Genomic DNA, 72,089 nt, shown 5'->3' with positions numbered 1-72,089 from the left:
CGAATGAGCAACAACAACTGCCTTCATTATTTTCATTCTTTCCTTGAGTATCAAATCGATATTACAATATCCAACTCCAACTAGGAAAGCAAAAAAACTAGGAAGAAGTAAACTAGGAAAGCAGTAAACTCAGAAAGAAATAAACAGAATTGATCCAAAAACAGAAACCGAATAAATAGACATTCTAAAACGACGCTAATTTTCTAAAATTCCTCTGCAAATCATATCAGCTCCATCAGCTCTGTTGATTACGGATTTAAATTATCCCCTTATGAATTTGCCTCAGCATCAATATTCCCCTTGTGATTTGCATCACCTATGAAGTTAAAAGGTGAGGTTTTAATGCTACTGAAGTTAGTTAAAGTTGTCAGTATCCTTATTATCAAGTATCAAAATGATTATACACCCTTCCTCTTGTATGCATCCTGTATACTTGGACTATATACACCCTACCAAAACAAAGATGATTATAGACTAGCTTTGAGTTTGCTTTTGGAACTATTGCACTGTTTTTACTTGAAGATAGGGCTCTCTTGCAGGTTGTATTTCGTTTCCTGGACTATTTCCTCTACCTAGAGTAGGAAGAGAGCTCGTATATCTTGATGCTTTCTGCTCATCTACCTCTATTCCTATGTATGTTTTGTCCGAGTCTCCACGTCGTTAGTAACTAGGAAAGTATTCTTGAAAGAGAGTTGCTTCCGGGAGAACGTCTTTTGGCCCAAAAAAAGTGAAAAAGGGTTAAAAGTCTCTACTTTCCAAGGTGCATTATCTTGTTAAAAGAAAAGGTGAGCAAGCAGTGTCAGAATTTAAAAGTTACCCCAACACATGCCTACGTGAGCGTATGGCTTTTTTTGCATCCTCTTGTCGATGGATGATGAATTGTCGTGTCATGTCGTCGTGCACTTCTCCAACTTTGTTTGGCAAGCCAACTCCCTACAATAGGATTGTCATGAATTATTCATTCTTATTTTATTATGCTAATTAATGTCCTATATATTGTCTAACCTTGGACCGATAATTTTTTTTTAAATCAAGGTTAATTTATTTTGTCACATCAAAACAATAGAACGTGTGCGAGATACCAGTGTAGTATATAGAATTTTTATTACATTAAACAATGATCTGTATCTCCCCGAGAATGTGTAGAAATAATTTCAAGAAATTTTGATTTGGGCCAAAGTTTGTACAAGCTGGTCATAATTTGAAAATGATTAAATTCAAAAAATTATAATCAAAGAATCATTTCAGGTATTATAGAAGTAAAACAACCCTATTTTTTCTGTAATAAGAATGATGCATATAAATAGAGATGAGATAATTTTATATGAAAATGAAATTATCTTATTTTTTAAACAATGTTCGAGGAAATTACAGGCTAGTTTGGCTATCAAGATGAGATTCTTGTCTTTTCTCATTATTATAAATTTTTTAAATTTTTATACAAAATATAATAAATAATTTAACTTTTTCAAATCATAAAATAAAAATAACATTAAAATCTTATATTCTAACAATATTTTTAATTTTTATCTAATTTTATCTCATCTGTATAATTAAACGAAGTCTAAAGAAAATTGTATGTGTTTCCAGTTTTACATGCTAATTCAATAAAGCATCATTTTCTTGAACGGGAATGACCTTAAGATTCTCTATCTAAATTGCTTGCAAAGTCGCTTGTTCGAGAGATGAGACCTATGGCTGTAAATAAATAAGGACATTCGACAAGCCGTTCGATATAGGTTTGATTAAACTGAGTTCGATTCGATTCTTTTATTAAATGAAATATTCATGAACACAAAATTATGATCAATTATTTAACCATAAAACAAGTATAAAGATCAGCTCAGCTCGACTCGTATAAATTTGAATAATTTTGTATTTGTTACATTTTTATAGTATTATTTCTATATTTATAATGAGAGTGTTTTCAATATTTAAAAAGATTTGGAGAAATTAAGTTCCTAATACTAAGTAAGTTACTTGAATCCTTACAAATATAATTATTGATACGTATATATGAACTAATTTATAAATATATTAGCAAAAAGTCAAAATTTGTTCGGGAAAATATACTATTAGCTTAATAAAAAGTAGTTCCTGAATAAATTCGAATTCACTCCTATTATTAAATGAGTTGTTCATAAAAACAAAATTAAACTTAATAAATAAAAAAACTCGAGCACTGCTCATATTCAAATAAAAGTAAATAGAAAAAATTGAACTGCTTGACAATCACTAATACCTCATTTATTTTTACAGATGAGATGAGATGAGATGAGTTGAAATTAAAATTAAAAGTTGAATAAAATATTGTTAGAATATATTTTTTAATATTATTTTTGTTTTAGAATTTGAAAAAATTGAATTTTTTATTTTATTTTGTATGAAAATTTAAAAATATTATAATAATTAGATGAAATAAATTGAGAGGAATTATGAAAACTCAGCTGCAACCCCTTTCCCACGCAGACACCACTCCTAACCTCACTTATATCGCACAATTATTGAGGAGGAAATCACCCTCCCGGCCACTAGAAAAGGAAAGCTATCCTCACGTGGGTTTCAGAAACTGATGGATTTGAGGGATGTTAAATGTTTCGACAAAAGACTTGAAAAAACTCAAAAGAGCATCGAGTGTGGGTTCCCAAAACGAACATAAAAGTCTGTATATGAATCCAAACGAACGTGTGAATGAAAGATGATTTCTCATGGGGACAAACACACCATTAAAGGGACCAAAAGAGACAGCCATGTCTCATTCAAACCCAACATGCAATAAAATTCTTTTGCATAATCCAACTACTGAGACTGCAAATATAAAGCAGAAGCAAACGTATGCATTGGACATCAGCCGTACGTTAGAGGGCACAAAAAAGGCCCAGTTTTGAATGTATGCATTATCGATCTGATTAATTAGAAGCGATAGAGTTACAACTCATTTATAATTATTTCGTAATTTCATAACAAAATTGTGAGGGAGGCTGTTCTCAGTGTCGGGCTAAACCACACAGGCCCAACCTACGAGGCATCGATGGATCTAAGGGTAGACGGTAGAAGGAAATCAGTATGAAATGATAGAATGGGCCGAGTTGAGAAGGGCGAGGTCAGCCCAGAAAATCCAGAAAGAAGCAGCAAAGTAACACGCGCAGGACATGGATCCTGAATCATAAGGTTTGACACGTCTACTGGCTGCCAATCCATATATGCAAGGTCAGGGACAACCCTAGTCCCTGGACAGACCTCGAAGGTGGGTGTGTCAGGCCAAGACGACGCCGCATTTAATGAAGGTCAGAGACAGACACGCCACGACTTGAACCACGGGCTGTCAGCGGTTGTCACGATCAGACATGGATGACATGTCGCGTGGCAGAACGTTGGAAGAAGGCACGACCTGAGTACGGAGCGACATCACCACGATCGGCTTGCTAGGGGACCACCCCTACCAGGTATATATACCCCCCTCGTGGGGGCAAAAAACTTTCTAGGTACTTTCATTTGAGATCCATTAAATCATAGACTGAAAACTCAAATTGACTTAGGTATCGGAGGTATTTTTCACCACTCCGAGCTCTCATTCCTCCATATTCGCAGGAACGAATCGACCCATCGCAGAGTTGCTCAGGTTGTGAAACATGACATCAATAAAAATAATATATTTTAATTTAAACCCATCAAAACCAAAACAAAATCCAAAGTTTTTTTTTAAGAAAATTTAATATTTAATTAGATAGTTGTGTAAAAGTGTGTAATAGTAGTATTTTAGACCTTGTTTGGACATTGTCATATGAGATGATACGTAAATGGTAGCGAGATGGTTTGGAATAGTAGTGAAATTATTTGAGTTGAGATGATTTATAGGGTTTTGGGAAAAGTGAGAAAAAAAATTGAATAAAAATATTATAAAGTTTAAATATTATTATAATATAATTTTTTAATATAATTTTTGTTTTGGGATTTGAAAAAGTTAAATTATTTTTTATATTTTGTTTGTAAGTTTAGAAAAATTGTAATGATTAGGTAATAATTAGATGAAAATGTTAAAAATTTAAATTTGAAAAGTGTTTATATTTGTTATGTTTAGATATTAAAATGAGATAAAATGAAATGATATAAGATACTCTTGCTATCCAACCAAGCCTTAATTCGTGATTAATGCATGGGATACTGTGCGATTGAGTTTTAGGTGTCAGCGGAAAACATCAGTCCTCCATTAGTAACATTAGGTCATTCATACATGGATTAAGAAAAGCTTATGGGGCTATAGGACACAGATAAAGCCAGCTCTCCAGAACAACCTCATTGTTTCCATATTTTCTAGTAGGACAAGAGAACCTTGTTTCATAATATTCATTTAATGTAAAATAAATATGAGATATTATGGTCAGTTGGCTAAAGCTCATGGGTCTATTGCAAAGTTTTGAATACCGTATCGGATATCATACCGGTACCAGTACTTTTTTGTATATTATTTCAGGATAATCGATATATAAATAAATTATATATAAATACATATATATATAAATTATAAATAACTTAGTCTGAATTAGGGGTAAAAAAATGAGCTTGTAGTTTGAAAAAATAAATAAATAAATAAAAATAAAGGCCGAAATATCGGCCAGTATAGGCCAAAATACAGGCCAATACAGGCTAAAATATAAGCAGGTACGGCGAGCATTTGGGTCAGTACGAAATATATGCAATAACTATACCGGATCAAGCATATACCGGCCAGTATGGTATAATATTTAAAGTAGTGGTCTACAGGACAAGGACAATGCCACTTTTACATAGCAACCCCATCTCAATGAGTTCTAGTATGACACTAGAGAATACCCCTTATTATTAATATGAGAATATTAATAATGAGTTGAAGAATTATTTAGTATAAAATATGAGAATATTTTGATGATCAATTAACAAGTGCAATAATCAAGAATGAGTTCTGCTATATACAGCTACTTTTTGCGTATTTTTTACACATTCTACTAATGTAATTGTGCTTCACTTTTTTTATAATATAAAATAACTATTTTGATCAATCACATCAATTAAGTGTGCAAAAAATACGCAAAAATGATTATACATAGAATTTTTGTAAACTAAATAGATACTAACTATCAATTTATAGTGAAATGGAGAGGGAATCCTTCGTTGTTTGTTTATTTATTATCATTGTTAGTTTTGTACAATTGGGGTTTCATTCTTGTGTTCTGAGAGAGAGAGAGAGAGCACAGAAACCCCACCGGAAGTCAATGGCCTGAAACAAATTTACCAACAATGCACAATCATTAACAAGGGTTACAACAACTATGGTACGGTACCAACGGGTTCACAGGATAACGACAATAATACTGTATTTTTGGCTCCTCAATTAGTGCTTGCATGCTTGCTAACAGTGAAACCCATATCAGATAAGATAACTCAAGACAGACACAAATGTAGGGAGTGGAACAAAAACTTAGTCGTGCTTTGTGGTCCCAAATGTTTCTTAGGTTAAAAAGGTTGTCTTACGATAATCACATGGTTGATTAAGCACTTTTTCTCTCTCCCAAGAGGCAAAAAGTAATGGCTTAGATTTTCCAAAAAGAAAAGACTAAAAGATATAATATATATAAAACAGGAGACCTTTCAATGATAAATATATCACTTAGAATTGTGTATAATGGTTCTTGGATGAATATTCTTCAATTATGAGAGCCTCAAGTAAATTAGGATTAAGGAAGTGGGCATTTATGTGTATATCAGAAGGTCATGTTTATCATTTACTTGGGAGAGAAGAAGTGTTAATATCATGGAAAACATAATCAAATTTTCATTTTCATCTTCATCTTCATTTTTTGTTTGTTTTGGGTAATATGATTTCATAGTTCAAGTGTATTTTTAAGAAAAATACTTTACCTACAAAGAAATTATATAAAAATAAACTTACAAACTGATATGATTTGATGTAGTATGTTAGATTGTAAAATTACTTTCATTATAAAGTAGATCTCACGGATTCTATAAAACCATATTAATTTATAAATTTATTTTGTATAATCTTTTTATATCTGTTGCTAAGCAGCAACTAAAGCATTATTTCCCTTTTAAGGTTTATGTGTTCCTGTTAATGTAATAATCGTTATATGTCTAGGAGAGCGTGGCTTTGATCCTAGCACCAGTTTTTATTATCTAAAGTAGAAAGGACTATAAAGATTGCAATCCCAAGGCCGCCCAAAACAGCTTCGGAATTCTACATTGTTAACTCTGAAAACCATATATATATATGAAATACAAATCAAAGCTAGAATTTTTATTGTTTTAAATCTCGTACCGCACCGGCGGATATAGGTATCATATACATTTTGTACTGGTTTAAATACCGATTGGTACCGATCGTACCGGCATGTATTTCAGCCTGTACCGGCCGCTATTTCAACCTTTAATTTTTTTTTATTTTTCAAACTACAAGCTTATTTCTTGACTCACAATTCAGATTATGTTATTTATAATTTATATATATATGTATTTATATAATTTATTTATATATCAACTATCCCGAAATGGTATACGAAATGATATCCATATTAAAATATTTTATTTCAGTACCTTGACTAGTATGACATCCGATACAATATTCAAAACATTGAGAATTTCTGCACAAAATTTTTTGTTGTTGTAAGCCTATAATAAAGCAAACTATATTTACTTTTCAATACAGGGGAGTTTATTCCCTGATTAAATGCCATTAATTGTTGGGTTTCACTTCCACCATCAATTGGTCTATTGACTATCACAGCCAACACAAACGTAAGGATTGGTCCACATGTTCTTTGCTTTGGTCAGAGTTATGGGTTTTTGTCCAAATTGTAGCAATCATATTGTGCACAAAATAGTAGTATGAAAACAGACGATATGAGAAGGACATTAAAAAAAAAAAAAAAAAAAAAAAAAAAAAGAAAGGAAGAAGAAGAAGAAGAAGCAATCTACTCTACACGTGAATATGGAAATTAAGCCACTTCTGCTATATGCAAATATCAGGCCATTTTCCCATAAATAGAGTTCATAATAATTGATATCTTTTGGTTTTCACCGCTGAAATTGACCAAATAATGAACAAGTCATAATACCCAGATATTTATCTCTTGCTCATAAAGCTTTGCTTCTGAACAACCAGAGAATGGAATGTTCGCACATATGCAAGAAAAACCACAAGTATCAAATTGAGAGAGAGAGAGAGAGAGAGAGAGAGAGAGAGAGAGAACTGGGTATGATAATGATTAATCGATATGGCCATTGTCACAGGCCTACTGGAATAATACATTATTGATATAATGCAGCTATATAATAGGATCAGTACTGCAAATTTAGAGAGCTGGACGACAATGTTTGAGAAATGATGCTATTTTGATGATCTCGGCTTAGCTTTAGATTTCACAATGCCCTTTGTAGGCCATGTGCTTGGAGCCTTGTCGTTGTGGAGTTTGAGTTTCCTCTACCACCTTTTTCTTTCTTCCCAGTCCTCTTACTGCTTTTGAAGCTGCTCCGACTACCATCTTCACAAACTTGGAAATTATTCTCACTTTGATCTGACCTCTCTTTGGAGGAAGCCTAGCGTTCCCTTTATTTGAAGGATTGGCTGTTGCAGTTTTTGTAGCCATTTTTGCTGAATTTAGGAGTTCCGAACTCTGAAATAACTAAACAAGAGCCAAAAGAGCCTGTACTTGAAAGCAAAAGAGGACGAAAGAAAAACAAGTTTTGTTTGGTGCAGAAGAGAGTGAGCGTAGAGGGGGGAGAATGATGTGCCACTGCCACATGTTTATATACTGCTGAGGGGGGCGGAGCCATCAATACTTGTTGTTTGGATCACATGCAAAAAGGCAGAATTGTCAAGTAACTGTTTAGTTGCTGACAAAATATGACGAAAATAATGATATATTTCAAGGGCAAGGTGGTTGATATTTTAGGAAGGAAAATGTTATTATATTGTCTGGGTTTGTTCTCTCATTTTGATCTATATGTATTTTATTTTATTTTTAATTTTTTTATTTAATAATTAAAAAAGTAACTTTTAATGTATTGATATATTTTTTATTTTTAAAAATATTTAAATATGTTAAAAATTTTAAAAAGAAAAATTAGAAAAAAATAAAAGAATAAATTTATGTCAAGCGGCATGTTCAACTGTCAAAGCTCGGCGGCACGACTTAGTTAGGAAACAGTCACCACATTTGCAAATGACAAGGTTTTTCTTGTACAGAAACCGACTATCTTTTTCCTAGACATGGGAGACATGTCTTGCATTTCTAACCTGATAAAATCTGATTTACAACAAAAAAAAAAAATTAGAAGTTGGTCAACATTATAGAAGGTTTGTTTTTTACACTGATTGTATTTGATAAGTGTTACGTCTATATGTAAATCTTATATAAAATAATTTATACACTAACGTAACTTAATATGATATATTTGACCAAAATATTTCTCAAACATTTGTTTAGTGAAAGCTGATCACATTGTATAATGAATAATGTTAGATACAGTTATGAGTTATGTAAACGTTCTGAACTCATTTTGAAAAAGAGTAAGATCCATCGTTACAAAATTAATTTTTTCACATAGATTCGATATTTTTTCATTTTTTTAAAAGAAGTGCATGATATTTGCATACTCTATGACTGTAAATATCATTTCTCTTATATAATTTTGCTTCTCGACAAGGTAAAACTATTGTGATGACCTGCTGAACTAAGTGACTCAAAGCTGATTGACAAAGAGTACCCAAGCTTGGAATTTCTTAACCATTCCCAAGTCCCTTCTCCAATCTCTTCATTTTCTGTTTTTTACTGTCTATTAGCTATTTTAATTTGAAGAGACTCCCAATTTCAACCCATTTTTTATGTTCTATATCCCGGAATCTTGAATCTAACAAAATTGTGTGAAAAATGTTAAACAAATATAATGTAAATAATTAAATATGCATCTTTTTATCGGTTAAGTGTTTTTGACGAGTGGTGATTTTAAATTGTATCAAAACAGAGTGTTAAATATATTATCCTTACAATTTTGTCCAAAGTATTTTTTTGATAGTAGCAAGTTAGGTTCTCCCATAATAACTAAGGTTGTAAATAAACAATATTACTCAACAAACTATTCTCAAGATCAGCTTAATCAAATTCGAATTCAACTCGATTCGTTTACTAAATAAGTCATATTGTGTGAATACAAAATTACGTTCGATTGTTAAACGATACAACTTATATAAAATTTGACTTTACTTGACTTGAATCGTATAAGTATGTGCAAACTCGAATAACTTCATATAAATTATTTTTTATAATCATTCTGTATATACAATAAAAATATTTAAAATATTTATAGAGATTAAGAAAAAATGTGATCATAATACTAAACACGTTACTAAAATCATTATTAATATAACAATTAATAAATTGATATACAAACTTTAGAAAGATATTAGCAAAGTAAATGTTAGTTTGTCAAAATTTATAAAATAAAATAAAAAATAATTTATTTTAATTAAATAAAGCAACTCGTAAATAATTTCGAACTCGAATATTAAAATATAATAAAAAAAAAAGGAACTCGACCCGTTTTCTAATAAAAATTAAACGAGATGATTCACTAACCGCTCGAACTCAATTGGGTGCATCCTACACATAATTGTAACACAGATGAACTCGACACCTTGAGAAAGAATTTCTGAGACTGTCTCCCATGAAATAGACCCGAAGAGCCCTTGTAGTTGGGGAAGAGCAGACAAGCCTTACAGGTGTCTTCCTCTGAACCTCTGGTAAAGGGAGCATAAACGGTGGAAACTGAATAGGATGTCATAACAACCCCACACACGCTACCAAAAAAAATAGACAATTATTTGTAACGAACTATTTGAGATAAAAATAAATTTATTTTAAAATAAAATAATCGTTTTTACAAGAAATAACTGATAACAAATAAGCAGTTTTCTTGTAGTGATACACACATATATATATATATATATATAAATATATTGGGATCTAAGTCTAAGGTGTACGTGTGAGAGGAGCATAAAACGCATGCAAAGAACAATGATCGTTTGCTTCGCATAGACTAAAAACCTATTGGCAAACTTATGAAGGAACGCTGGGCTCCTCTTGTCATGCACTCCCTTGAGCAGAGCCGTCGGACATTATCGTCGAGAAGATGATGCGAGTGTTGCCCACTTTGGCTAACATGGCTTTTGCATAGCTGAGGGCCGGATATACAAAGGTTTATGTCCCATGTTAACAAAGATGTTGCAAGTGTGGGGTCAATACTGTAGTTGTACCGCCCTAAAGCCTGGAAGGACTACACGTGTGCACATGTTGAGTTTGCACGACTTTACTGTAAAAAGGTTATTTATAAAGTTTTTGGGTTGAAAAAGTAGAGCATATCTCAATCTGTGTTTAGGTAGTTTAATTAGTCTTAAAAGGTAAGTTTTCTGTTTTCACTATAACAGAAAGGGTCTTTTTTCGTCCCAAAAGACTCCAATTTTGTTTCAAAAAAATTTTTGAGACGAAAAAAATTCATTCTAAAGTCGTTCCAATATCATTATGCCAAAAAGGTATTTTGAGACGAAAATCACCATTTCGTGCCAAAAAATTTCTTTTGGGACGAAATTGAAGGAAATCGTTCGAACGAAAATTTTTTTTGTCACGGTTTAAATTCGTCCTAGAAAATAGTTCGAACAGAAAAAATTTTAAGTTCGAACAGTAGTGACGTGTTTGAACGATTTCGAAATATGTTCGAACACACATGAATTCGTTCGAACGTTAAATGGTCAGGTCGAACGGTATATGGATTCGAACGGTATAGGCTATGTTCGAACACAACTGAAATTATTTACGTTCGAACGTTGTGTGATCGTTCGAACTCTACGAACATAAATTTCGTTTGAACATTACGTTTACGTTCGAAAGCTATTTTCGTTACATAGAGTTCGAACGTTTTACGTTCGTTCAAACGATATCTCTTTAATTTAAATCAATAATAGAAAACCAAATAAACATTCATACTATTTGAAAAAATACATTAGAAATTGTTTAACACTCACAAAAGTGTTAAAATAAGCGCAAATTAAATAAATAACAGTCGAGACGGGCATTGTTCGTACATAAATAGATAATCCCAAAATCCATCAGTTGCTTGGAGGCCTGTACTGTTGCATAAGCTGCTGCATTTGGAGTTGCATCTGTCTTCTGAACTCTTCTTGCTGTTCTTCATGTTGTTTGAGGCGCATCTACATATCTGCTTGTTTTGCCAATTGAGTCTCTAACTCATGCTGTCTTGCAATCAATTCTTCGATTATGGAATTCGCATTCTCTAGCGCTATAGAAGTCATAAATGCATTCCCAGAAGAAGAGGAAGAGAGACCAGGCTTTACACAATGACCCAAACCCCTCAAATATCCTGAACGTTGACCCAGGACTTGTATAAAAATCTCAATATCACTTGTTGAGGAATTTTGATCTGACGCAGATTCAGCACGTAGGGCAATCATTTTATCCTAGCCATATATAAGATAAAGAATTAATATCGTCATAAATATTCTAATATATTTAATTAAAACAGATTATAAAACTTACATAATTTTCACGGGCATCAGGATGAGTCCACTCTCCATTACGATCAATGTGCGATGCAGCATATAATTTTGTCAGATCATAATTAGTATCTGAATCTTGCTACAATAAATGTGTTAAGATATAAAGTCATTATGATTCATCCAAATAATTAACTATATCCAATAAAAAAAATAGCAATACCAATTTCTTAGAAAGGCGATGAAAAGATCTTGAGCCTGCATGATGATTAATCTTCAATTTTGATCTATTTGTTTTGTTTATAGAACTTCGCTCTTGCAAAGAAATTGAAAATATTATGAAACGAAATGACAGATAGGACAAGTAAAATAATTAAATTTCATTATACCTGATATGATGGATCCTCAAACATGTCACAAAGTTTTTCTCACTCAGAAGGTCGGACATTCTGGAAAGGATGTTGGCGTGCATCTTCCTTCTTCTCAAACTTATTATAATGCTCATGACACCTCGCCTTATATTTGCGGAATGCATTCCCATAAGCTCTTCCACAGTCTTACGCTCCTCTCTCCGACCAAAATTTAATTCGAAATCATCCTTAAAAAAATAGTCACAAACACATTATCATTTATAATATTCTAAATTTAAGTAAAATATAGAAATTTATTCTACTAAATCAATGTTTTAAACATTACCAAACAACGCTTCTTGATAAGCTCTTTAACATCTTGGGGGACTTTCTTCCATGAAGCCGTTGCCAAAGGTGCGTAAGTTCGTGTAAGAGCACCCATATGTGATGCAAGCCAAGCTGCTGGTTGTCCTTCGCCCCCAGTATGTTCGTCAGGAATGTTAACCTTGATCTTACCCACCTTCCGATATTTTTCCAACGTCACCCCTCTAGTGGTGCCTCGACCTTGACGAGATTGTACTGTAGATTCTATAAAATATAACATTGTAATCAATTTTATTTATATCTCTATTATAGGACCTTAATTAATAACTTTTATGAGTATTAGATTTTTACCTTGTTCTGTAAAATCAATCTCTAATGGTGACAATGAAGGAGAGCTAGGAACAGGTGGAGATGGGTTGCGAACTTCCTTCCTCTTTGGCGGCATAATTTCAAACTACTGATACATTCAATAAGTAAAATATTTGTCATCAAGTGTAATGTTAACACATAATTGGTCAATCAGAATCTGTATCAGTTTCATTTGACAATTCGCTCTCATCAACTGTAGATACTTCAGATGGTTCAACATTTTCCTCAACTGTCGCATCAACAATTTTAGCCTCAATATCTTCTCTATTTAATGGAATCATCTCATACTGGCTCAAATCCACAAACAAATTTAAGGCGGGTTGACTCTCTTGGTATGCTTCTTGAGTAGAAGAGTCATCTTCTTCTTCATCTTGTCCTTCCGCCTGAGGGATAACATCATATATATTTCTTGGAGAATATTTTTGAACTACTCGCCATTGATTTCCTAACTTCGGGTCATCTAAGTAGAATACTTGAGATGCTTGAGAAGTCAAAATAAAAGGATCATCTTCATACCATTTTTTTGATGTATTAACACTCAAAAAATATTCATCATCACGGACTCCAGTACGAGGATTGCTTAAATCCCACCAATCACACTTAAACAGATACACCGCAAGCTCTCCCAAATATTTCATTCCAATTATATCGACAATAACCCCATAGAAATCAATATTTTCTCCATCATGACTTCCTTCGACTAGGACACCACTATTTTGGGTTTTCCTATAACAATCTCAATCCAGTGTGTGATACCTACTTTCCCGAGAAATACATGCAGAAAATCGAGCAGCGCGTCTCAATGGGCCACGCGCCAATGCATACAGTTCATCAGATATATCATTTGGATTATTCGCATGCAATTGTACAACCTACATATTGAGTAAAGCATATACTATATCAAAGTTGAAATTAATATTTTTTCATTTGTTATTGAGTAACGCATATGTAATTTCATTACCCGTTCTTCAAACCATCTCGGGAACTCCTCTTCATGTTTTTGGTTTATATCATTTACTCCTAGTTCCTTGAGCACGTTAATATGATCACTGAAATTGATGATTACCACAAATATTTTATATTTTGTATTTTTTTTAAATTAATGAGGTAATTTAAATTAAGAAAAAGTTATAACTTACTTCAAGTAGTTCTCTATCTCAGGGCAATTGTTCAGCACGTACCACTGAACTTTCTCGAACTCTCTTCCACACAAGTCATAACCACGCACTGCACCAATTGGATGAACTTGTTGGAAAAACACAGAAAATATATTCCGTTGTCTTGCTCGGTCAACGTCAAAGTTTCTTTCTGGCCGATCAAACCGAGTGTCAACTCCATGGAAATATTTGGAACAGAAGGTATGCCACTCATCGTCAATATATGCTTCTGCAATTGATCATTCAGGACGGGCCTTGTTACCCACTGTACGTTTCAACTTTCCAAGAAATCATTCAATGGGATACATCCATCTATATTGAACTGGTCCTGCAAGTCGAGCCTCACGTGACAAATGAACGGCTAGGTGAACCATGACATCAAAGAATGACGGTGGATAAATACTTTCTAGCTTACACAATATTATGACAATTTCTCGTTCTATTCGATCCAAAGCTTCTACATTCAACATCCTAGCACATAAGTCTTTAAAAAATGCACCCAACTCAGTCAAAGCCACGCGCACATCTCTGGTCAAGTACCCACAGATACCAATAGGCAAGATACGCTGTAAGAAAACATGACAATCATGACTTTTTAATCCAGTTATTTTCCAATCATTTGTTCTCACACACCTTGTTAGATTCGAGGCATAACCGTCCGGTAATTTGATCTTCATTAGCCACTCACAAAATGTAACCCTTTCATTCTTTGACAATGTATACCACCCAATCGGCATGTAGACAGACGAACCATTTTCTTGCAACTGCATTTCCCGTCTTATTCCCAACTGCTTCAAATCCTTCCTTGAGTTTATTGTATCCTTTGTTTTTCCTTCAATTGACATCAATGTTCCCAATTCGAATTCGCAAATATTTTTTTCAATATGCATAACATCAAGGGTATGTCGCAATTTTAACTTCGACCAGTACGGGAGTTCGAAAAATATACTCTTCTTTGTCCAATTCAATTCATTCGTAGCTCGTTTTCTCTTTCGTTGTTTTTTACCAAATTCATTACAACCAACATTTATAAATTGTGTAAGTACATCTTCGCCAGACAAATATGGTGGAGGTTGGCCCCATTCAACAGTTCCATCAAACATTCTAGAATTTCCACTCCATCTATGGTCACCAGGTAAAAATCGACGATGACCCATGAAACATAATTCCCTCCCATACGTAAGCCATTCAGATTTGGTATATTTGTTACAAGTTGGACATGCCATTTTCCCCTTAGTACTCCAACCTAACAAATTCCCATAAGCTGAAAAATCATTTATTGTCCACAACACCGCAGCATGCATCTTGAACGACTTGCCTGTTGACGAATCAAATGTGACAACCTCATTCTCCCACAAATCTTTCAATTCTGTAATCAATGGCTGTAAGTGTATGTCTATATCATTTCCCGGTGACCTCGGACCTGGGATGAGCAAACTCATCATGAAATATAGATCTTTCATACACTTCCACGGTGGTAGATTATACGGCATAAGTACAACTGGCCAAGTACTATGACTAGTACTCATGTTCCCAAAATGATTAAATCCATCTGTTGCCAACCCAAGTCTTACATTACGTGGTTCTTCAGCAAACCATGGGTGTTCCTGATCAAATTCCTTCCACACCTGGGAGTCAGCAGGATGTGACAAAATATTATCGTTCCTTACTCTTTCTGATGAGTACCATGTCATATCTACAGCCGTTGCGCGTGACATAAATAATCGTTGTAATCTAGGTATCAATGAAAAGTGGCGTATGACCTTTTGCGGAACATTTGCCTTGTCCGATGTCCATCTTGACTCGTGGCATATAGGACACTCGTTCAACTGCTCATTCTCTCGCCAAAATAATATGCAGTCATTCTTACATGCATGTATTACGTTGTAATCAAATCCGAGATCTCGTTTCAACTTTTTTGCTTCATAGAAGTTACGAGGTAAAGTATTGTCTGTCGGCAGTGCCTCTTTAAACAGCTCAAGTAACATATTGACTGCCTTAATAGATAATCGACACATTGATTTTATGTGAAGCAATCTTACGGTAAACGACAACTTACTATGTCTTCTGCATCCTGGATATAGCTCACGCTATGAATCATTCCACAAGCGTGCAAAAGTGTTATGGCCCCCATCATTTGAGCTTGATGTGTCCGTGTCACCTTCATCCATAAACATTCCTGCACCGATGTCACCTAACATTTCCTCCATATCCTCATCGTAATCATCTCCAACAATCTCTGGTTGTACATCTTCATCGATCTCTTCTTCTTCATGTGGAGCTTCAAATGAAGTTGGATATGGTTCGCCATATAAGACCCAATCAGTATAACCCTTATCAATACCTTTGACAAACAGATGCTCTCTTACCAAGTCTATCTTATGAGAACGCAAATTCCTGCATTCTTTGCATGGGCATCTGATACGCCCATCACTATCACATGTACCCAATGCAAACTCCAAGAATTTCTTAACACCTTCAGCATATACATTGTAATTCTGACCCAATCGATCGCTAACTCTCATCCAACTCTTATCCATGCCAACTATATTCATTACAAACAATATTGTAATGCATCAGCAAACAACTATGTATCATGTACCAATTAATGAGTATGCCACCTTTCATCGGGTAGTTGGTCCTATCCCGTTCGGTATTGTAAGATCATAGTCGCCAACCTATGATCTATTATCTGTCACGTCCAACAAAATTTTGGCAGCATCTCCTCATAATTCTCCAAATATGCTCGTTTGGTTGTGTGCACTGACAATTAACACGTCGTTGCACCATCACCGAAACTGCATATCCAGAGAACAATGGATGAATCTACCAAAATCATAATGTTGGACGACAACAGATATAGTTCTATAGTTTGCGAGAATGATCTTACAATCCCAAACTGTCCACTCTAGACAATTCAAGAGTTATCAATCAAGCATTCATCCGGATTGATAACTCTCGAACGGGTCTAAGGTTTATTTTGATGAACAAACAATGCAAAATATGCTAATATATGTCAAACAATAACAACATATTATTTATACAACAATACAACAAAAACTTAATTAGTAGGTATTATTTCAAGATTTATTCCAGATTTTAATTTAAATATTAGTTTTACCTGTTTATAATTAAGTATTTTAATTTAAAGATTTAGTAGTATTTTAATTTGAATATTAATTTTATTAATTTATAATTAAGTATTTAAGTATTATTAAATCTTAACTATTTATATTTTAATTTAAAGAGTTAGTAGTATTTTAATTTGAATATTAATTTTATTAATTTATCTTTAAGTATTTAAGTATTATTAAATCTTAACTATTTATATTTTAATTTAAAGATTTAGTAGTATTTTAATTTTAATATTAATTTTATTAATTTATCTTTAAGTATTTAAGTATTATTAAATCTTAACTATTTCTATTTTAATTTAAAGATTTAGTAGTATTTTAATTTGAATATTAATTTTATTAATTTATCTTTAAGTATTTAAGTATTATTAAATCTTAACTATTTCTATTTTAATTTAAAGATTTAGTAGTATTTTAATTTGAATATTAATTTTATTTATTTAGAATTAACAATATTAAATGGTAGTTGGTCCTAATTATTTGTGATTTAGTAGTACATATAATTTATAACTATCCCAAACCTAACGTATTCTGTATACGTTATTGATGTAATGTCATTACCCGTTCAAACGATGAGAACCTATGTTTGAACAAAATGAATACGTTCGAACGGTAATCCTAACCCATTCGAACGTATTCATTCCAAATTCCAGTCGTCTTCAACAACGCCGAAAACTCCATTAATTACAAACTCTAACAAACACAAACAACAATCTCAAAGCATACAACTTTCTAACATTGCAAAATATTAAGTTCAAACCATACATTTCTATTTTAAAAGAAATACCTGAATTTTTAAAGACGAAAAGGAAATAATCCGAGAATAATCACAAACTATCCTACAAATAATAATCCGAGAATAATGGAGTGAGATGAACAATGTTTTGAGCTTAAGGGCTAGTTTGAGAAAGAATACCTCTGATATGCGAAGGGGTAATCTTCGGGCGACCACACGGAGCGACAGCGCAGGAGGAGAGAAACAGAATTGTGAGGTTCTGTCGTGTTTTTGAAGAACATTTCATGTTCGAACGGTTATTTACTAACCGTTCGAACGTGAAAATATTAAGCGGGAGAAAATTTCCTCCTAATTTTCACGTTCGAACGTAACAAAAGTATGTTCGAACGTTATTGATTTATTACTGCTCGAAAATTAACCGTTCGAACTTTAATTTCTAACTGTTCAAACGGTATTGTAAATGTTTATTTATATTTTTTTTTCATTATACCTTTTGAATAAAAGAACAACATTAATATATATAGACATATTAGATGATACTATAGTTTAATTGGCGGGATATTTTCCCACCACTGCAATAATCCGTTCGAACTATAACAAATTACGTTCGAACGGTAATCCAGCTGTCTTTAATTGGCGGGATGTTTTCCCGCCATTTGCCTTGTCCGTTCAAATGTTTTTTTTACATTCAAACGTTAACATATGTGTTCGAACGGTTTACGAGTACCGTTCGAACACATATCCTTTATGTTTAAATATAACTTTTTTCATCATTAAATGAAAAGTACTATAACATCATATGTATTAGTTATATATACTATCATATATAATGTAATATATACTATCATATATATAGTAATCTATATTAAATATATAGTATATATAGTAATATATATTATCATATATATAGTGACCTATACTATCATATATATTATTAAGATCATATGTATTAGTAATATATACTCACATATATATAGCCTCAAATATACTAAGGTCACATAATAAAGTGTAGAGAAATTTATAAGATGATAGTATATTAGTAAGCTATACTCTATATATATATGTTGTATAATATCATATATAACTTTAGCAGGTAAAGTATAATGGAATATATAAAATTGACATATATTAGTTAAGTATAAACTCATACCATATAGCACTACATGCTATTATATGGTACTATATATATATATATATATATATATATTAATATCTCATATATAACACTTTGATAGTAAAGTATTATGATATATTACTATTATACTATAAAAAAATATTTTATAAGTTATTATGCTTTCATTTAAAGTATTCTACTATCATAATATATATTATAATATTACATATATATTACAGTATATATAATCTACTATAATAGTATATATATTATAACAATTTATAGGAATATAAATATAGTATACATTTAATATATTTTTTAATAAACTTACAAAACTTCTGTTCGAACGTGAAATAGTAACGGTCGAACGGTTTTATATTAACGTTCGAACTTTAACTATTAACGTTCGAACAGTTATGCACGTACAAGTTATCGCAGGCAGCGATTTCTCTCACGCCGCCGTCCCCACCGTTTGAAAAAGCGAGAAAACGTTTGAACGCACTACATTCACCGACGTCTGCCGTCGTGATCAGCACATACGTCAATCACTTTTCCTCCCAAGTAAAGGTATGTATTTTCAAACTCATTTTACCGTTTATTTTATAATTTTATGGTTTTATTTGTTTTTTTTTTTTTAAATTACATTTTTTTCATCAATAATTACCGTAGAACATCATAAATCTATCGTAAGATGTTTAGAAATGAAGAGTACTTTGTTTTTAGTCGAAGAAACTACGAAATCGATTAATTTTTGAGTATTTTCATGGCCACTGAGTTGACTCAGCCATGGCCAAGTTAGATCTGTTTTACGTTCAAACGGTATTAACCAGTCCGTTCGAACGGGTAAACCTGTACGTTCGAACGTTATTAATTGTCCATTCGACCATATATTTAGACGTTCGAACGCTAATTATTAAATTCATTCCATTAACATTTTATTAGCTTATTAAATTGTTTTCATCGTTTAATTGATTATATGTTCTATCAATTAATTTATTAAATTACTATTAGTATATAATTTTGTAAATCTTTTAGTCGTAATTAGATTTTATCACTAATCTTGAATGTATATTTTATTTTTATAATTTCAGGATCATAATAATGTCTTATCGGGGCCGTAAACGTGGTAGATCAGGAGAACCTTCCATCCAAACAGTTCGAGAGCGGACCGTTTTACTTGAGCGACAGGTAAAACTGTCTGATTTTGTCGCTCTTATATGGGAGGGTCATTCCCTCCCATCAGTATTCAATGATCGTGGTTAGGCACCAATCTTAGATCAGCGAGAAGAATGAATGGAGCTCGTTTCCTTCATTGAGATCGTTACTGAGTTCTATAAAGAGCTCGGTGCTGCTAGCCTAGACGATGGAGGGGCATATAGGATCTGTGTCCGAGGAGCTCCTGTTATATTTTCAGCAGACGGACTCACTGCATATCTGGGTATTCCTAAGCTTCTTGATGCCTATCCAAACCTGCCGCCTAGAGAGTCTGGTCCTTCAGGTGATGCAGCTATGTCTTAGGACTAGGGACTAGATTACACAGATGAGATCGATACACTTGCTGATCACGAGATCAGAGACTTGATTGTTGGTCCAGATGCTCCAATGTACGATGGCTCCAAGAGTATTAGGCAGGCAGATTTATCTTCTTTCTTCAAGATTATGAATTTGATCATTGCCAATAATATTGACCCACGGCAGCACAAGACCGAGGTCGGCATGGATCGAGCGAGATTTATGACACGAGTCGCTCGTGGCATCCCGATCGACCTCGTTGGTTATATATTTGAGAGAATCCGATCAGAGGCACGGTTCATTACGACAGATATACTTCCGTTTGGGATCCTCATCACTCGATTTTTGCTACATGCCGGGGTTGTGTCCGAACCTGCCGAGCGTTCCCGATTTTCGATGGCACCGATCAATAGCACCACCCTATCACGGAGCACGGGACACTCTAGATTTCGTTTTCGTGGGGCTGTTCCTGACAGGGCTGAGATTCAGAGAGATGCGCAGCCAGGAGATACGGCTGGTGAGACATCTACACAGGCTGAGACATCACGCACATATATTCGCGAGGAGATGGCTGACATATTGTGTGCTGAGATCAGCGTACACACATCAGCAGTGATTGATGCAGTGCATACTGCCATGTCTGAGTTGCGTACAGAGATTATGGCTACCGTCTCTGGGTTACGAACAGAGGTTAATGAGTTACGTACAGCGATTAATGCCAATAATGCAACTCATGTCACAGTTAGTACTCGACTGACACAGGTAGAGACACAATTAGCTGCAGTCGAGGATGTGTGTAGAGACCTCGCATCATAATAGTTTTTATCTTTTATTTATATTTTCTTTTGTTGTAATTATGAACAATATATATGGCATTTTGATAATTTACTTTATTTGGTTGATTAATATATATGTGGTTGATAATATTTATTTAACTAAAAATCTTATTTAACGTAAAAGAAATTATTAAAATATTTTAAATTAATTACATAAAATTAATTAATGAATTTGTATATATGATATATATTTTTTATATTTTGAGTTTCGTACCGAGATTAATATTATACCTTCGAATGTATAAATGTGGTGCTTGAATATGTTCTAATTAAATATATTCCGTTCGAACAGTTTAGAAACCTTCCCGCCAGGATTTGCCACCAAATATTTTCCGTTCGAACACAACAAATTCTCGTTCGAACGTTTTTGAACTTTCCCCGCCATAATAAAGTAATTATCCGCCAAATTTTACTGTTCGAAAGTATTTTTTAACTTTCGAACGGGAAAAATTTTTTGAGACGATTTAATTCGTCACAGAAAATACTATTCAAACAGTTATTTTGACGTTCGAACGATTTTCTAAATTCATCGATTTTTTGGGACGAAATTTAAATTTCGTCTCAAAAAATGACTTTTAGCGATGAAAAAAATTTCGTCCCTAAATAATTTCGTCCCAAAATCTCAAATTTGTTGTAATGTTTAGTGTCTATATATAATAAGAAAGTGTTACAATCACAAAAAGATTTTATAAAAATAAACTTTGAAACTAATTATATAAACTTCTCCAAAGTTATTCATATCTTGAATCAATTCCAGTGGGAATGCATTGATGCCGTGGATTTGAATCTCTTGGTGTACAGTGCACTAGAGAAATAGACATATGAAATAAGTCTCAAAATTACCTAATGTGATTATGTATGCACATAGGTTATACCTTCCAATTTTCATAAGATTTTCTTAAATCTTCAAGAAAAAAAATTAGGTTAATTTTATGGAATTTTGTGAAGGATGGTGCTAGCAAGCCACCCAGCAGTTATAAATTTGTTGTTTTCTTTTTATTTTCTTTCAAGTATTTTTTTTGTTTTTAACATTCTTAATCATTAAGAAAAAAAATAAATATATATATATAATTTCACTAATAACCACTTACTTAACCATTAAGTAAAAAATTAAAATGCATGAGGAGTAAAATTGAGTGGTAAGTTGAGGGGCTCCATTAGCATTTTCCTTTTGTGAAAGTAGTGAACTCACTAAAACTGGATTGTCGAAGTTTTTCAGAGAATTAAGTTATTATTGGAATTTGAAGAAGTGGTGGAATCCATTAAAAATAAATCTGAATGGTTTTTTTACTCTCTTGAAATTTTGTGAAAGTTGATTTTTCTTTTGTTAGTTCCATTGAGGTAAAATATTTTGATTAGAAGTGAGATTCAGAAATGAGTTGAGATGGTTTGTGAATAGTAAAATAAAAGTTGAATTATTTATTATATTTTGTGTGAAAATTTAGAAAAGTTGTTTTGGAATTTGAAAAAATTGAATTGTTTATTATATTTTATGTCAAAATTTGATAAAGTTATAATGATAAATGAGATTAGTTGAGATGAGTTGATATGAGTTTTGAATTCAAACAAGGCCTTAAATAGTTTTGGCAATGTTTGGTATAACGGTAATTAAACTGAGAGCAAAAAACTTCCAAGAAGATTTCCATTTCCAAATGATAAGTAGAATTTCTTATTTCCAAATCAAAAAATTCATTCATTATCATTTTTTGTAAAGATATTTTTAAAAATTTTGTTCTCAATAAAAACTAACAGATGATATTTCATAAACCTATTTTTCATTTTAGTATGTAAGCTAGTTTATACAAATTTATGTAAAATCTGGATGTTTTGGTACCACATTTAGTATATAATGCTACAATTGAGGTCTCAAATAAATTTTTTCATACTTAATGAAATCTAAAGTATAAAAATGTTTATTTCACTTTGAATTGCATATTAAGAAGCTTAGTATAGTATACTCAAGAAGTTTGGGGTCCATATTAATAAATTATTTATTCTCATACATTTAATTTTAGTTTTAAGATTTTTTAGAATTTACCTATTAAATTCAAAGAATTATTAGGTGCAAAGAAATTAATTTTGAAGCAACCACATTATAGTAAATAGATGATATATAGAAATTAAAGGAGCATTTAGAAAAAATTGGAGAGGGGCAACATTTCTATGTATAAACAGATTTTAGAAAACTTTAGAGAACATGTAAGGATTATAAATTTTTTTTTTTTTTTTTTTTTTTTAAGGGTGGGGGGCAATTTTCAGGTATATAGATTTTGAGAAAAAAAAATGGAAACCGTAGTTCCACCGATGTATAACACAAATAAATTCTATTTTTTAATTCTATAAATTTTTTGTTTTATGTCTTTATTATTGTTGGAATTTAATATTAATATTATTATTTTACTACTTAATATCTCAAATTATTAAACTTTTTTTAATGTGATTTTCGTTTATGAAAATATTAATTTTCTTATATCTTATTAGTTTGGATATTGATGATAAAATACTTTTTCATAAATCTAATTATAATTGTGAATGGTTTATAATTACTTTATATAGTTACCTTTGTATTATATATGAAATGGATTAAAAAATAAATATATGAGTCATCTCCACCCATTTATATAAAACGAGTTAAACAAGGTCGTGTCCAAATTAACCCGATATAAATTAATTATAAACAAGTTATATAAATTGTCACATTACATATTATTTATCTGGATCGTGTTAGGATCTAAATTGAACGGATCATATTTGAATTGATCCATAAAATCTAATACTCATAACTTGACATGACACGAACACGAATTGCCATTGATGTTGATAACATGACAAATGAAAAAAAAAAATGTGACCAATTTTGTTATTACAAAAAAGTATATAATAAATATTATAAAGACCTATTCATCCAGGGGGAAAGATTTTCACCGTACACGATAAAACTAAACAAAAACAGAAGTGTCACCTTCACAGGTTGCAAATGCTTAAATTCAACTTAAGTATCTTCTTTTGCGAAAAAAAAGACCGCATAACAAAGAAGGTTGTTTAAATCAGCCTGTAAGTTCCTCCATTAAACCCTGTTGATAACAAGGAGAGATGGTTAGAAGAATTCCAAAAGGCCATTCATTCTGCCATGAGAATTTTAGTTAAATAAATTAATGGAGAACCCACCCGTGAGATGAATTGCTCAGCATCAGTTCGTTTAAGAAAGTGTATTGAGTGGCAAGCAAAATTGGTCGTCTTATCATCATTGAGTACCACTCCGATATCTTCGAGGACTCTCACCTGGATGTACGGATCTTTGGGTGGCACCATATCCTGCCAAATACAAGGCAGAAATGATGAAAATAGGTACTTCCAACACTGAGCATTCATATGTATCACATAAAACACAAAAAGTAGATACATATATTTGCACTTGTGCGTGTGAGAGAGGGAGACAGATGTTACCACAGTCAAATCAAGGTCAAGCCTTGACATATATGATTGCAAAGCTGCAGACTGTTTCTTAAAATACTCTTCCTCTGCGTGACTTAGCTTCTCTTGAATTTCTTGAGGAAGCACAGGCCCTACCTTCCATACCAGACTTCTTATAATTTATGCTCTATTGTACCTGCATGGATATAAAACCATACCCTTAACTAGTGAACATAATAAATAAAAGTCATGTTTCGAGAATAAGATGAGATAAAGAAATATATGTATAGTTGTGAAATAATTTGAGTTAAAATATTTTATTAAATGTTAAGAAATGAGATAGAAAAAGTTGAATAAAAATATTATAAAATTAAAATATCGTTAGAATATAATTTTTTAATATGATTTTTGTTTTAAAATTTTAAAAGGTTGAATTGTTTTTTGTTTTTTGTCTGAAAGTTAAGAAAAGTTGTAATGATTAGATCAAAAAGTTGAAAATTTGAAATTAAAAAGTATTTTATTTAAATAATGTTTAAGAAGAAAATGAGATGAGATGAGATTGGTCTCAAACGTGGCCTTAAACAAAAACAGGTAGCTAGCTACCAGTAATATGCTCGACAGACATGGCAAGCAAGAAATATTACACATATGCCACTAAACAGCGCTTATTACGAACTAAAGAAAGGTGGTGGATGAGTGCTCCACAGTGCTCTGAATGTTTGGACGTCCAATCCTTCTTCTTGGATCTTTCTGTGGTAATATAAAGATATATATAAGCCATGTGAGCCATTCAAAACCAAACTGATTTTATTCATCCTTGCATATGAAAAATCTTAATAGAGATATTAAGAGATGTAGATAGCCAATTGAGGAAAGAAATTCCCAAAAAAACAAATTCCAACATAATGAGTAATCGGAACTTTCAAAATGCCAATTTTGCTAATAAAAATAACTATAGTTGGGAAATTCTATGAACTTGATATAAATTTTATTTAGGATCTGCTACATTTAAGAAGAGGCCAGAGACAATAAATTTGAAGATTGAAAAACCATGTTGACTAACAGAACGATAACAGGATATGGAAGGAAAAAACTGGAATGTGAATTAGCCACCCCACCCCAAGGAAAAAAAAAAAAGCAACAGCAATTCAAAATTGTCTCATGATTACAACTAACCTCTTTAGAAAAGTGATAACTCTCTCCCTTCACATTATTCAAATAAGAATGACCCACAAATAATTTATATATTATGTATGCATCTAACATTCATTAACTGCTTGTGTACAACATGTCTATACAACTATCTGTTCAGCCTCTGGTTCATAATCAAAGAAATGAAAGTAGTAGCAGCACACCATTTAGGATGAATTTGTCACTAAGGATTTTGGGGGTTAATTTCCCAAGCAGCAATGTCAAAGCTCATAAATCACATGCAGGACAAACGATATACAAAAAATTACGTTAAGCCCAAAAGATGAGACAGGATATATAATTTTTTGGAACAGCAATTTTGAATAAAAAAATCAGTAATAGAATAAAACAACAAATGGAGCAACAAGAAGCAGACAAGGAAAAAAGATTACCTTATCAAGGATTGAAGCTCAAGGTGATGTTGACTACATTCTGCTGTCACTTGATCAAACAGGTCGCTCTACATGATTATAGTAAAAATAAAATATCAAATGAAGAGAGAGAGAGAATTATGGGAGTCCTGAACCCAGAGGAAAGGTTGAAAATGAGACAGGTATGCATCATGCAATCAGAGGAACCATTCAAGTATGTAATCTGAAGAAATTTTTGCCATATAATCAATATAGACAATCTAAGTATTGCCACACATGCGCATCAAAAGTGTTTCCATATGGCATGTATTGCCACTTCACAGAAAAGAAAAATTTGGCCAGCGAAACATTATCCCTATCAATGCTCAAAAAAATTGAGGCAAGCAAGTTAGAAAGTCCAATTTCGAGGAAAGCATTTATTTTCTTCTGTTCAAAGAGCACATCAGAATTTGGAGGTCAACTTCTACACTTCCGTTCAATTTAGAAGCATATCAATAAATTTAAAATTAACCAAAGAGTGTACTGAGTTTGACAAACACTGACAAGATACCATGTTTGGAAAAACGCATTTTGTTTACTAGTAAAAAACGCAGGATTTATTATTTAACAGTAAAGCTCACAGTGCATATAGTTCAATTATTCTTAGCCCGATACCAAAATTTTCAAATCATTTTGGGACCATGGTGAATCGCCTGTCAATTATTCAACTTATTAAGAAAAATCAGAACAAGACAACTATATTGTTATAAGGAAAATATATATATACTTCCAACCATCAACATCCAAGATTCCCAACCACATATCAACAGATTTGATGAAAACAAAATTCCATCCTTTTTTTTATAAGTAAAAAATTCCATCCTAACGAACTCAAATATGTTGTTTTAGGCACAATGCATCAATTAATAGAGAACTTCACCGACAAACCAACCACGTAGCACCAAATTTTGAAGAGAACAAAATAAAATTATACACCAAATTGACAGCTAGATATTACCAAATTGAGATCTAGATATCACCAAATTGAGATGAGAAGAAACATACCCACCAAGTGAGTTTCTAAATATTTCCTGATAACAGGCTCCATTCAAAATTACCAAAACCTTTGAACAAATGCAGACACAAAACTGCCAAAACCTTTTATAATACAAGATATGTACATTACAATGAGGCACCGAGGGGATGACCATGTTTTGAAAAACATATTTGTTTTGTAGCCGGTTAGGGCAATAGAATCAATTTTTGGCAGGATGTGTGGTGTGGACAACACGCATTGGATAGGGCTTTTCCGGCTCTCTATCATATTGCAACCAATAGGGAGACTTTAGTGGCGGATATGCGGATATTTTCTCATGGTTCTCACCAGTGGAACATTCTTTTTAACAGGGATTTTCATGTTTGGGAATTATCTATTGTATCATATTTTTTCAGACTAATATATTCCATGGAGACCCCTATGGCACATCAAGATAGATTGAAGTGGAGGTCCAATAATCACAAGAAATGTACAGTTAAGGCGTACTACAAAATTTTGGCAACACAAAATTTTGCTCCTTTCCCTTGGAAGAACATTTGGAGATCTCATGTGCCTTCTAAAATAGCCTTTTTTGTATGGAATGCAGCTCTTGGAAAGATTTTAACTACGGACAATTTGAGGAAGAGGGGATGTGTAGTGATGAAGTGGTGCTATATGTGCAAAAAGAATGGAGAATCTGTGGACCACCTCTTACTTCATTGTGAGGTAACAAGGGTGTTGTGGGACGAGATCTTTCAAAGGGTCGATGTTGCTTGGGTTATGCCTTTGAGAGTGGTGGATTTGTTGGATTGTTGGAGGAAAATGCAAGGTTGTCCTCAAGTGGCAGCAATGTGGAAGATGATCCCGTTGTGCATCATGTGGTGTATTTGGTCGGAAAGGAATGCGCGATGTTTTGAAGATAAGGAGTGCAGAATGACGGAGCTAAAGAATTTTTTTATCCACACTTTACTGCTTTGGTTTTCAACCATTGTTTTAAATGGGAACAATGTTCATGACTTCTTGTCTTTAATTTATCGTTCTTATGTATTTAGGTATTCTTTTGTATACTTCTTGTGTACACGGGCTATGCCTATTCATTCATATCAATAATATTTATCTCTTACTTATCAAAAAAAAAAAAAAAAAAACAACCAGGCACTGAGACTTACATTGTAAGATGTGAGCTGCCCCTTTTCACCACTTGCAAGTTCTTTCACCAGCTAGCATGCCTTTCTCCCATACATCTTTCAAATGAATGAAAAACCAACTCAACCCTTGTCTCCAAATCCCCCTTAACAATCCTGTATAAAAGCCTATATTCATTGAAACATTTCATCTAACAAAGTTTATGCACATGGAGATCTCAACGGCCCATCGCCCAGGCCAACCCCAATAACATAGATGAGTCCTGCATACGGGTCAAAAGTCCTAGGATATACTGCTGATGTGGCGGACATTGACCAGCCACATCAGAGAGAGAGGAGAGAGAGAGAGACGTTTAGAGATAATAATTCCCATATTTTCAAAACATCCAAAAGAACAATAAAACAGAAAGAAGTTGAACTGGCCCTCTGTTTGGTAACTCGGAAGAGTTAAGTACCAAAAAACGAAAAAGTAAAAACCTTAGAAATTATGTGATTCCCAATTCAAAAACTTCACCACTATACAATTTCTAATACAACTATTTGGCCAAAGCATGGAAATCTCTCACTTTACTGGAAAGCAAAGGAACATCTACAGAAAGGTCGAAATTTCACCCCTCTTCCTTACATTAATTCTCTGTTGCGAAATGGAAAATAAAGAACAAATAACAAACGGAGACGGGGAGAGAGAGAGAGAGAGAGAGAGAGAGAGGGAAAACAAAGAAAAAAGAAGTGATGAAGTGTTGACTGCGTGTGCGCGTAAGTGAGAAAACAATCAAATCCCTTAATAAGTAAACCCAATAGCACAATCTTTAATCAGAAAATTCAACATTCAACACGAACTCGTGAAGTATCAGAAAAATATTACATTTAAGCATTGATGAGAAGAAGCCCACTATTTGGGACAGAGGACGCTCATCCCAGGCAGGCTGCAGGGGCTTCGGGGGCCATGGGCTCCAGAGAAATCAAGAAGCCTACAGTTAGGGACACTTGGGAAATCAAAAGCAAGGGAGAGAATAGATGGAGGCGAGGGGAGTGTGAGACGGTATGCGACACGGTAAGCATGGACGGGTATTCCCACTGGCCTCTTACGGCTTAACAGTTGGGTTAGTGACGGACTCAAGGGAGGGGAAAATAGAGAAAGAGCCAAGTAGCAGACATGCTTACCAGAGCGTCCGGACGTGGCGGTGACCGGAGAAGAGGAAATGGCGGCTGCTGGCCTCGACAAGAGATCGCGGGAGAGAGAGATCTGCAATGGACAGGACTGCAACGAAGAGATAAAAAGAGAGAATTAACAAAAACCGATTGTTTAAAAATTTAAAAAGAGGCGCCAAGGGGTGAGTCTCTGTAGCTCCGTTCACTAATGGAGGTTGCTAGTCCATTGTTTATTTGGTTTGGGATTTTGATCCAATTTGATTTAGGACTTGTTTTGTTATACAAAGTATTACAAACCATCGTATCTCATATAATTATTACTTTTTTAAACTCTCTTACAAAATAATATTAGTTAAAGATATATAATCTAATGGCATAATACCCAAACCTCCAAAATGGAGGGCTTGGGTTCGATCCCTTCTCGAATAAAAAAAATAAAATTATATTAAAAATTATATTTTAATAATATTTTATTTAATTTTTAATTTTCATCTCATCTCATCTCATTTGTGTAACCAAATGAAACCTTTAACTTTAGTTTCTATTTTTATTACTATTTTAGTGGGGTGTATGGGAAGTATAGAAATTTTAAGTTATTTCATAATTCTAATAGTATGTTTCAAGATGTTGAGAATTGTTTAGCATATATTGAGGGGTACATTACGATTAAAATTCACCAATTAATTGTACCTAAGGGAAATGCACTATATTGGAAACCTCCTTACCAAGGTACAATAAAGCCTAATTTTGATGGTGCATCATTTAATTCTTCTAATTCTGTGGGTGTTGGAGTTGTTTTAAGGGATGATAAAGGCGATGCTTTATTTGCTTTGAGTCGAAAAGAATTTGGGTTGTTTGAAGTGGATGACATTGAGGTTATGGCTGCTTTGAGGTGACTTCAGATGATCTTGAATTTAGGTTTTTTCCAATTTGCTATTGGAAGGTGATTCTTTGTCTGTGATTGAAGCTATTGGTTCTAAGGAACCTAATTATTAGGCAAAAGAATATGATCTCTGAAATTCAAGTCTTCTTTCTTATTTTGTGGATGATGTACTTCATGTTGGTATGCAAGGAAATGAAGTAGCTCACTTACTTGTGGTGCCTCCTATTTTATGGATGATACTATTCAATGATGTATCAATGTTCAAACTTTATTCAGTCTAAAGTCTTACTAGATGTTCATTTGTAATTGTATGGGGTTAACTTTGCTACTGATTCTATTATTATGAATGACAATGTTCTGTTCTTAAAAAATAATGCAGGGCACAGGCTTTACAAATATGCTAGTGATTCTATTTATATATTTGATTATATATGTTAGTGATAATAATTAATATGCTAATGGTTACATATATGCTAGTGATAATATATTATATGATGTTTACACACACTTTTTTATACATTAATATGAGTGCATATGATAAAATGTATAGAATATTAAAAATATATTTATCAAAAGGAATATGTTGAGAATTTATTAGATAATAGGCATAAAATGTAATTATTCTTGATATATATATATATATATATAGGGGTGCAAATGGTCCAGTCCAGTCCAGCGATGGACCGAATATTTTCCGTCCATCATTTTTCCGGACCGGTCCAGTTGTTCCATTCGATCCTGCCCTATTTTTTTATTTTTTTATTTAATTAATAAAAAAATTATTTAAAATACAAAATTAAATTAAGTGACTTATTAATGTAGATTATGTAACAAACTCAATAAAAAAAATACTTTATATGGTCAATGATAATAAATTAGATGAAAATTATATTATTAATTTATATAATTACTATATAATTAACTAATTGATATTATATATTAGTTAATTCATAGAATATTATCAAGTGTTAATAAAATATTTAAAATTTTATATTGTTAATAGTGATAGGTTAGATGAAGATATATATAAAATATTGTTAATTTATAGAATATTAACAAGTATTAATAACATATTTAAAATTTTATATTGTTAATTGTATAATTATTATATAAATAATATATATAATATTTTTTTATTTTTAGTTTTCATTTAGTCCGGTCCGGAAAAACCCTAGACCGTGGACCGGATAGAAACTTTTCGGTCCTCTAAAACGTGGACCGAGACCGACCGGTCTCAGTCTCGATTCAATCCAGTCCGGACCAAAACGGTCGGTCCGACCGGACCGTTTCTCACCCCTATATATATATATATATATATTAATAACATGTGATCAAACAAATGTTCATGTTTAAGATTAAAATTTTATGTTATAAAATTAAAAGTTTTATATTAATTAAAATTTTTAATTAAAATGTTCTATTATGGTTTATAATATTAATTTTATATTATATCAAATGTTATATTAATTTTATGTTATTTGATTATTATGAGTAATAGGATTTTAAAAATTAATCTTATATTAATTATCAATTTAGCATATAAATTATAATATATAATTATTTCATATATAATTATATATATTATATAAAATAAAAAATATTTTATATAATATTAAAAATTAATTAAATATATATATATATATACGAACAGGTCTGATTCGGTTAAGTCCGGTTCCAAAAAACCTATTTGATTATTATGAGTAATAAGACTTTAAAAATTAATCTTATATTAATTAGCAATTTAGCGTATAAATTATAATATATAATTATTTCATATATAATTATATATATTATATAAAATAAAAAATATTTTATATAATATTAAAAATTAATTAAATATATATATATACGAACAGGTCCGATTCGGTTAAGTCCAGTCCCAAAAAACCTAGAATCGAAATTGGACTAATTCTTAAAATGGCGGAATTGGTCCTAGACTGAACAGGGTCGATTAGTCAGTTATTTATTTAGCCCTATTCACCACATTCAGTTAGTAGGATATAATTCAAAGTAGATGAATACCACTGTAGAAGTCTGGTTGTCTTGGTAATCTCGTGAGCAGCAACTATAGGTGTAGATGATCCTGGATCACCAGATGCTCTATCCCTATCTCTCATACCTTTGCTCCGTACCATGGTCTCAAAAGATTTCCCAAGCTTACAAGAATATGAGGAATCGCAAAACTAACTCATTTTTGCTTCTCATCTTATTCACGAGACCAAGCTTGCTTTGCCGCAACTCTATATTTTCCTGTACATAACTAGACCCTGATATTAAATACAAAGTACCAGTTTTCTTATCATGCGCCAAGACTAATACGCCCTTTGTGACCTTCCATGCTCCTCCTGAAAATGCTACTAAATGACCGTTGTTGTCAAGCTGTCCCATAGAGATAAAGTTTTTCTTTAGCTTTGGAATGTGTCTGACTTATTGGAAAGTCCACACATTGCTGTTACAGAGTATAATGCGCACATCTCTCACTCCAACTGCTTTCAGTGCTTCTCTAGCAGTAGTGTACATCTTACCAAAATCACCAGCAACATAATTCTACATGATCTCTTGATGTGAAGTGGTATGGAACGAAGCCCCTGAATCCAACTCTCAATCATCAACCAGACAGTGCACTGCAAGAAATAGAACATCTTTTATTTCTTCATCCATAATGGTCATCCTCAGTTTTCTTCTAGTTGTGACAATCTCTTTTGATGGGGCCTGTCTTGTCACCATTCCATCAAGTGATCTACTGCCTAGATCTTGACTTGCTTTTGCCCCTACTTCTGGATCCTGATCCATCATGTCCCATGCCTCTAGTATCAACACTCAGGGCAGAACTTGAACCCAAAAACTCACCAAAATCTCTTATGCACACCTCCTCAACTAGGATCAAATCTCGGATATCATCAAATTTTAATTTCATTTTACCAATATAATTACCCACAATCATTCTTACGGCTTCCCAACTATTTGGCAATGATGCCAACAGAATTAACGCTCTAATCTCATCATCAAACTTTCCAACAGATGACAATTGATTTGTGATAGTGTTAAATTCATTTAGATACTAGGCCACATACGTACCTTTTATTTGTCATTCTCGGATTGAATAGTTTCTTCATCAGATGAGCCTTGTTATTCTTCAACAACTTTTCATACATACCTGACAAAGCAACCATGAGATCTTATGTGGTTCTCTCCTTAATAATGTTGTGCGCCATTGATCTAGATAGGGTGAGTCGAATAACCCCTAAGACTTGTCAATCTAATAAGTTCAACATCACTCATGTTGTCCGCCTTCTTTCCCAATGGAGGAAGATGGAGCCTCTTCCCGTAGACATAATCATCGATCTACAATCCCCAATAACCAAAACCTATCCCATCAAACTTCTTGATTCCAACTTCCACTTTTTCTCCCACCATCATTCTCTTTTAGCCCCGATCCCCAAACCTTGGAGCTCTAATACCAGTTATTGCGAAAAACACCCCACACACAAAAATAATGAGAAAGACAGTAAAACGATAAATGTGGAAACACAAAAATCAATCACACACACAACAAAAATTTGCATAGTTTGGCAATGTACCTACGTCAATGGAGCTGCAGGAGATTTTATTCAGAGGAGATTTACAAAGCACAGTGAGTTACAAAAGCTTCTCTCTCCTCACAATCTCAACTCTCTCTCTCTCTCTCTCTCTCTCCTCTTGTGCTTCACAAAATTGTCACTCTCTCTGTGCTATTCAATCTGAAGCTCTTTTTTATCATTTAACAATACATATATATAGTAAATGGCAAAAAAATCCTAAGGCGGAAACTTTCTGGGTTATTTGCTCAATTAGAGTATCGAGCGTACCTATAACGAACTCTCTATCCAACATTCGATCGAGCGGTTTGTCGAGCGAACTCTTGGGTTGCACTTTGCTCGAACCCAATGTCAAGCACAAGTTGAGTTTTGAACAATTATTTTTCCAAAACAAAAGAAAGCTATTAGAACAAGTTGATTTTTTAATACGTCTAAGTATCTAACAAAAGTATAAAATTTATGGAGCACTATTGGGTATTGAAATGTATACGTTATTCAGTATTGCTGAATAAGTTACACTTTGAAACGTATATGTGTTATTATATTTAATTAATTAATTGTTCATTTTGTTATTTTGTGGGGAGCGGCCTGAGTGGCTAAAAGTATTGTATTATCCCTGTCGGATATAAGAGTCTTCCTCCAAACCATCAATAAAATTGCCATGTCTTCCTTGGTCATGTTAAGTGTCTTGCGTTAAAACATTGACATGCCCCTTCACTAAAAAAAACATATGCTTCTCACGTGATTAAGGACAAGTTTTTATATGGTTTGGAGAAAGTTTCCTTCAATCCCGTTTGGAGGAAAATTCAGTCCCCTTTCGTGTTAGGACTGAAATTACAATACAAATGGGGTGATATGAAACTGCAAAAGTATCATATACACTTATGTACAACAACTTATTGTTAGAGATAATGTCAATTCTCTTGGGTACAAACAATTTTTATGGGTCATCAGATTGGAGAATCTTTCCCTTGAAATTTGATGTGCACTTTTATGGAAAATTCTTTGTTGAGAATCTATGCACCTGGCCTCCGAGATTAGTTAGAACTTTATTCTCGGTCACTCGGTGCCAGTAAAAAATAGAGAGAATATCAAATCAAGAATCTTATTTGATTATTATCCTAATTTAGTGATTTGATTTTCATAATTCTCAAATCAAGATATTTGATTCTTATAAATTTATAATAATTAAGATATTTACCTAATCTCATCTCCATTCAATTTCTATTAAATAAGGACTTATGTTTTGTATTCATTCACAGTTTAAAATAAGAAAGATGTAGCATTCGAAGTCTTTCTCTCTCATTCTTCTCTCTTTTTCTTTTCCCCATCTCAATTTTTATTTTATTTCAATTTCTTTCATGGTATCAAAACCTTTAGCTAACGTCAAGCTCGTTCATGTTGAATATTGTTATTTTTGTTCAATCATTCCACTGGCTTTAATTACCTCTTTCATAGAATCTTCATTGCCATTCAACCACTATCCCTTTAGTTGTAGAAGCAAAAGCAGCACTGCTAGCATCCAAGATGGCTTCAACTCATTGTCTAGCGATCATAAAAAGGGATGTCCAATCGGTAATTACATCCATTGAAAATCCAGATTCAACTTCATTCTGGAACATATCAACTATTATCGAGGACATTCATCACATATCCAAACATCATCAAGACTGAAAATTTGAAATCGATGTGAGCACTCCGTGGCGCAATAGGCAACTACCAATCATGTTTTTGGAAGCTTACTCTTAGATTAAATTCTTAGTTGTTTCCTGCATATTGATAATGGAAATGATCTTTCTTAAACTTTGTATCTTTTTATTACCTATAATATGCTTGATTAAAAAAAATAAAAAAACCATATTTTGTCTCAAATCAACGCCTTTAGAGCATCTTTATTGGTCCCTTGTACGGAGACCGAAAGTAAAAACAAAAAAAACCCTGCAGAAATGCACCATTCTCTTCGGTAGACCTAGCATCTTTATTAGCTGAGCCTTTTTTATCAGGTTCTTTGTAATCTGATTTGATTATTATCTTGAATGATTTGGTTTTCGTAATTATCAAATCATGAAATTTTATTTTGATAATAATCAAGATATTTACATTATCTCATTTTTGTGTGATTTGCCTAAACCTAGGGACTAATGCTCTATATTTAATCACGATTTCAAATAAGAAAATGTAGCCCTCAAAGTCTCTCTCCCCCATTCTCCTGTCTCCTATTTTTCATCTCACTTTCTATTTTATTTTACCTTCTTTCACTTATCGGGTGTTATCTTAAACTAAAATGTATGTTACAGCCAGCGGGGCTACAGTTAATGAAATGGGTTATGCAATGAGTAGACTGGACATAGAAGTAAACCTTCGTGATGGGGGGAAGACAATCCATGAAGTCAGTCATAGCCAAAGATCCAACAAGCCATTGAAATATGTAGACAATGAGATTTCCCAGCTCACGAGATTACAATAAGGACCCCATGAACTGTTTCCACAGTGAAGATGTTGGCTGGTCGGGGGAGTGTAACTATTCAGGAAGAGGGAGATTCTCATCAGCCGATTGTTGTCATGTTCTAAAGGGTACATCTTTTGTGATGAGTTTTCTAGGAATTTTCTATCATTTTGCTACCCTAGACCATGAATATGTGTGCAAGAGGAAACTGCAGAGTCAGCAATGGTCACTATCATCACTAACATTTCGGACATTTAGGACTGTTTTCCCCTCCAGTCAGTTAAATCTTTTATTTGTCCAACCAGAGTAAGGGTTATATCAAACACAAGCAAGTGCACACAATATATTTCGCAGATTTCCAGTAGCAAGCAAGATAAGAGATTGTTCAAGTTCCATCTTTGTGAAGTGGTCCATGCACAACATCGTTCTCTCTATAAAACCATTCACTCTTGCTACTAGGACAAAGTTGGCACTGAGATAAAGAACTCAAGTGTCACATAAAAACCACAATTACTTTCTTTTTGGGTTTGTACCCAAGATTTCAATATAAATGAACATAAACAACGGCAGAACCAGCGATGCTAAACTCAAAAGTAACACTTCCAAGTTCCAACAGGAGCAGAAGAACCAATTTGTCTCATTAGAGACATTCAGCACAATTATTTTATTAATAATATATGAACCACCCCCCCCCCCCCCCCCCCCCCCCCTACCAGTAGCTGTTTTGGAACATTGAGCATTCTTAAAATCACCCACAGACAAAATAAAGTGATATCTTTAACAGTTTCATCCATTTACTCCCTGAAATTCGTTTCTTGGGGTTGATGTCCTTTAAGTCAACTTTTACTCAACAGTATCCTCTCTTCATATGAAAGAGGATACTGTTCCAAAACCGCAAAAAGTAGTGTACATATGTTCAATAGACCTACACATTCCAGATCTGGGTAGTTCCTTTAAGAGGCCAGACCCCTAGCATCACAAATTTAGGAAGTGTAAATATATATAAACATGGCTTTTAAATAGACGGGCCAAAAGACAGGAACTAACAAGATGGCGGTGATCAGGAGAAAGTGATGTATCGGTAACTGTCCATCGTAAAATTTTTGGCAAGAATGTTCTTCTGAACTGTCCATCCTCTATCCACATTGTATATTCTAATGTGGCTTCCCTGAAATAGATGTTAAAAAGTTGTTATTGCAACAAGAAGTTATTATTCTAGTTCCATGGATACTTCCTGTGCACTTGAGTTATACCTATTGTAATTACAACAAAATTATATCCTTACTTATATATAAAAAAGAAAAGAAAAAAAAGTTGTTATAACCGCATTATAACACATGATTTTATTTTTATCAAACACAGTCAGATACTATTATAACACATGAATACATCCTTGTGCTTAGTTTTGTATCTAAGGACATGCAATGTGGGGAATATCCTGGGACATAAAAACCAATTATTTGGGTAATTATATCTTGAAATTTCTTCTCTCTGACTATTTATTGTTATCTTACATTTAACAAGAAAATGATAGACAGCTTTTATCGTATTTTGTAGCATACTCACAATGGATTGTGATTTTCCCAAAAAGAGAAGAAGAAAAAATGTCAATCATCACAATTTGAAACAAACATAGGTCACCATTTTTGGTCTTATGCCCTTCTGGGCTTGCCAAGGAAGCTTTCTGTACTCAGATCACTATTTTCTCTGACTGCAGCTGCTTTCATCACTCCATTCCCTCTCCACTGTATTTCTTTCTTGACATCTGGGGTCTACATGTTTTGCAGGAGATCCAGGAAGGTTTGGATTTTTCTTCAGATTATGACGGGGGATACTCTTTTGGAATCTTCTCTATAAAATTCTCAACAGATGGACGATAAGTTGTTGCTGGAAGTAGTGACAATTCTATATATGTTTATGATCTTGAAGCAAATAAGCTTTCCCTTAGAATTTTGGCACATACGGTATTGTTACCTTTTTCATAAGCACTTCTATGTTTTTTTATTTGATTTGTATAGTTTTCTGGTTGGTTATTAATTTCCTTTTTTATGTGTACTCATGCATAAAGACATAAAGCTTGTGCTCCATTATAGCTGATTTACATGGTTGAAAATGATGTCTTCATCATCTCTCTCTCTCTCTCTCTCTTTTCAAATCCTAAATCTCACCTGCTTAACCTAATGTTATGCTGCACTTGAGTTGGTTAAGAGTTTGCTATGGAGAGAGCTAAGCCTCACTCCAAATAGAAGCTCTTCCTGTATAAGGTATCTACCGTGTTATCCTCAAAATACTGTTACTCTAACAAAGTCTGCTATTCGCAGAGCATAGTGTGTTCTGTATAGTTTTAGTTCTGATAAGCAGTATTTTTTTAATTATGTTAAGATTGAAAAGATCAGGGATTCCAGACTCCAGAAAAAGATTTTTTTTTGGGGGGGGGGAGGACTTGATCCTTAAATGGATCCCCATAGTGTAACCATGTGTTTTACTGCAAGTGAAATTGTGGAAGAACACTTTTATTTAAACGGTGATTTTGTATTGAATGGGACTATAGATCTTTTATTTAAAGTGTCTTGAGTTTGAATTGCATTTTGTGTTGAAGTCTGATGTGAATATTGTATGTTTTGCCAATGAAAGTGGCCATCTTATTTATTCCGGGAGTGATGATTCTTTAAGGTAAATCTTACTCTTACAAACGGTATAGTTTTCCCTTAAACTACTAAATGAAGCTGCCAATTCAGCAGCCGGCGTCAAGTAGCCCCTGCCTTCTAATATAATATACACTCAAAGTGCGGGAAGAAATACAACTTATTTGTAGGTGTGGGACAGACGTTCCTTTGTTGCTAGAGATAAGCCAGCTGGGGTCCTGAATCCTGATGCGACATCTAGAGGGAATTACATTTATTGACAGCCGTGGCGATGGCCATTATTTAATACCAAATAGTAAAGACCAAAGTATAAAACTACGGGATATCCAGGGAATGTCATCCAATGCTACATGGTATGATCAGTGTCTGGCTTACCGTGATGACCTTGAAATTTGTCTTGTATTGCAACTTTGTGATCTCTATCATAATATGACTTCCGGTAATATCAGTCTTCAATCGTTGGTGTTTTTCTCTTGATCTAATTGTGATTATATTGAATTTTCTCTTTCATGATAGTGATGCCGAAGTTAATTGTATCCAAAACAGGAACAAAAAGAGAGATCATCAGAAGATTGGAGCTAGCCTCGGTTATGCCTACTACAGTTGTTGAGCTTCGAGCCAGCTGGAAGAATCTAGGCGGCATTCCACAAATCAAAGCTATGTGGAAGATGGTTCCTATATGTATTTTATGGTGCCTATGGAAGGAATGAAATGATTAGACTTTTGAAGATAAGGAGCGCTCATTGGAGGAGATTAGATTGTTCTTTGTTAAAACTTTATTCCTTTGGGGTAAAGCTGTAGATTTCAATGGCCTAGATTTTCATGAATTTTCTTGTTTCTATTCCTTCCTCCTAAGCTTTAACTCTTGTATACCTCTGTGTACTTGGGTTATGCCTATTCTCATTAATATAATCTTTTACTTATCAAAAAAATTATTTTTTTTATAAGTACTTATCAAAAAAATTATCACATGCTAGTCTCAATAGATTCTCTGAACGTGCAAAAGGGAGGAAGATGCTTCTCCCAAAACAGACAGGCAACAATAAGACTAGCAAGTACAAGACACTGGAGATTCCCAAGGATGCACTACATCAACCTTTTTACTTCTCCATACTTACATATCCTACACAACAGAAGAATTAAGGATTCCTTCTTTTCTCTATCAGTAAAACTATGCAAACTATACGGTAGGCTTCACTAATTAGCAAGTATTAATTACTGCATCAACCAAGGCATCATTTCAAGCTGTCTCCTGCATCAGCTGTTCCATCAGGAATCAGGATCAATTTATAAAAGGTTGACATCAGTTTGCAAGTTGGTTATTCAACTCAACTGCTTAAGAAATTATACTTCTCTTCATAAGGCCAACCTAAATAGTTGGGGTCCTATATATGGTTCTGATAGAAGATTGCAAATCCGGAAGGAGCATGGCATTGGGTCTATGACATTGGTGTTCGATGCAAAGTATGAATGGTAAACAGTACCAACTCAATTATATTCATCAGTATTGAGTCATACTTATTATGTAATGGAAGTGAACAGCTTTAGATAATACAAACTTCCCATAAAAATTAAATATATATAAATAAATAAACAGTGCCTTCCATCATTTTAAGCAAAAAAAATTCAGTACACAGCCCGGCAGAAGCAGTTAAACTAAAAGGTCTAGAGTTGTGATAAAATAATTTCACAAAGGTTACCGATAAAAAAAAATTACTTTGCAACTGTATAGCCAAAAGCGAATATAGAACCGATAATCCTATATGACCAATTAAGGTTTTGAACTACCAAGGACTAGGAAAGACCAAGAGTAATAGTAGTAGTAGTAATAATAATAATAATAATAATAATAATAATAATAATAATAATAAGATAAGACTGTCATGAAAAGTATGAGACTAGCTGTGTACCTTTGAATTAGTTGAACTTTAAATCCCATCACACAGGTGCAGTGAATCTATCACAACAATCAATTGTTTTTTACAATTCTGGCATCTAATATGCTGCTGTTGAAAGATAAGTTACGACGGAAATGCATGCAAAGGAATTTCATAACCGTGCTTACACATCAATCCTAATACTTGCTCGACCTTGTGTTTTTTATCACACATAGAGTAGGCCTTGTACATTATCCAAAATGTCTTCTTCGTGCGATCAAGGTTAACATTATCCATCTCATTCAAGACACTCTCCATTGCCAGCAAGCGCCTCTGTGATGCATACATCACCATCTTACAATGATACAAGGACCGACAGATTCTCCAGCCAGCAGATTCTGCACGCCTCACAAATTTAGTAAGCCTATCCACTGCATTACACCGAAAATAACTCGCAACAATGGACCGCATCACACCCACTGTTGTTACAGAGGTTTTGTGCTCAAATGCCTCATCTATTGAGTTCTCCATCTCCTCCAACAAATCTTCTTGAGCAAAAACCCTAATCAACATCACATTCAACCATGGCCTATACTCCTCCTCCGGAATGAGCTTCATTAGCAATTCAATCTTTTTGACTCTATCTGTTGCAGAACTCCTACAATATGCACATATCATGGCTCTGATTAATGGAATGTTTTCGTCATTAACATGATGCTTTACCAATGCATATGTTTCCTCCATCTTTTCTAAATTACCTGAATGTGCATATCCCCGAAGCATTAGCAAGTAGGTGTTAATGTCAGGATCAACAGGGCTGATGTTCATCATCTCATAAGTTTGTTGCATACTATCCCACATCCAAGCCGTAACATATCCAGCAATTAAATTGTTGTATGTGCTTCTGTTAGGGTAGAGATTTGAATCCTTTATTTCTCGAAAAGTTGCCTCCATGTGATCAATTAGCATCAAACGACCAAACACAGAAATAAGAATGTTATATGTTACAATAGTAGGACCAAAAACTGCTTCCCTCTTCAGGTCCTGAAACAATGACTGACATTTATAAGCAAGGCCATTGAACATATAAGCACCCATAAGTGCATTATAAGTAGATGTTGTCGTGATTCGCTTGTTGGTAGCCTCAGTAAACAGCTCAACTGCCAGACCAACATCCTTAATTCTACCAGCAACTGTGATACCCTTAGCATACTCCTCAGAAGTCATGGGAAGGCCAGAATCTGCCTGTTTTCTCCTCCAATTAAAAACCTGAATGTCAAAACAGAACTATAGTCAATTTAAGTTAACTAAAATGTTCTTGGAATTAAAGATAATATGTTCCCAACAAATAGGACCCTCCACGAAAACAAAAACAGTTCATTCTTTCTAAGATAGCATTAAGATACATTTAAGAATCATTAACTACGAGCTTACTGCAACCATTGGCTCCAACTACCATAAATGAATAATAGGGAACCTTTGATAGGGTTTTTTTTTTTTTTTTTTTTTTTTTTTAGGAATAATAGGGAACCTCAAAGTGGCTCTCTTTCATTGTATTCCATCCATGTCCCAGTTCCAGTCGTTTAGCATCCCTTGATGTCATTGAGATAAGAGATGGCATTTCTAGTTTATCTACTTCTATTTCTATATATATGGAAAGTTTAAAAATCATTATATAATAATCCAAAAACTGCAATAGAAAAGAAAATGGGAGGTTTGCAATAATTTTATAATATCGAATCTAGTATTCTTATTAATGAAGATAACCGATTCACCAAAGTCTTCCTTGTACTACCAATCCACAGTACTTGATACTATCAATACCCATTGTATAGAAAACATTACCACAAACAAAATCAGCTCATTCATGGAAATCCCAACATGCCATGTTCCAGTCATCTTTCTGAAAGCATGTAAACCCGAATACATGCTACCAAAAGCACAACAAAACCATTTCCCTCAATTTCCAATAAGAGCTCATAAGGTACATATTTACACACCACAAATATATTAAAAAAAGGTCAAATGGTTAGACAACCACTAACACAGAAATTCTACATCAAGCAAACCAATTCCATTAGAAAGCAAAAGAACAAAAATTGCAAGCAAAGATATCAGATAACGCTGAAACATAAGAATCTGGAAAAAACACCTCTAGGGCTAGGTGAGGCCACGAACCCAGCTGCTTCAAAAGCTCAACGCAAGCGGAGCCATCGGAATAACTTCGAAATAAAGAGTCCCCTTCTCCTTCAAAACACTTGCAATCTTATCAGTGTCTTCGAAATTCATAACCAATTCGACTCTCAACTGCGTCACCTTGTTTCTCAAATCCTCCCGGGCTCGGGAATCAGAGGGGCAGAATTTGTCCCAGAACAAGCTGACAATGCTATAGAAGTTGGGTTTGGAGGGATATTGGGTTTGGACATTGAGGTCTCGTGTCTTGAGTTGGTGATTAGAGGACTTGGTAAGGGTGAAGATGAATGGTGAGGAGGTAAGAGTTTTCGGCTTTGCGAAGCAAAATAGCTCTGCTTGGGCAGCGTCTGAGATCTTGAAGACCCGCTTCATTTGTTGTTAGTGGTCTTGACTGTAACAGCTATTTTCTAGGGTTCAAGAGGGATGGCGGCGACTGGGGTTCACTGCAAACCGGCAGCAGAGAATTGTGTTTGGATGCTGTCGTAAGGAGGATTTGTTGGATGGAGCACAAGAACCTACAAAGGTAGATCACAAACATATATCAAACATATACACATACACAAACATATATCAAATTCTACTTAATGATTGGTGAAAAACTTGATATACACATACAAACATATATCAAATTCTAACTCCGTTTTTTTTTGTGCTTAACTAACTAAAGCACAAGAACGTACAAAGGTAGAGCACTAATCAATGTTTCAAGCTTCAAAAGCAGCAGATTAGACTAGCAATACATCTGTCCACCATATACATAACTATGCTCACCATTTACATAAAAAATTGCAGGCCTAGAAATATAAACAAGCATGAAGTTTACCACTCTCAAATCATGCTAGAAAGTCCAAATTCACTATTTGTTTTCCATCCCCACAGAGAAAAAGCAGCTAAATAGAATAAAAATCATCGAAGATGTAATTTTCATCCCAAACACAACATCTCAGTGAAAAGACGTGAGAATATGGCATGAGGTCTGTGCTTATTCAACTGGCAGGAAATTCAGAGTCCATATGAACAAATTAGGAAGAGACCATTAAAATAACGTGAACTAAAGAACAGTACAATGGCATTCTCAACCTGCAACCACAGGGCCAAAGACAACACATTTCAAGGTGCAAATCACAATATAAAACTTCAGTTCATTTTATTACTCATGACATTACAATGGAGAGATATACAGAGATTCTGAGGAAATGGGCCAAAATTTTCACTCTTCATCAGGAAAATACCTCTCCAGGACAGTTTTGAGAACCCTCTGGATAACTCATATAGCACGGGAAAACCCAGAGGACTCTATCATCACAACGTTGGCTCATCCCTTTCTCATCTCTCAGCAACAAAATTAAATAAATAAATTAAAAGCAGTCCACAACATCACTCTGAAAACACTAAAAAAAACTGCTGGTAATAGTTCCTAAGCTGCAAAAGTTATAGGCAGGGTATATTGAGGGGTTCATTCATCCAAGCAAAGATGAAGCTGCCACGGCAGAACCCAGAATGTGGGTTTTCTGTGACTGAGATGCCACAGCAGAAGATGGAAATGCCACAGCGTTACTTCTCTTCTTAAAGGCGGCATTGGTCGTCATAGCCACTTCAAATTCGAGCCTCTTTCACTGTAATCCTAGGAAGCCTCCTCAGGAGTATTTTTTTTATAAGTAAAAAGAAATATATTAAGTCATGAAAATAGGCAAGGCCTGAGTACACAAGGGGTATACAAAGAGCCTAGATACAAGCCAAGAGCTGCGAAAAGCAGCGTAAAGAGCCTCCTCAGGAGTATTATAAGTGCCCAACCAAATCCTGGCTCCTTTAAATAGGTCACAAATCTCAGCTGCCTATTTTCCCCATTTCCCTTGCCTAACTCCACAAGTTCCACCCTTATCTCCACTGCCCACAATCAGTCTCTGCACTAACCCTCTCCCACCAAAACCCATCACTTTCACTCCCTCTTCTAACCTAATGCATCAAATCCAAAATTAATCCCAAAATTCAATTTTCCTCCCAACGTCTAAAACTCGTCACAACCGGATCAATACCAAAGGCAAACAGCAGTGTTTACTAATCATTAAAATACAAACAAATTGAGTGGAACAAATGGATTTCACCTTGTCCCAAATGGAGAGGCGATGTTGAGACGAAGAAGTGCATTTCTAAGCACTTTTCATTTGGAAAATGAAAAACGTAATATTGTATTGCAAAATCCTAAATATTCATCAGAGACCAATGGTGCAAACTGTTTCTTAATCTCATACTCCTAAGTACCTCAAATAATTAAAATTATGCTAACAAACTAAAACTCTTATGCGGTCACACGATTTGTGAAATCTTTCCAGGGTTTCACGACATTCCTAATGTGATACCCCATATGATAAGGATAAGGGTAGGTGGTGTATGGGATCTCACATTGCTTGGGAAATAGAAGTTCTTGCTCTTTGTAACGCCCCAATGGGGCTCCAACTGTATCATTAGTCCACCTAAGGTCTAAAGAAATTCATGCACTAAATTTCTGGTGGACTGTTACAACACTTCACTTACACTTCAGCCTGTAACACCATACCCCACCTATTGCTTTCATCACAGCACTCACATCAAACTGCATAACACGGTCAAAACCATGCATAATAAATTCACAACTTCCATAATTTAACCCAACTACACTTCACATATAATTACAACTTCATCACTTAGTCCCAACACTTCAAGACAATTCATCTCAATCCAAACTTCATATATTCATATCAAACACCTCAATACAACTCAATACGTAAATTTTGTCCATACCCTTTAGACACCAATACAAACACAATCACAAAGCATTATAAGCTTCATTCATGGCTCCACAAAATCAAAACTATATAGTCATATAAACATCATGTTACATTCAATCTGCATAAAATCTACCCAATACGAAGAACCAATAAAAAGGTACATATACTCAATTCATTTATCACTTGAGCCCAACACAAATCAATCACACAACCATTGTTCATGCATAACACACCCAACACTCCAATCTGTCAAACCAATCTTCACGAATGCTTTACTCAATCCCTTAGCCTTTTCACAATACATACACATTTACAAGTTAAAACCCAACACAAATACATGACTCTATTCAAAGCCATAATCTTTCTCTGCCCAACCACCAAAACACCAACACATACCATCAAAATCTCAAACTTCAGTGCACATAATCTAAATTATAAAATGAGTATAATAATAGGGGAAAATAAACTGCCATTAACTATCAGTTCTTGGACAGAAATTGAGTAGAGGAAGAAGAGAGTTACTTACGGTGGTTCTCGGTGGAGGCAGTGGTGGCTGAGTTGAGGAGCAAGGAAACTTGCTCTATTTCGGCTGGTTCACGGCGTTGAGGAGGAGACAACGGTGGTGTAAGCGACGGAAGGGGCTGATTTGGTACTCCGTTTTGGCCTTCGGTGCCTGAACTCGGAGAATTCTTGCGATTGGACGTGGCTGGTAGGAAACTTGAATCCGCTACTGCTGGTGGTGCTGCGGCGGATGAAAGGACAGCTGAGGTGGGTTGCGGAAACGGAGGGCTCTCGATTTTGGTTGGGGCTGCTGCTGCCGCTGCTTTCTACTCCTTGCTGGTGCTCACAGCGGCTTGAGGTGAAGATAGTGGCTGGCTGTGTGTGGAGGGGAGGGGAAAATGGGCTAGGCAGTGCTAGGTGTCTACTCGATGGCTCCACTGCAGATCGCGGCAGGCTGTGAGGTGGTGGTTCTCGGCAACGGAGGAAGGAGACAAATTGGGGGAAAAGAATTCGAGAGAGGCAGAGAGAACGCTACCGTGTGAGAAATCCCTTGGAGGCAGCCGTTACGTGCGTTGGGCTGAACGTTTGGGGGTGGTGCGTTGAGATAGGAGTGAGGAAGAAAGTGCAGGGGTTCACGGGAGGGAACGGGAAAACGGCGTAGGGAAGATGGATGGGAGGGGAATTAGGCTTTCGTCTCAAAACTTTGGGCCTTTTCTTTTGGACTGGATTATCTCCCAAGGTTTTGGGCCTTTTTACGGGGTCTTCACAGCACGTGGGTAGTTTTAAATTCGGTTTAAATAATAAGATGAGATGATTTTAGATAAAAATTAAAAATTAAATAAAATATTATTTTTTTAATATTATTATTATTTTAAAATTTAAAAAATTAAATTTTTTATTATATTTTATGTGAAAATTTAAAAAAATTAAAAATTTAAAAAAATATAATGATGAAATGAGATGAGATGAAATCTTTTTTGTATCCTAACGAGACCTTAATCAAATGACAGAGAATAATTATAGAGAATATAAAATACGTATAATAAGTATAATACAAGTAATAAGTATGATAAAAAAAAAAAGGAAAATAACAAAATAAATGGAATGAGACTAAATTTAAAATCCCGCTTTGTTTTCTTGATCCTCAGATAATATTTTAGCAGATATTTCTAAGAACAGAACTAAATTCATCTAAATAAAATGAGCTACTAAAAATCTATTTTATTTACAGAACTTTCAAAACTTAAAGAGGCTTATTTTAAAAAATTAGGTTTGATTCAACAATACCAAAAGTATTTCATTTAAAATAAATTTTAGACTTTTAAAAATACTTGGAATATTTTAAATACTTGACTCGATTAAAGAAATCAATTGCTAAATTTAAATTTGAGTTTGAGTTTGAGTTTCAAGGCTTGAGAGATTTTTCTTACGATTTGATATTGTTTTGCTCTATTTCGTTTAAATTTTTTCTTGGTCATCACAAAAAGAATCAATTTGGATGATTGCATACATTTGTTTGAATATTTATGTACTGTATAAAAATCTCACTTTGGGAATAATGGGTCATAAAAAACAATTGTTTGGATAATTATATCTTGAAATTTCTTCTTTGTGACTATTTATTGTTATCCTACATATAACAAGAAAATTTACTTATCACAAAAATCTTTAACAAGAAAATGATACAGTTTTATGGTATTTTGTAGCATACTCACTGTAAATGACGTGTTTCGCACCACTAACTACTTGGATGACCTACAATAGATGAGAGCGTGACACTAGTCGCCCAAGAGAGCTCTAATGCCTAAGTTAGAGAAACGTGATCTCAATATGCGTATAAAAGCCAAAGTAAAGTTTAGTGTTACTATTAGGTGTTATTTATAGAGGTGTTGAGGGCATAGATAAGCACTAGTTATCCCACAATAAGTGGATGCAATAACCATCCTGATCTATTGGTGTTATTATATCACACAGTTAAACCCGTGGGTCATATGGGCTCTTGGACAATGTGTCCCTCAATCTCGGGCCCATAGGTTGAACATGTCCACTAGTCGTGGACTTATAACCAAGGGATCTAAATATCTCTTCCACTTACAATAAATTGGGATTTTCCCAATAGAAGAAAAAAAAATGTCAATTATTTCAATTTGTAACAAACATTGGTCACTATTTGTGGTCCTCGTTATGCCCTTATAGACTTGTCGAGGAAACTTTTTTGCCCTCTACTCGGATCACTATTTTCTTTAACTGCAGCTGCTTTCATCACTCCATTCCCTCTCCACTGTATTTCTTTCTTGACATTTGGGGTCTACGTGATGTTATGCAAGAGATCCATGAGAAGAGAAAATGAAATTGAAGTAAAAAGGAAATTGTATTGTTGTTAAAAGTTCTATCTTGGAAGCGTGAACACAAGACATTACAAACACTTTGTTTAAATAGGATAAACTGAGCTAACTACTCTGCAGTGCACAAAATCCGTAGTAAAATAATTCAAACTAATTCAAACTAAACTATATTTGATTAACGCAGCTTATTTGACTTGTTGTTGGAACCAGTGGTTGTCATGGATGCAATCTCTTCAGAATCGAAATCCTTTGAATTTGTTGTGATCTTATCATGTATAGTTGTTATATCTCCTTGGACTCTCAATCAGTTTGAATAGGCTGGACTTAGAACTCTGTTGCCACTCAAACTCTCTCCACCAATGGATAACAGATCATGTGAAAGTGCTTCCTTATTATTTCGGCTGTGAGGATATGCCACCTTATCACTCCAAGATCTTAGGCCTACCTTATCTCTCCTTTGATTCTCACAATTTTCACTACTGGTGAGCTGTGAGTTGTTAATACCCTCCCGCAAACTTTGTTGAGGTTGAAGGCAAAGTTTGGTACAAAAATATTGAAGGGCTGCTTTGGACATAGGTTTAGTGAATAGGTCGGCAAGCTATTCTGTGGTGGAGATATGTTGAGTGACTAGGAGACCAAGAGCAACCCATTCACGCACAAAGTGGTAATCCAATTCAATGTGTTTATTGCGTGCATGAAAAACTGGATTAACCATCATATGAAGAGTACTAAGGTTATCACAATATAGTGTAGGAGTACAAGAAAGAGGAATGCATAGATCCTTTAGAATGAAAGTCATCCATGTTAGTTCAGCTGTTGTATTTGCCATAGCTCGATATTCTGCCTCAGTACTGGAGCAAGAAATTGTATGTTATTTTTTTGCACACCTGGATATTAGATTTTGTTCAAGAAACATGCAATACCCAATGGTGGAGTGTCTAGTGGTTGGACAACCAGCCCAATCAGCATCTGAAAAGGCACAAAGATCAAGTGTTGTGTTAGAAGTAAAATTCAATCCTAGATGAATTGTTCCTTTCACATACAAAAGGATACGCCGAACCATTTTTAAATAAGTAGTGGTTGGAGCATGCATGAATTGTGACACATAGTTGACACTGAATGAGAGGTCTGGTCTAGTAAGGGTGATGTATTGCAGCATGCCTACAATTCCTTGAAAATAGTTTGGATCATCTAGAGGTTCGGTATTCAATGAGGATGTTGTTTTTAATTCAAGGAGAGTACTCATGGGCTTACAATCGACCATATTTGTCTTTTCTAGTATAGTAAGAGCATAGTGAGATTGTAACAAATGAAGTCCATCGTTTGTTTTACAAATCTTGATTCCAAGAAAGTGATGGACAGATCCTAAATCCTTCATGGCAAACTCATTGCTAAGAAGCTGAATAAAAGTGGTGACAAGCTCAAATGTTGACCCTGTGATTAACATGTCATCTCCATAGAGAAGTAAGATTAGTGAGCCAAAATGAAAATGACAAATAAACAAGGATGGATCAACTAAACTACACATAAAGCCATATTTAAGCAAAAAAGAAGTAAAACGATCAAACCATGCTCGGGGTGCCTGTTTTAGGCCATAAAGAACTCTTTGAAGCTTGCACACGTGTTGAATATTGATGATCAGCCATCCTAGGAGGTTGTTCCATGTATATGTCTTCAAAAATTAATCTATGTAAAAAAATATTTTTGACATCGAGCTGTCGAATAGACCATTTCTGAATAAGTGCAATAGTGAGAATCATACGTATAGTTCCTGGTTTAATAACTGAGGAAAAAGTCTCTGTATAGTTTATCCCATCAATTTGATGGTAACCCTTTGCAACCAACCATACTTTAAGTAGGTCTAGTGAGCCATCAGGTTTTAGGTTTGGTTTAAACACTCACTTTGACCCAATTACATGCATACCAGGAGTCTAAGGAACAAGTTGTCAAGTCTGATTTTTATAAAGAGCAATAAGCTCCTCATCCATTGTTGCTTTCCATCCTAGATGATTTAAAGCAGCTCGAATATTATTAGGTTCACGAGGAATGGAGGAAGTTAAGATAGTCAGGGCATATTTTGGATTTGTTTCGACCACTCCAAGACGTGACCGAGTGATCATAGGATGCTTATTGAGCTGTAAGTTGTTAGGTTGAGGGGAAACCATGTCTTCTGTTTATGGATTTCGATGTTCCAGATTGGAAATGGTTTGATGAGGGGATGTAATCGAAGTGGTTGTTATATCTTGGATTGGTATTTCGGATGGGGACTCTCTTTCTTCAAATTGGATGTTAGAAGGATTTGTTGGTGAGGTGGAAGGAGATGGTATTTTGAATTGGAGTTGGTTTGTTGTTAAAGTGACCAACGACAAAGGACTCATGCACGGAGGTATCTCAGTAGGTAGTGATTGTCCTGCAGAATTAACATGATTAGTTATTGGTGGAAACCAGGAATCAAATATAGATAAAGCATGATAATTTGTAGGAATTTTCCTAGTGGAGTTTGAATCCTTACAGGGGGAACACCATTTCATCAAAAACCATATAGTGTGATACAAAAATATTTTTGCTCATTGGTTGAAAGCATTTATATCCTTTATATTTGTCACTATAGCCACCAAAACACACGACACTGTTTTAGGATCAAATTTATTTAGTTTTGTGTCCCATGTGTAAGGAAAGCATTTTGACCTAAAGACTCTTAGTGTAGAGTATATCTGTTGTGATCCATGTAATTTGAAATATGGTATTTCAAAATTAAGTGCAGATGAAGGGAGTCGATTAATCAAATACATGGCAGTCATGAATGCTTCAACCCATAAAAATAAAGGAGCATCATTGTGAAATAGCATGGTCATACCTAATTCTCTTATTATTCTGTGTCGACGTTCTACCATACCTGACTACTCTGGAGTATAAGGACAGGAAATTTGATGAACTATGCCTGTTGCAAGAAAGTGAGAAGATAATTTTTTGTTCAAAAACTCACCTTGTCCATCTGAATGAAAAACTTTGATACGTGCGTTACACTGTCTTGCAACATACTATTCAAAGTTGAGATAAGCATCGACAAATTCAAATTTATTTTGCAATGGTATTATCCAAGTATATTTAGAAAAATCATCTACTAAACAGGCATAATAGTGAAATTTTCCAATAGATAAAACTGGAGCAGGGCCCTACAAATCACAATGTATTTTATCAAAAACACTAGTACTTGTTTGTTGAGAAGAAGAAAAAGGTAATCGACTAAGCTTTCTTAACTGACAACTATCACAAAGATGTTGTAGTTTTGGAACCCCTAAGACATCGATGAGCCCTTTATTTTTTTTAATAATTGTAAAGTAGACGCATGTGGATGTCCCAAACGTTGATGCCATACTTCTGTTGTGTCGGATTTGTGCCTATTTGAAAAATGAAGTTCCGACGAGTTGGAGAGAACATAAAGATCACCCATTGCGTGTCCCTGTTATCAGATTTTGTCCTGTTGCCCGATCCTTAACATGAAAATTGACATCAGAAAATTCATAGCTGATAGGAAACTGAGTTGTTAATTGACTATCAGAGAGTAGATTTTTTGTTAAGTCAGGAATGTATAAAACATTTTGAAGTGGTAAAGTGGTATTTTTTCGTTTTATAGTTGTGTCGCCTTTACCACTAATTTGTAGGGAGGATCCATTTCGAATTAAAACAGTATTAGTGCATTTATATTTTCTGAGATTAGTAAGCATATCCGTCTTACCTGTCATGTGGTTGGACTCACCTATGTCGGATGTCCATTCTGTATCAGCTATTGTAGTATCCAACGTGAGAGCTGCTAGTGTTTGAGGAATATCAGCTTGTGTAGATTTCTTTGGTAGCCACCAACAAATTTTGGCAATGTGTCCCATTGTTCCGCAATACTAGCACCGTTCCTCATGATACATATCTCTTTCTTTAGGTGCCATCCACTGTTGTCCAAGAGGAGGAGGCCGACGTGGCTGGGAACTCGATTCGGAATTGCCAGTGAGATCCTTGTTGTTGTCTCGTGGTTGTTGAGCTTGGAAACCTCATCCAGTTGAGTTAAAGGATTGTGATCCACGATAAGCAGCATAGGAGGATTGTTGTGATCTTTGTTGTCCAAAAAATGCCAATTGAGGAGTGAGTTGTCAAGACTGACTATCTATATGTCTAGAAAACCAATTGTGCCTTTGATCAAGACTTTGAAGCTGGGAAACAAGCTCTGAATAGGTCGGCCTTGGTGGTTTGAGCATAGTCGTTGTAAAGGGCTCATACTGTGGACCAAGGATAGTAAGAAAGGAAAAAACTTTTTCCTTGTCTGACACTGGTTTGTCGATGGCTACTAAACTGTCACAAATATTTTTGAATTTTCGTATATGCTCACCAATGGTTTGATAATTCTCTTTACGTAGATAAGTCACCTGCTGTCTTAGTGTAAATTCCACTTCTTGAGAATCCTGCGCATACTCATTTTTTAGAGCTTCCCAGACTGTGTGAGCTGTGTCTAAGCCAATAACAAGGCCAAGTGCTTCCTCTGATAGTGTTTCTATGAGCCCAAAGCATCCTATCATATTTTCGCCATGCAAGGAATGCTTCTGTCAATGTTTGTGTTTGTGTGTCAGCTGTGGTGTTGGCATATCTTGGAGGAGCTGGATCTTCATTGGTAAGATGGCCAACAAGTTCTTGGCTTTCAGTAAGAGCCAAGGCTTGTTCACGCCATAATGAGTAGTTGGAAGCGGTGAGACGAAGTGTTATGAAATTACCAACATTGAGGGAAAGTGATGTCATGGTTTGCTTGGTTGGAGTACTGTGTAAAAGAGCTGTGAGTTTGGGTGTTGTTTGTCATGTGCTCACTCCTGGCCTGATACTAAGAAGAGAAAATGAAATTGAAGTAAAAAAGAAATTGTATTGTTGTTAAAAGTTCTGTCTTGGAAGCGTGAACACAATACGTTACAAACACTTTGTTTAAATAGGATAAACTGAGCTAACTACTCTGCAGTGCACAAAATCTGTAGTAAAATAATTCAAATTAATTCAAACTAAACTATCTTTGATTAACGCAGCTTATTGAATTATTGTTGGAACTAGTGGTTGTCATGGATGCAATCTTTTCAGAGCTGAAATCCTTTGAATTTATTGTGATCTTATCATGTGCAGTTGTTACATCTCCTTGGACTCCCAATCGGTTTGAATAAGTTGGACTTAGAATTCTATTGCCACTCAAACACTCTCCACCAATGGATAATAGATCATGTGAAAGTGCTTCCCTATTATTTCGGTTGTAAGGATATGCCACCTTATCACTCCAAGATTTTAGGTCTACCTTATCTCTCCTTTGATCCCCACAATTTTCACTACTGGCAAGTTGTGAGTTGCCAATACCATGAAGGTTTGGATTTTTCTTCTAATGATGACGGGGACTACTCTTTTGGAATCTTGGTTCTTCTTTACAAAATCTTCAACAGATGGACGATAAATTGTTGCTGGAAGTAGTGATGATTCTATATATGTTTATGATCTTGAAGCAAATAAGCTTTCCCTTAGAATTTTGGCACATACGGTATTGTTACCTTTTTCACAAGCATTTTAATGTTTCGTATCATTTGATTTGTACTCATGCTCTTGATCTAATTGTGATTATATTAAATTTTCTCTTTCTTGATAGTGATGGTGAAGTTAATGGTCATCCAAAACAAGAACAAAAAGGAGAGGTCTTCAGAAGATTGGAGTTAGCCTGAGTTATGCCTACTACTGTGGTTGAGCTTCTAGCCAGCTAGAAGGATCTGGGCAGCATTCCACAAATTACAGCTGTGTGGAAGATGGATCATATGTGTAATCTATGGTGCCTATGGAAGGAAAAAAATGATCCGACTTTTGAAGATAAAGGAGTGCTCATTGGAAGCGATTAGATTGTTCTTTATTAAAATTTTATTCCTTTGAACTTAAGCTGTAAATTTCAATATTATGGATGCGTCATCATTAATTATAAACAAAAAAATTATCACATACAGTCTCAATACACTCTGAACATGCAAAAGGGAGGAAGATGCTTCTCTCCCAAAACAGACAAGCAACAATAAAACAAGCAAGGACAAGACACTGGAGATTCCTAAGGTTGCACTACATCAACCTGTTTACTTCTCTTCTTAAAGGCGGCATTGGCAGGAATAGCTGCTTCAAATCCTAGCTCCTTTAAATGAGTCACGAATCTCAACCGCCAAAATCCATCACAACCGGATCAATACCTAAGGCAAACAACACTGTTTATTAATCATTACATCCCGAACAAATTGAGTGTCTCAAATGGATTTCACCTTGTCTCAAATGGAAAGGCATTGCTGAGATGAAGAGAAGCTGCAATATATGGTGCACCTTTGAATTAATCTAAAATATTTTAAGCAATTAAAAAACCGTTTAATTGAGATCAATGAAATACGGCTTGAGATCTATGAATCCTTCTAGTTGAGTCACTTTGGTGATCACCAAACGTTTCCATAAAATGGATTTCAAGTCGAACAATGGTGTCATAAAGCAAATAATAATTGATTGAAAAAAAAAATTAATTCATGTACATATCCTCAACACATGAAATAAAAGAATCAATATAAAAGAAGCCGAAATATCATACTTTATTCAAAATCAAGTACGTAATAATTTCATAATAAAATAAATTGTAAATTAACAAAGTTTCTACACAACGATAATATTATATTACACACATCAAGCATATAATATGTTATACAGCTCAAGTACTAAACTCCTATATATATACATGTAGTTAGTGGTGGGCAGCGAGCGCTACCCACATATAGCGGGCAGGCAACCCCGCCACTCATCTGGCCCCCTAGCGAGGGAAGAGGGAGGAGAGTGCCCAACCCCACCCCACATTTCCCCCACCCTATATTTATATATTTATATATATATATACATATTTATATTATATATATTTATAAATATTTATTATTTATACTATAAATATAGTAAAATGTATTAAATAGAACTATTACTTAATATTTTATATAAATTATAGTGTAGTAAAGTGACCCTTTTATAAATTATCAAGGCGATATAAAAATCTCGCACTACTTAATACAAGAATCCCACCAAGGGCGAAACTGTTAGAGCTTAGGGGGCAAAAATTTTTTTAAAAACGCTAATATAGTACATAGATAATTATAATTTTTTTTTATATAATTAAAATTACTCCCAATACCCAGGCTTTTAAAATTTTTATTAAAATTGTCCTCTCAAATCCCAATACTTACTAACTCCACTTTTCAGTTTTCACTTTACCTCACATTAACCACAGTGACAACTGATACCAAAATCTGCTTGTTACCAATAAAAAGTATAAACTCGACTTTTTCTTTCTCTCTCTCATCGGGTAATGCTTCAATCTTCACTTCCTTCATCTGACTTCTGAGTTTCTCTCTCTCTTTCTTTCTGCTGCTTCACAGCTTCAGTTCGCGACATTCTCGTTCTCTCTCGCTGGGTAACGCTTCAGTTCCTTCATCCGTATCTCTCTTCCTCTTTCTCTCTCTCACTGGGTAATACTTCAGAAGAAGCCAGTTAGAGGCCCAGAAGGGTAATCATACACTGATACACGGTCTAACAGTGACTCTCATTTGTTTATTCACTTATTTTGCTCTTATAGACATCCGTATGCTTTTTTTTTTTTTTAATAAAGTAAGCTCAGTTTTGTAACTTTTGTTTGTCTTTTTTGTTTGCAGAAAAATGAGTTCTAATGTTTGGCGTCTTTGAACTCTGTTAGTCTGTTACTGCCTGCGGGGTAAAAGGCAAGAGGCTAGAGAAGTCGAAAGGTCAGAGTCACTGACACTGCGCTATACATTTGTTCAAGAGAAACAAAAAGGGGTTAAGTCTTAACTCAAAATTTAAGGTACATGACTTGAATATGCAGCTATGCTGCTATTCATTTATGTCAAAGCAGATTTAAGATTTTGCTTTTGAGATTAGACTTTTGCTTTTGAGTTTTGACTTTACTTTTGATTTTTGCCATACGTTTTGTCTAGATTCTAGAACACACGTTGCACACTTACTTTGCTTTTGAGTTTTGACTAGTTTTGCCTTTGTCATAAATTTCCACCGTGAATTTGATCTAATGATCTGGTATGAATTTTTCCAATTCTACTGTGATGATTATTCAGTTGCTTTGCTAATAGTCTGATAGATCATTTGCATCTAGTTTTTTTTTTTTTACTTAGTAATAAATATAAACTATACAAAAAAATCTAATAGCTTTATATCATTACTTATTAGATACTTCTCAGGTTTACTCTTGATCTATAAATTTTTCTTAAAGTATAAAAAAATATGAGCAAGTCAAGAACAATTGATTCTTTTTTTAAAAAGAAAGATGATGACAATTCGGAGATTAAGATACATTTAGAGAGCTTGATAACAACGGAATGTGATGCTTTTATCACTGATTTGCGTCCCTCAAAAACTTCAAGAATCCAACCTGAAGAGATGGATGCTACCACTTTTAAACGTGATCCAAGATTACATCCACAAATATGAGAATTTCCTACAATCTACAAGATGAGATCCGACGTGCATATCTTAAAGTTGGTCCATATCAACCTAAACTTTCAGAATATCCATTTTCATGAATAGGCAATCAATGTCACCGATTTCAATTTTCTTGGTTTTAAAAATATTCAAATTGGTTGGAGTACTCACCATCAAAGAATGCTGTATTTTGTCTTCCATGCTACGTTTTTGCTAAGAAATCAACGGGTCGTCCAGGATCAGATGCATTTATCAATAAAGGTTTTGACAACTGGAAAAAAGTGAATGATAAAATGAATTATCATTTAATAGGACATGTGGGAGAGATCCAAATTCACCACATAAAAATGCTGTAAAATATTGTGAGGATCTATTGAATCAGTCAAGACATATTGACAAGTTAGCTGAAAAACAAGTATCACAAGAGATGGAGAATAATCGGTTGCGGCTCAAAACTTCGATAGATAGTGTTCGATGGCTTACGTTCCAAGCTTGTGTCTTTAGAGGTCATAATGAAAGTTCTGACTCAAAAAATCAAGGTAACTTTATTGAACTGATAAAACTTTTGGCAAGTTATAATGATCAAGTTAATGAAGTTGTCATGGAAAATGCTCCACAGAATGCCAAATATATATCACCCAAAATTTAAAAGGAAATTTTGCATATATTTACAAATAAAGTGCGAAATGTGATTCGGGAAGAAATCGAGGATGCCAAATTTTGTATTCTTATTAACGAAGCTCAGGATGAGTCTAAAAGAGAACAAATGGCTATCATTTTGAGATTTGTTGATAAACATGATTTTATTAGAGAGCGGTTTTTTCATATTGTGCATGTCAAAGATACTATGGCTTTAACTCTTAAAAATGAGATGTGTTCTTCTTTCTCGTTACGATCTTCAAATTGAGAATATTCTAGGTCAGGGATATGATGGAGGAAGTAATATGTGTGGTGAATGGAATGGATTACAAGTTTTATTTCTTTAAGATTATCCCTATGCATATTATGTGCATTGTTGGGCTCATAAACTACAATTAGCTTTAGTTGCAGCCTCTAGAAAAGCCAAATATGTTCATCAGTTATTTGTCCATTTGACATTCATTATCAATATTGTTGTTGGATCTTTTAAATGTAATGATGAATTACAATCTGTTCAAGCTGCTGAAATTGAAAGTTTGATCGCTTCCAATGAGATTGAGACTGGAAAAGCGGCAAATCAAATTGGTACGCTACAACGAGCGGGAGATACTAGATGCGGATTTCATTTTCAATATGTTTGTAGCTTGATGAGAATGTTTAATGCTACTTGCTCAGTTATCAATACTATCTCAAATGAGGGATCAAATTATTCTCAACGTGGTGATGCTGAAGCGGCTTACATGGTATTAACATATTTTGAATTTATTCCGATATTACATATGATGAAAAAAATCGTGGGAATCACTAATGCATTTTGCCAATCTTTGCAACAAAATTTTCAAGATATTGTGAATGCTATGAGCCTAGTTTCGAACACAAAAGTACTCATTCAAAAGCTAAAAGATGATGGGTGGGAGTCTTTGCTTGCTGATGTTAAATCATTTTGTGAAAAACACCAAATTGATATTCCTGATATGAATAGCCAATATACTAGAGCTCGAGACAAATCTTGTCGTCAAGTTGACAAGTTATTGACAACAATGGAGCATCATTTTAGGATTGATATATTTACTGCTACAATAGACTTCCAGTTGTAAGAATTGAACAATAGATTTAATGACCATGTAATGGAACTTCTCATTCTTAGCGCTGCTTTAAACCCTAAAGGTGCACATAAATCATTTAAAAATGATGATATATGCAAATTGATTGAGTAGTTTTATCCACAATATTTTACTGAGCAAGAAAGATTCATTTTGAGAATTCAATTGCAGCATTATAAACTTGATGTGTTGACACATCTAGATTTTCAAGATATGTCTACATTATCTGAGCTATGCAGATGACTAGCAATTTCAGAAAAGTCAAAGATTTATTATTTGATTGACAAGTTAATTCGTTTAGTATTAACTCTTCCAGTTTCTACTACTATTACTGAACGAGCATTTTCTGTCATGAAACTTATAAAAACTAGATTACGTACTCGAATGGAAGATGAGTTTCTTGCAGATCATTTGCTAGTTTATATTGAGAAAGAAATTGCTAAGAGTTTCACTTCAGATATGATAATAGATGAATTTTATTCCATAAAAGATTGTCGTCGAGCTTAGTTTGAAGGGAAAATCCTAAGTTGATATTTCATTTTCTTTTCTTTTTGTAATAGTCTCTAGCAAACTACACAAATTCTAAGAAAATTTATCTTATAAGATGATTTATGGACATGTATTTTTTGTATACAATTTTATGGCGTATGATTATTGTTTATAATATAGTCTCATGCAAAAAACACATATTACTTATACTCACACATACCACACATTTTGTCAATTGCCTCCCCAAACACCAAATCCTAGTTTCGCCCCTAAGTCCCATTTAAGTATGAGACTTTTATTGTGAAGACAATCTATAAAAGGGTTACCCTACTACACTACAACTTACAACATATTTATAAATATTTATTATTTGTACTATATATAAATTATAGTCATAGTTTTTACAATTTGGGTCTAAAAATATATTTTTGATCACTTTGGAACCCACGAATAATTTTTGGGCCTAGTGGACTGTAGTCTATTATTGAAGTGGGCGGAGGAGGGGCGGATTGGGATATGACATGTTATATTAAAAATTATAACATTAATTTTATATGATATCACATGTTATATTAATTAGCAATTTAACATATAATATATATAATATAATACAAAATTATAAATATATATCGGTCTGGTTCAGTTTAAACTGGTCTTTAAAATATGAAAATCGGTACTGCACCGGTTTAGGACCCATTTCAGTTCTTAAAAACTAGTACCACACCAGATCGCTTACAAATTGTACCGAATCCACTAGCTCGGTCCGGTCCGGTCCGATCTTGTTCAATTGATATTCTAATTTTGTTTACACTCATATTTTCTATTATTAAAACAATTATTCTTGTTGTTAAAAAAAATCAAATTGATCGATGAATAATGACCTATTAAAAGAATAACTCTTAATCTTATAAAAAATACTACATACTATACCCTTGTTCACTCTTAGGCCTTGTTTGAATACTAAAATAATCTCAATTCATCTCATCTAATCATTATAATTTTTTCAAATTTTCAAACAAAATACAATAAACAATTTAACTTTTTCAAATCTCAAAACAAAAATAATATTAAAAAATAAGATTTGAATAATATTTTATTTAAATTTCAACTTGTAGATGTAAAAGTTTGACTAGGACTAGGTGACTAAGTTGATAAGTTTGGATATGACTAAGTGAATAAGATGATAGAGTTTATCTTATCTTTGGTTTTGTAATTTGGATGAATGTAAAATACTTTGACTTTATCTAAGGCTATTTTGATTTTATTTAGAGGTTATTAGATAATGTTGTAGAAAAATCAAGGGTGTATGTATCCAAAGTATAAGGAGTCTGGAATTCTCCTCTGAAGAATTTGAATGGAAACTACATCTTCTTAAACGACTTAGCGCCATATGTCAACAAACACGTCAGCAGAGTCCTTTTGTCAGCAGATTCCTACAGCAGAACAAATTCCTACCAGACTCATTCCGTTAGTAGAGTCCTACTATAGTTCAAATTCTTATCGGATTGTTTATTTAAAGGATCCAATTAGTTAGGATCCATAGAGATTCAGTTCTGGATATTTTTTTAAAGCACTTCCAATGCATATTTTTATGAGAAAAATTCTTGGAAAATTTTCATACTGTTGCAATATAAGATTGAGATGGAGTGATCATGATTCAGCCACTGGTGTTCTAGGAGAAAAGCCAATGTTTGAAGATCGTCAAAGGTTCTGGCTGTTACTGCGGTAGAGACAAATGGGTCATTTGTCTGATTAAGTAAGAGTGTCAATTGACAAAGATTTTGTAATTGAAACTTGCTTGTAATTGATTTTCAAATATTAAAGTTGACTTTTCTGGGTTTGGTTACCCAGTAGGATTTTATCTTTAAAGAGTTTTTTAAAGGATTTCTCTTTGTTACCAATCTTAGTTTTATGCAATTTATTTATTTTATATTATTGCTTAATTATTAAATAATTGCATGATTACCGACTAACTAATTTATTCAATGCATTGATAGATATTTTCGCTACGATACAAGGGCATTGGGTAATCTCAATTGGATTCAGAGCGTGGTTCACTCATTCGAGTTTGATCCGTGTCCCTGTAGATCATGTCATCGTCGTTATATGTCACACCACACTTTGATGGAGAAAACTATGCTTATTGAAATGTTCGTATGAGGGTTTTCGTTAAGTCTTTAGATGAACGTGTGTGTGACATTAAGTGATAGGCACACTTGCATCTTTTTTCCTGTACATCATTAGTTTAGGACATGCATTTCACATATTTTTATTTTCTTTCATTGTTTTTGAGAAAAAAAAAATGTTTTTTTCTTTATTTATTTTTCTGATTTGTTTAGTTTGGCAAAGATCATGCCTGGTGTGCCCAGTTTTAAGTACTCGCTTCTTCACACTTCCTATACTTGGAAGTGGAAAATCTCTCTATTTTTTATTTTTTTTTTAGTCTACAATGTGAATGTAGACCCCATGACTCATTTTGGCAAAGTTATATTCTAGTGCACTGTGAGAAACGTATTTTCCATATTTTTCTTTCATTATGAATTTTCCATAAGGTCTCATAGATGTTATCCAAAGGGGGAGTTCTAACCTTAAATTGACTAATACTAGTTGAACTTAATACTAAAAGTCAAGAGGTTTTTTCTTGCCGGACATAGAGGTTTGATTCATATAGAAAAAGTTGGTGTTTATTCATTGTGGAAAAATGCAAACACCCTACACGAATCTTGTTCTTTACGTTCTTATAAAAAAATCATTACTCTATTCATTGTGGAAAAAGATGAGTAATAAAATGGACATACAAAGGGTTGAGTAACCTTATGTTCGGAGGAGATACTGTTTCCAAGTATCTAAGCTCTAGCATAAAGTTTAACTTTTGAGGTCAAAGATAATCTATTTGGGAGTATCTATGTGAAAGAAATATAGAAAAATAGAGGGCAAAATAAAAAATATATATATTTAAATATTTAAATATTTGATTGTGGTAGTAAGTTGCCTCACGCACACACATAGATTTTTGCCATGATGACTTTGTGGTGTGTCCACACTTATTTTCTTGGACTCTTTATTTCAAATAAGAGAGTATAAACCTCTTTCAAAGTTTGTTGTGTGACTGGTACATTGTGCTTGGACACTTGGTCTATTTAGGCTAGTGATTTGGCTTTAAAAGAATTAAGTTGCTTAAATAATTTTTTTACTGCTCATTGCAAAATAGAGTGTTGGGCCAGATTTTTTAGCATATGGGCATTAATTTTGTAATAGTTCAGTATCAGTTTATTTTCTTTTTAAGTCCTAATAGGCATGCATAGTTTTTTTTTTTTTGGTTGGTATATGGGTATTTTTCTACATGAGGGCATGTTGCATATAGTCTGGAAGTTGTGTTTCAAAATGTCTTTCTTTGTGTCTTAGTGTTTAAGTCCCAATGTGACTACTAAGGCATGGGCTCGTGCCATGCACGGCAGGTCACTTAGTGACTTAAGTGGCTTAATGGTTGGATAGACACTCACCCCTTATCTCCCGATATTTTCTCTCACACTCACCCAGAACTCTCTCACTCTATGTGCCCCAGTCGAACGTCACTTCGCATACAACTAGTGTTCTAGAGCATTTGGGTTCTTCGAAAGACCACAAAACTTCTTGTCTACATGATTCCTAGTCACAGTAAAAGCACTATTAATTTATTTCCTCTTCCTCTAGTGTTTTGTTCTACATTATTTTGGAGATTTTTGTGATTAGTGTGATTGTGAAGTGCCGACGTGGATTATAGGGTTTCAGATTGGAGTTTTTGATGTTTGGGTTGTCTGGATTTGCATCTAGTAGTTGGATTATGCTGGTTTTCATGTATTGATGATGGTTTTTGGGTGGGTTCTTGCACGTTGTTATTTAGTTTCTATGGAATGCCTACCAAGTATTTGATTTTTTGTCTCAACCAAATTCTCTCAATCTTTTGTAAATTGTTTTACATGCATTCATATGCAGACATCAGTTTTATCTAAATGCATGGTTGATTTGAGATTAGAGGGTGCTTTGGCCATGTCAAATCAAGAAGTATCATGTTGGTTTTTACACGACACACATAAGTTTGGATCTCATTCGTTTTGATTGTGACAGTGTCCCTGACTATTCACAAATGCAACAGATGTTTGAGAATGTCATGGACTCCAATATGGTAAAATAGAGATTCTTGTCAGATTAGTGACAGAAAAGGAGAGTGAAGAGAAGAGCTAAGCAAATTGAGGAGGAGCAAATTGATTTTTTTGGTATTGTGAAATTTAGGAGAGTTGGAGTAAGTGTGTTGCTGAGAGAGAGTTGAATTAGTTTTATCTAAGATAGTTTAATATTAAGGGGGAGAACTAAACTCTAGACATAATTTTGATGTTGGACTAGAACATGCTTAGACTTAGAATTAGATTTTAAATCTTGTGAGTTTTAATAGTACTAATATTAGTCACTGTTCTATGTCAATATTTTTTATTCTTAATTATTTGCATGGAATTTTTACTCGATTTCTTGGTCTGCTGTTTGTACTTTTGACAAGTTTATATTACATTCATCAAGTTGATTTTGTCACCAATCCATCAAAGAGAGAGATTGTAGATGCAAGACATTCATCAAGTTGATTTTGTCACCAATCTCCCAAAAAGAGAGATTGTAGATGTAAAAATTTGGCTAGTACTAAGTGATTAAGTTGATAAGTTTGGATATGACTAAATGAATAAGATGATAGAATTTATCTTATATTAGGTTTTATAATTTGGATGAATGTAAAATATTTTGACTTTATCTAGGGCTATTTTGATTTTATCTAGATGTTATTAGATATTGTTGTCGAAAAGTCAAGAGTGTATGTTTCTGAATTATAAAGAGTCTGGAATTATCTTGTGAAGAACTTGAATGAAAACTACATCTACTAAGAAGACTTAGCGCCAAATGTCAACAGACTCGTCAATAGAGTTTTTCGCAATAGAATCCTTTTGTCAGCAGAGTCCTACTGCAAATCAAATTCATATTAGATTGTTTATTTAAGGGATCCTATTGGTTAGGATCTATAAAGATTCAGTTCTGGATACTTTTAGGAGTACTTTCCAGTGCATATGTTGTGAAAAAATTCATTGAAAAATTTTCATACTATTTCGATCTAAGATTGAGATGGAGTGATCATGATTTAGCCATTGAAGTTTCAAGTGAAAATTCAATATTTGAAAATCTTTAGAGGTTTTGGTTGCTATTGTGATAGAGACAAACGAGTAATTTATCTGGTCAAATAAGAGAAATTTTGTAATTGAAACTTGCTTGTAATTGATTTTCAAATAATAAAATTGACTTTTCTGTGTTTAGCTACCTCGTAAGATTTTACCTTTAAAGAGTTTCTTTAAAGGGTTTCCTTTCATTATCAATCTTGATGTTATACAATTTATTTATTTTATGTTATTGCTTAATTATTAAATAATTACATAATTAACGACTAACTAATTTATTGAGTAAATTGGTAGATATTTTCGTCACTATACAAAGGCATTTGGGTAATTTCACAACTTTCATCTCAACTCATCTCATTTTAACACATTTTCTAAACCTCTCCTTAAAGCATCGTACAAATTAATATCTTATTTTTCAACAAAAATTTTAATGGCTGGTTAGGTTACACAAAATAAAATCATCTCATCTTATATCATATTATATAATCATTACAACTTTTTCAAACTCTCATACAAAATATAAGAAACAATTCAACTTTTTTAAATTCTAAAATAAAAATTATATTAAAAAATTATATTCTAATAATATTTTATTCAACTTTCAACTTTTATCTCATTTCATCTCGTCTGTATAACTAAACGAGGCTAGTCTGAAGTTGTATAGTTGAAGTGAAACGACTACTTTTTGGAAAGAAAAATGATAGATATTACACTTTTATCTCACTAAAATAATGTAATATTCTCATTCAAATATTTAAAAAAAAAAGAAATAAATGTTCTAAGGATAATAACAAATAATATATTTATAATTGAGATAAGAATATATACAACATTACTTTCATACTTTGATTGCTGTTCTTAGTCCCACAATCACATGTATAGTCTTAGTTCTTTTAATGTTCTTTCTTTCCATCTTTCTCAACGTATTTTCATTATCTTCTTTTTAAAAAAACAAAATGAAAATGATATTTGACTCCATGATTTTGACATCTCAAATTATCGTTTAGTTATTTTAATTTCTTTTTATTAATAGTTAAAAAAGTGATTATTAGTGAAGTAATACATTTTTTTAGATGTCTAAATATGTTTAAAAAATATTTAACATAAATAGAAAAAAAAATGCAATTGCACTAGTGGTTAGGGGTGGAAAAAGAACCGGTGAACGGGTAAACTGGACTGAATTGAACCAATGAGCGATTCTACATCAGTTTGGTTTGGTACCAGTTTCATTTTTTTAAAACTAGTTGAAATCGATCTTGTTTTGGTTTTCTTTTTCTAACACCGGATCGAACTGGACCGGACCAATTCATATAAATATATATTTTTTTAATTTTTTATATTATATAAAATATTTTTTATATGATTTTCTATATTATATATAATTTTGATATTTCATATATATAATTATATATAAAATAATCTTGTATTATATGCTAAATTACTAATTAAAATAACATTAAAATTTAAAATCCTATATAAATAACTATATATTATCACTATAGTCTATAGTAGTAGTAGTTATACTAATACAATATCACTATATATTATAATATACCATAATATTATAATATATTACTATAGTCTATAATACAATTATAATAGACTGCAATATATTATTATATACTATAATATATATAACATATTATATATGCTATATATATAATATATCGAAAAATTGGACCGAAATCGATAAAATCAGAAGTACCAGTTTAAGAGTGTTACCGGTATGGTATCAATTTTTTAAATCTCAAAATCGGTATATACCAGTTCAATTCTAAAATATATCCAAAATTGAACCGAACCGGACTGGTTACACCCCCACTAATAGTAAGTTTGAGGGGGTAAAATCATGGAGTTGAGTAGTAACACCATTTTTTTAAAAGGGTTAAATACTATTTTAGTTCTTTTAGACAGATTAGTCCCTTACCAAACTTGATAGCCTCTAAGTTTTCTACTTTGAACGAATCGATCGCTCCAGCAAAATACCGGCATAGATCTCTCAAAATCAAGGATGACAAATCATATTAATAGGTTATGTTCGTGTCATGCCAAGTCATATACATTATACTAAATGGGTCAATCCAAATATGACTCGTTAAGCTTAACAAGTCATACTTTCAAATCTTCACACAATCCATTAAAATAACGGATTGACAAGACATGACTAGTTTTGACCCATTATTAACTACTTAGAATTGGGTCAGTACAACCCGTTTTATGTAAATGGGTTGAACTAACCTGAATAATCCATCTGACCTGATTAACATAATTTCATATAAAAGTTAAAATTACAATCTCCCAAAAATATAAAACTAACTAATAACGAAAAATATCAATATTTTTCAAATTTTAAAATATAATAAAATTAATATTATGATCCAAACAATAAAAACACAAATCCAAATTAAAATCCAATATTACAGTTAGTGTTAGGGTATTTTGGTTTTATGTTTTAAAGTTGATATAAATGTAATTTTTAGTAAAAATCTTAACAGGTAAAAACGAATCACTTGCGGGTTGATCTGTTAGTGACCCGTTTATAAATTATGGGTCAATTCGTTTTGATTCGAATCCATTAACATAAAACTCAAATTTCTTAATTTCGTGTCATGTTCGTGTTTAGTTAACGGGCCATATCACATATTGTCATCCTTAATCAAAATGCCACATAATGACCAATAAGGGATTGTTACATGCCATTTGAAAATAAAAATATTTTAGTACTAAATTTAAAAATAAAAAAGTACATGACATTGTGAACAATGCACGGGAGGACCCAAGCACGACGATCGGGCTATGACCCAAGTTGCGTCTCCTGGGTTAAGCTACCAGGGCTACATCTCTTGAGTCATGCGACTAGGGGTGAAAAAAAACCCAGTGAATTGGGCCGGTTCGTAATTGGTTCGGTCTGGTACCGATTTCATTTTTCTCAAAATCGATCGAAATTGGTCTAGTTTCAGTTTTTCTTTTTCTAACACCGGACTGGATAGGTTCATATATATATTTTAACTTTTTATATTATATAAATATTTTTTATATGATTTTTTATATTATATATGATTTATATATAATTTTTATAATTATATATAAAATAATTTTATATTATATGCTAAATTGCTAATTAATATAACATTAAATTTTAAAATCCTTTTATTCATTTATAATAATAATCTAAAAACATAAAAATTAATATAAAATTTAATATAACATAAAATTAATCTTATAAATCTTAATATAACATTTAATATAATATTATCATTAAAAGTTTTAATTTTATAACATAAAAATTAATATAACATAAAATTTTAATCTTAAACGTTAACATTTAATCATATGTTATTAATTTAAACTATATATATATATATTAAGGATAAATACATTTATAGCATAGTAAATTATAATATATATTCTTTTTTATAAATACATTTCTATACATTTGAACATATACACCCACATAAAAAGTGTACGTAACCAAGCATATTATCACTAAAATATATAATCAAATATATAAATAAGTTAGACACTAACATACATAATCAAATACTATATCACTATATGATACTATTATATATATATATATATATATATATATATAGACACTAATACTAACACTAATACTATTAGTAATCCACTATATATAAATAACTATATAAATCACTATAGTATTAGAAATTATACTAATACTATATTACTAGTTAATCCAATATATATCAATATATCACTATAGTATAGTTATACTTAGGGCTGTACAAGAAACTCAAGGACCGACTGGGATCAACTTCGACTAGCTGACCGATCTCGAAATCGGCAAGGAACCAGTCGGCGGACGGTGGAATTTTGTCAAAACCGACGTCGATCAGTTCGGTTTTGGTTTGAACCAGTAGAAAACCGCTGAACCGGCCGACGCCTTAAACTTTTTTTTTAAATATATATAATTCATTCTAAAACGACGTCGTTTCCCTTAAATAGGTGAAACAACGTCATTTTTCTTATGCAGTTTATAAAAAGAAAAAAAAAAGGGAACACGTTGTTGTTTCTGCTTAGGGTTTAAACAACCCTGCTCTCAGTCTCTTTTCATTTCGTCATTTCGAGCCCTTAGCACTCAGTCCACTCAGTCTCTAGCAGTGCAGCTACTCATCCCTTCCAGCGTCTATAGCGGCGCAGCCCTCCACGTCCTTCCGTTTCAAGCATTTCATCTGTATGTGTTAGTTGTTATGTAACCTTATCATTCTCTCCAGCGGCATCGACATCGCCAAGGCTGTCCCCCTCATTTCATCCTCTCCATTCTTCAGATAAATTTTTTCTTGTCTTGTGTTATTTTTATTTTCTTGATTGATGATTCTATTGTTTATTTTCTTGGATTCTTAGATGATTATGTTGTTTACGATTTCTTGAATTCTTAGATGATTATGTTGTTTACGATTTCTATTTTCTGGAGTTTTGAATTTGTCGGTTGCCTAGTTTGATTGAATGGCTACTTTGGGCAATTTTTTTTTTTTTTTTTTTGAAGAGACACAACTAATTTCTAACAAACCGCGGTTGCCGGCCGGTTTTACCCCTTACAAGGCCAGTTTTCGGCTAGTTTTCTTCCCCAAAATATTATTTTCGATCTGTTTTGATTTGTGGACAAAACCGAACCGAGGAGTCGGTTTTTCACCCCTTGTTATACTAATTATATAATCTACTAATACTATACTAAAATTGAAAAAACTGAACCGAACCGAATCAGAATCAATAAAATCGGAAGTACTAATTTAGGAATTTAACCGGTGCGGTATTGATTCTTCAAACCTCAAAATCGGTGTATACTGGTTTGATTATAAAATATGTTTAAAACCGGACTGAACCAAACCGGTTACACCCCTACATGCGACCCTGGTGCTGTGCCGGAGACTTCTAGGACACTCACTGTTCACACATTGTTGCTCATGATTTTAATTGTAGTATTAAAGTAGTTTTTTGTATTTTGGATCAGACCTTATTGTCCCTCGTTGGTAACATCTGTTAAAAAACAATCCTTCAGTTAAAAATCTGTTACAAATTATAACAGATTTGGAACAGATTTTGATATTGTAAAGTTAAAAATTAAAATTAAGGGATTAATAAAGTATATGAATTAAAATATTATTTAAATTTTGTATAATGTGCAATATAAAAAACTTCAAATAATACTATTATTTCGTAAAATTCTATTGAAAGTCACTTGCCCTTAAACCAATAGGATTCGATCATGATCACGTGGACCTTTATGGACAGACACAGTCGGCAGGTTGGCTTAGCAGTTAGCACCAACAAATACATGTCAATTCATGAGTGGATAATTCATATGCCACGTGTCACTAGGTCCCCTAAGAGGAAAAAAGATTGGCAACGATGGTTGGGCACGGTTAGGCTCTAGGGAGATCCATTATCAACCACTAGCTAGAGGTCATTCCTATTTTGGCCGTCAGATATATAGTCATCTTTTTTAAGATCGTGCGGTCATCCAAACCCGAGCGATATGGACTCCCCAAATCAGCTCTCACCCAATCAGGGCAGCGAAAAAGGTACACAATGAACGACACGGCAGAAAGCGTTCGTTCCGCATACTAGTGGACGAGAGTCACGAGACGCACACGTTGCCTCGCAGATCGCGGATGGGACCCAGTTCTTCTGCCTTCGTTGCTCGATTATTCGGCCAAACTCCAAAACATCGGCGATGCTGTCGAAGAATAATAGTCAATCCCTTCTTCGATTTCGTACGCCGCGTCCTCAAAGTGGCTCGGCTGTCACCTAAGCCGTAAATAAAGAATACGACTAGTTTATTTTTATATATAATAAGATGAGATAAAATGAAATGAATTGAAATAAAATTTAAAAATTAAATTATTTATTTTATTTTATATAAAAATTTAAATAAATTATAATAATTAAATAAGATAACATATGACGGGTGTTATATTTAGAGTATTATTAGTGAAAAAAACTTCTCTTTTTTTTCATTTCAAAATATTAATCTTTGATTTTCAGTGGGAAAATTGTATTAAACTTTAACTTAAAATATATAGTGTCAACTTAAAATTATGCAATCTTGTCCATATATATATATATATTATGTACACGAGTTTTGTTCTTTTACGTATAAAAGCATGCAAGCAAATATTGGTCGTTGAGTATATAACAAACGAGAAACTAACTTATCTAACTATTATTTTATTTATAAAACTTATTATTGATATTGAAAATTTTGTCTAAAAAAATATTAATTTTAAGTTCATAATTATCAACAAAATGTTGTCTATCAATTTCTAATTGATCAAATCTTTCTCATTTTCTCTCTTACTTTTTCTTTGAAACCCACTCCTAAGGACGTGTTTCACAGCTTCTTATACACAATCACCTGTAATCAAAAAGGTGTGTAGCTTGGATGTTACGGAGAACGTTTCCGATACTTAAGTTAGTAATAACAACAAAGAATTTCGCTCTAGCCAAAGAATTAGATAGGTTCCATTGTTATACTTAGATGGTATAAATAGAGCCCACAATATTTCTGTTACTAATCAATAACTATCTCATCTGTTATTTGAAATTCAAATGTTGAGATGTTAAAGATATCGCCCATTCTGATTAAACAGATGGCTTCTTTTACTCGAAAATCTCTTGTTGTTATTCTTTCAATATTTGAGATGGACTGGGCTCTCGGCTGATTGGATTATTGGACAGAGTCGTAATTTACATGTTGCGCCTGATAGGTCCTAAAAAATATTAAAACCCTTTCACCCACTCTTCTAATTTTTTTCAACGAGCTGAGTAAAGAGCTCTAGTTACTTCTTCTCCCCCGGCCTCTTCCATGGGGACATGACCAATATCATCAATTACCTTTGAGCCTTCAAAGTGCTACATTCGCCCCCCACATAATGTCCATATATACATCGTCAAATGCTCAACTTCATGTCACATGTACGCCCATGCGCGCGCCACTACATGAGACGTTTCACCAAGCGGGCTATATATCGGCCATATGCACCAGTACGTACACCCACGATTTTTTCAGCCATCGACGTATAATCTTCTCTAAACTGTCTCCATTCTATTCTCACTTCCTTGTGGGGCCCCGCGCCTAGTACATGTACTCTTGTACAACCATGTTAATTTGTCAGTACTCGGGCCACCAAAAGTCTGCTTTCTTCCGCTTTCATCTACCTGATGATCACCGTCGTGTTACTGCGTACATGCGCGCTTCTCCTAAAGTCGAGAGTTTTCATACTCCTCAATGCCAGGGAGTACAGAACTGCAACGATTCACGTCTGGCTAATGATCATCCCGATGCAACAAAAATTAACAGAGTAATGCTATTAATATTTTTATATTATATATCATTTAAATGATATAATTTGAACGATAAAATTTAAATTTTAAAATTTATATAATTTTAAATTAAATTATGTCACATGAATGATATGTAATGTAAATACTTTTAAATAAAATTATTCAACCACCAATCAACTTAGTTGGCCTATTTCTTTGTTTGGATCAGACCGA

General features: G+C 33.5%; 1 protein-coding gene, 2 long non-coding RNA genes and 1 pseudogene across 3 annotated transcripts; 1 reads left to right on the top strand and 3 right to left on the bottom strand.

The window, feature by feature from the left end:
- The first annotated feature begins 22,454 nt into the window (after positions 1 to 22,454).
- On the top strand, positions 22,455 to 28,208 carry LOC121264153. Its single transcript, XR_005940458.1, has 3 exons — positions 22,455 to 22,490; positions 24,297 to 24,301; positions 27,636 to 28,208. It is a non-coding gene; the product is annotated as an uncharacterized LOC121264153 (long non-coding RNA).
- On the bottom strand, positions 23,939 to 28,394 carry LOC121264152 (annotated as a pseudogene).
- A 597-nt stretch (positions 28,395 to 28,991) lies between these two features.
- Positions 28,992 to 29,590, bottom strand: LOC121264154. The gene is made up of 2 exons (XR_005940459.1): positions 29,393 to 29,590; positions 28,992 to 29,319 (listed from the first exon to the last, which is right to left on the bottom strand). It is a non-coding gene; the product is annotated as an uncharacterized LOC121264154 (long non-coding RNA).
- Positions 29,591 to 37,056: 7,466 nt separating this feature from the next.
- Positions 37,057 to 46,882, bottom strand: LOC121265232 (pentatricopeptide repeat-containing protein At2g30780-like). Its single transcript, XM_041168778.1, is given in 5 exon segments — positions 37,057 to 37,455; positions 40,843 to 42,078; positions 42,962 to 43,038; positions 43,041 to 43,517; positions 46,297 to 46,882. Coding segments are annotated over 3 exon segments (1,536 nt in total). The 5' UTR covers positions 43,375 to 43,517; positions 46,297 to 46,882; the 3' UTR covers positions 37,057 to 37,455; positions 40,843 to 40,953.
- Positions 46,883 to 72,089: the final 25,207 nt, after the last annotated feature.

The sequence above is a fragment of the Juglans microcarpa x Juglans regia genome, chromosome 5D (assembly GCF_004785595.1).
Source record: "Juglans microcarpa x Juglans regia isolate MS1-56 chromosome 5D, Jm3101_v1.0, whole genome shotgun sequence".
NCBI lineage: Eukaryota > Viridiplantae > Streptophyta > Magnoliopsida > Fagales > Juglandaceae > Juglans > Juglans microcarpa x Juglans regia.
This window is presented reverse-complemented; position numbering and strand designations above follow the sequence as displayed.